Here is a 72,089-nt window from a genome sequence, read left to right on the forward strand (position 1 = left end):
AGTACTATGAGTATTAAATACAGATGGGTATGGGCTTTAAATATACATCCAGTGTTGGGAGAAGCTATTAACATTTACTTGCTGGTAAACCTGGCGTTCCCACTTGTGACCATCTGGCTTTTGAACATAATCGTTGCCTTGCTTGTCTAATGGAGGCGGTTAGCGTTTTCCCACAGACAAAGAGACAGCGGCGTATCGTAGCGGCCGTACGAGACCCCTCACCAAGCACACCGTAAGAACTGTAGATGAGCCGCTCAGTCGGATTAAACTACTGACTACAACAGATGTTTTGGAGCGTTCTAAGAAATGGTCCCTTTTCCCATAACAGCCAATGAGAAACAGCTGTTATAATTTATTCATATTAAATTTCTGAATACGTAAAGCACTTATCGTGGTATTTTGTGTTAAAGTACTGTCAGTGTATGACGAGTTTCATCTTAGACGTGTTCACCCCCATCTTCTATTCCTCCGTACATGGACACAACTATCTTGTTTCTAATTCTTGTTGCACGTCTTGTTCCGATCTCTGCCGCTGTCGTATTCGTCACCTTGCAGCAGCAACACTGCCCCTCATGGTGACTCTTATACTGCAGCATGCTAGCACTGAAGGTTATTTTCTGATGCATATGTGATGCCAAAGATCTGAACTGAACCTGAGTCTATGTTCCTGAACAGGATGTTCTGGTTCTGAACATGAGACGAACTAACAAGCTGGTGTTACAGAAAATCCAGCTGCTGTTGCGACTCATCTCATCGCACTCAGTGGGCTTTGGGAGTCGATAGCTGGTATTACATTTTTACTTTAGACATTTTAACTGGACAGACATGTTTCTAATTTCATCCAGAAATTACCAACCAGTCCACTTCTACGTCCATAAAAACTAATTCTGAAGGCAAAAATACCAGATGGGTCCTCGTAATCATGCAAAACTCTACTCCTCTGTTGCTCAGGGAACATCTGGCCCCAAACAGACAAGTCCACCTCCGGCTGCTGTAGGTCGTCTTCGGGAGCATATATTTCCATGTAAGTAGAAATGGTCTAAAAAGAACACGCGACTTGTCAATGACAGACGTTCGGAGTCGTCGCTGTGAACCTGTAGACTCAAAGCTGATTAAAAACAACCACTCAGATTGAATTTGAAGGGCTCGGTGGCCTTTATAAGAAGCTTTCCAGCTTTTACTGAGCCACCTTCTGATTAATAAATTTACTGTAAGGTAAAAACAAAATGATCGGAAAAGAACCATAAATTCAGACAAGCATGCTGTAGATGACAGACAAAGACTATATTGTCCCATTAATGGATTAAAATATGATTTAGTTTTATGACAAAGGAATCACACCCTTATTTATAAGTGAAAAGCATAAAATCCCATCCGTGTGCTTGGATTTTCATCATGCACCAAGCCGAGCTGTTCTGCTCAGTGGAGGCATCTCTAATTGTCATCAGCGAGGCGTCATCGCCATCTCTGTCTTTAACTCGTTCTGATTGAGCTGCTGGCTGCCAGTGATAATGCTATTCCTGTTTGTTCAGTAGATGAGCTGTTCCCAGGGGAGTCTGGGAATTGAAAATGGTGTGATAATGTCACCAGAGGGGTCTCAAAGCCCACTGAGATGACACACCATCATTAGAAAATCTCCCCAGATTAGTTCTTTCCTCACTGCTGGGAGAATGACTACAACTGAGAAGTCATTTCATTCTGAAGTTGATGTCTGCATAAGATACTAATCTAATAAATTATGCAATCAGAGCAGGTGATTACAGAGGAGAAGTGACTGAGCAGGATGTTTATTCCACTGCATCTGGTCCAACTTTATTTAACTGAATATGCAACTGGATAATAAACACCATCCAGGATTCTCCACTGAGGTTTTAACCTGTTTATTTCACACTTTCACACCTTTTTCATCAGTAGAATATCAGATACTTTCATATCCTCATCGGTATTCTTTCACATCTCCAGGGTCGGCTTGTGGTGGTAAAACTGTAAAGGATAGAAACAGAAGAAGCTTCTTTTGGCTTCTTCACCACTTCTTCTGCGTCTTCAGCTGAACAGTTTCTACATCCTCTTCTTCTGTTCTTTTTTTTTTTTGTTTAGTATTTCTCTGGTTTTGTGTCAGCTGTAGGAGTCAACTCTGCCCCTGGTGGCTTCCAGTGCTATTGCTCCATTATCTACACCAAACGATGGAAAGCGAAGCTCCTTGAAAACAGATGAGAGTACGTACGTAACGTAACACACAGGGAACTGATTAATCTGTTTGTCTGTGTGTCCGTCTTCCACCTCCAGTATGAACTGGCTTTAGGAGGTCTTCCATGCGCTCGACAAGCCCTGGCTTCTTCTGGGGGATCCTGTTCCCAGACTGGAGAAGACATATAAAGTCTGTTAGAAGAAGAGAGAACCTCATTCCAGCTCTCAAGGCCACTACCATCTATCTGATCTTTCTGTTCCACGCTTTACCTCGTTGTTTCATAGTCTCTATAAATACATTTGCATTGGATCTACTCTGTAGCAAACAGGCAATGATTTTAGTTCTTGTCCAGCATCATCTGTGTCAGTGCAACAGCAGCAGGAACGAGCAGGTTTTCAACAGGAGCTAGCTAGCGCTACCCATATTAGAAGCTTTTAAGCCATGAGGAGGTCGGAGGGGGTTAGAGGCTGATTCTAATGAATGACCTGCAGGTTCTACTTGGACCCTCTTAGCTCTTGACTGTTTTTTTTTTCAGCAGCTTCAAACGGTGAAGCCACTGTCAGGTTTCTATGGCGATAAGTGATTGACAGGTTGAAGGCATAACAAGCAGCTACAAACGTCACCAGGTTTTGTTTTAATGACTTAATTCTAAAAATAAATTTTAGTTTAGATACTCAGATATCTGAGTAATTAAAATGTTATTTTGTGATTATCATCCATCTGACTCTTTAATTGTTATATTTTTTTACATTTTTCACAAACTTCGTGGAACGTCTGAAGCTAACGGACGCCTTCTAGAGAAATCCTCACTCCCAGTCATTGTAGTTTTCTAATCTTATAGTTTGGATTTTTAATTCCTAACCACCTAAACGCACCTCTGAAACATGACCCTTGTTCAACCAGGGATCCTCAATCCTGGCGTTCAGTGTACGGCAGGTTTTAGAGATTTCTTTGCTGCCACCTGATTCCAACTCTGACTTGGTGTCAAACTCTGCACAAGGCTGCTAACGTCCCACTGATCTGACTCAGGTGTGTTGCTGCCAGAAAACCTCTAGACCCTTCAGGAACCATGGCTTAGCTGAATGCTAACCTGAATCCTGGCTGCTCCACGTTACGTAAAACCAACCTGCAATGAGACGGAAAGTTTAGGCAATACCCTCACCAACTCTGCTATCCCTCTGGGTGCTAATCTGCAGCAAAAACCAGTCCAATACTTCCTAAAAATGGATCTATTTGTTGTAGGATTTTCTGGGGAAACACAACAGAGATAAATTAGGTGGTCTATCTAACTTCAAACTGCAGTTTTCGGGCAGTTCTGTACAATAATCAAATAAATATTAAGTCTTTAACGTAGATGCAGAAACACGTTAGGAGCAGCAACGAATGGCGGATTCGGTGGTAACCATTTCACTACACCAAACCTGCAGAATGCATATTCCCATCATTCATCGGAGGGAGAAAAATGTCATTTTCATGCACCTCTGCTGGTTGTGGGCCACTGTTAAAACAATGTGGAGTTTACTGAGTTCATTTTGAAATACAGTAACTCTCAAGTCTGCAGAAGTCGTGTTGGCTCCACTTAAATATGCAAAGCTATTCACACTTGGCCTTTACAATGCAAAGCAAATACCATTTCTGTGCCCTCGCTTATTAACACAATCAATCTCCGGCTACCAGTGGAGCTCTAAAATCTAAATCTAAATGTATTTTATTCAAGTGTTCCAGCGAGGCAGCGCTCCTCTTCAGTCTTTCTCCTCTGGAAGTATGAGTTTTAAAAACATTTCACAGCATTGATCGGAGCTGCTGAGTGCAGGTTTTCTACACCTGAATCAACCAACCTGCTTCCATCGCATGCATGTACCCCTCATCACTCACTGCCTCAGTCCTGTGATCAAAAAAGAGCAAACACAATGAGCTTTCTGGACAAAATCCAAAAAATATCATCGATTTAGCAAAGAGCGGAGTGTGATCAAAGGCTTATTAGATTTTATTTTTTCTGAAGTGTGAAGCTTCTGTTAGACTTTGATCTTTGTGGCCTTTGAGGTTGATTCTGGGCCGCTGATGACGAGCGGCGTTCACAGCAAGCAGAGCGACTGCACGCTGATTGATACGGCTGCAGCGGCAGAGAAAAGGTGATTAACACAGTTGGCGCCGTGCATTCACAATACGTCGTCAAGATTCTTCCGTTTTACGGACGTCAAAACATTTTGGTTGTGACTCCGAACGTTTGGAGCAAAGACGAATATTTCCGCTTGGAGGGATTCGTAATGTTTAACAATATTTAACATAAACTGATGAATAAATGAATAATTTCTTCTTTTTATTGTGTTATTGTGATTAAAAGGTGTCAGTATGTCATTATAATGCATTAAGTTACAGAAATAATAAAACTAGATAATGTTAAATGAACAATGAAGCTGATTGATGCGCCTCGTTTTCAGTAGTAAAAAGGTCCCTCCAGCCTTTCCGTAGGCTATGAAGAGGGCTTCCCTTTGTAGTGTTTCAGGTTGCTGAGTCTCCACTGAGTTCATTTAGTTCTGGGTCTTGGTGCAGAAAGTAGACGGGACCCTGAGGACCTGGGGGTCTGGTTGGTTCATGACAGACCAGAAGATCCTAAAGGACCATCTGGTCCTGTATGAACTGACAGCAGGACTGTTCGCAGACAGGAAACCAGTGTAAATCTGAGGACTGGAGTCATGTGATCCAGTTTCCTGGTCTTTGTGGGGACTGGATCAGCAGCGTTCTGGACTAACTGCGGTCTGATGGACTCAGTCCTGAGTCCAGATCTAAGTCCAGGTTTGAATCCAGGTCGTATTCCAGGTCTGTCTACAGGTCTGAGTCCAGGTCTAGACTCAGACTTCTGGCTCCGTCTGTTGTCTTAAATTTAGCTGCCTGAAGCCGATTGCTGACTTTTAATCGTTCTTCCTCGGCTTTTATATCAGTCTTGTCCCATTTAACTGAAGGAACATCTGGAACATCCGTTAGATGTATCCCTGCTCCAACACACTTGACTCAAACTAATCAGTCATTGTGCAGAACTTCATTGGCTGTTGGATCTATTTAATGGAAGCCAGGTGAGTTGGAGCAGGGATACATTGAAAAGCCTCAGGGGCCCCAAGATGGAGCCTTGTGGAACTCCACATGTTGTTTTATTTTGCAAAAATGTGTCATTACCAGTAGACACCATAGACTGTATATAAAAGATGGGTGGAGTAAACATGTTTATAATTGCTGCAAACATGTTTATTTCTGCTGTAAACATGTTTATAACTGTCCTCCAACGGCCTCCACAGTCACCAGATCTACATCCAACAGAGTAGCTTTGGGAGATTCTCATCATGATGTGGTGGAACCATAGACTGTATATAGAGATGGACGTCGCCTCCGTGACATCACCCGTAGGTTTCTGAAGAGCTGAATTGAAGCTCGGTGGGCGGTTCCTACCATCGCCATCTTGGCAGAGGCATGCGTGTCGTCTCACCCGGAAAATACAAATATGTGCAAAGAGGTGGAGCTGAGAGGGGGGCTGTGAGCGTCATGGTGGATGATTGACATCTAGCAAACTCCGAACTTTCTGTAGCTGCTAACTGAGCTAACCCTGAAATAACAGGAGCTAACCAGCTAACATAGGTAAGCGGGCTAAAGCTAAGTCACGTTGTTAACCGGCTAAAAACCGCGGTTGTTCTACGTTCTTCTGACTTGAAGTGGGAGATCGGCAACCTGTCAATCAAAAGGACACGCCCCTAAATAGGACAAATTTCTAAATTAAATTACTTTTAAACAGGAGAGTTAGAAAAAAATTCACTCCCCCCACAGTTGTCATGAAGGTAAACCTGACCTGTTGAACCTAAAATGGATTTTTGTACCAGGCTGTAAACATGTTTATTTCTGCTGTGAAGTTGGTCTTTTTAACATGGGAGTCTATGGGGATTTGCTCTGTTTTGCAGCTCCTAGTGGATGAAGGGGGAACTGCAGTTTTATGCACTTCTGCACAGGCTTCACTTTTAACCGCCAGAGGTTGCCGCTTGGTAGACACACAGCCATTTCTGTAAATAGGATTCACAGCAGTCAGTTGTGGTGGCAGAAAGCCCCGCCTTGGTTTATATATGGTCTGGCAACCAGTTCTGGTGGATCCAGTAGTTCCAGGACATGTTTCTGCTTTCCATCTTCAGGCGGATGCCCTTGGCAGGAGTTTGCCTATTGTCTCATTGCCGCAGTGTTGTAATTTCCCACATGGTTACCAGTGACTTTACCACATCTCGGTAATCCGTCGCCGCCACCCAGCTGGCTTTGTGAGCATCATCCCAGAAGCACTTTAAAACTAAAGTGGTCCCAAAATGGACCCCTGTGGGACGCCATGTACCTGACCTCCAGCTAGCGACTGTATCTTATGACTGACTGTAAGTAAAGCAGACCTGAGGTGGAAAAGAACCAGAACCTGATTCTCCATCAGGAAACTGGGAGTAGGACTGCCTTGTTGATGGTGATAGTGGTCTAAAAGAATGTGGCTTCCTGTATAAAAAAAAAATAAAAAAAAAAGCTGCTTTGTTGTCAAAAACGTGAATAATTTACATCCTGATGACTGAAATCTGCTGACTGAGACGAGGAGACATGCCACACCTCAGTGCTTGTTAAGGAGGATTTATCTGCATTGAGATGGCTCCTTCAACTGTAGGATTTAGATACTTTTATGTTGTTTTCCTGCCATTAAATCACCAATTCACCACATAAAGTATTAATAAACAGCCAGCAACGATGACTGGGAGTGTGTGAGGGGTAAACATCATGTGAAACAGAACATTGGGGCTGTCTGGGGGGGTTTAAACGGCAGCGTGGGACTGATTACAGCTCCTGGTTAAAGTTTGAGCCTGTCAGCATCATGCGGCCTGTAATGACCGGAACAGTGATGACATTTGAATATAAATGATCTTTTGCAATCCATCCAGTCTAGCAATGCGCTGTGTGTATGCGCACGCCATTACCGCGTCGCTGGAAAGGAAGACAGTGATTGATGTTAATTGAAATTGCAATTTCTCTGCCTGTTTTTTCTGTGGCTGTGCTTCACGTTGCCTGGTAGAGAAGCAGCAGTCACATTTCTGCAGCTCTTCAAGATGCACGATGTCAGAGGTGGGCTGTCTGTCTCACCTGCAGATGTTTTTTTCTTACCGTCAAAGGTACATGTAGTACTTTCAATGTATTATTAAGCTGGGAGTCTTCCTGCTCTGCATCTGATGGTAGAAAATGTTAAAAGACGATTTGTTCTGGCGCAGATTTATGAGTTCAATATCATAAAAAGGACATGAAATAAAGAAGGGTTAGTTAAAAATTCTGTTTCTATACTTTCTGCAGAATCGTACGCGACATGTTAATGTAATGAGTTTTAAAGGATCAGAAGAGCCTCATAATTATTTAAATATCTCACATTTATTTGCCAATGAGTCTCTACAACGTCCTGCTTAAAAACTTTATCTAAATTATAAAAAAGACTTGAATGAATAATTAAAAAAACAGACACATTATTATGCAATAATTCTGCAGAAATGTACAGCAATCCATTCCTTTAGTTTTATAAATATTTGATTTTTTTATTCAAAAATAAAATATTCATAAAATAAGTTGTGAAATAAGTTGCAATGTGAAATAAACTATTCTATGTAATGTATCTGTATAATTGTCTTATCACGTTTATCACCACGGAAACGTTCACTATAGCCATAAACTTGGGACAATTTCTGGTTAGATTTAATGATGCAGGTGTGTTTTTATAATTATAGATTTATATAGATTTATAGAAGGGGTGGGAAATCGTAAAAAATCAAATATTGCAATTTTTTGCTTCACAATTTTAAAATTGATTTTTTTTTTTTTGTTAAAAAATCTTTTTTTTCCAAACAAATACAGTTAATCCATTATAAAATTTTTGTCATTTTTATAGTTTTTATTGATCTTCATACTTGTCTTCTTGGGCATTACAGCAGCAGAATGATGGTCTGGCTACTGTGGTGATTTTTTCTAACTGAAATCAAGAAAAATGACTTGTAAAAAAAAGTTTGGTACATTTTTTTCTATTTTTAATCTACAAAAATCAGATAGAATTACTAGAAAAAAGTCATAAGTTTTAAAACACTTTTCCATAAAGTTTAACATGAAGGCGTCCCTAAACTTGTGACTATAGGAATCAGTCCGTTGTGGTGGAGACTGTGCATCAAAGGGTTAAAAGGAAGACACTGAAGACAGAAACTTTTATTAATTACATTTAAATTCTTATTAACATCTGCAGATTTGGTCCTTTATCATGTCCGACTGAAATTGATGATGTTCATATTAATATGTACAGAACCAACGCTGACATCTTTAAACTTTCCATCATCATCGTTTGACCCTGGATGTCAGTATTTATAGATTAATCCTGCTCCCAATGGGCTGTTGAAGCTGTTGAAGCAGCAACAGTAGCAGGCCGAGTGATGCAGCAGCTCTGCAGGCTGAACATAGAAGTCTGTGGACACTTTCCCATAAGATTTCATATGAAGCTGTCCCAAGATTTATGAGTACAGATGTATATTTTGTCTTATATCCATCCATATTTTTTACTCATGTGCATTTCTGCATATACACACATACCTACTCGCATGCATGTACATATACCTACATATACATTTCTGCATACTCAAGGACAACATACATGCTTATACTCACACATACCTGTTCATATACAAGATTATTCTGTAATTTTACAATATAAACTGTTAGGCATATTCGCTGATGTGTTCTGGCACAACAACATTACTTCCAGTGTCTAACTTCTATGATTAAAGTCATGTTTATATGGTCAAACACTAAATTATTTCCAGCTTTATAAGTTAACATTGCTGTTTTTAATTCTACCAAATCACAGAATTTTACTCCAGATTACTAGATTTAAATGTTCTAAATCTCCTGCTTGGAAAACAGCTGTTGTTTTTATGATGGAAGGTTACCAACACAGTAACCTCAACATGGTGGAAGTTAATGTGATCGCTGGCTGTGGAGGAGAAAACGGCGTGTAACTGCAGGATGGTTGAGATGTGTGACGAAGGTGGAGTTTCTCCGCCAGCTCCGACTCTTCGCTCTGCTTGCTGATCGCTTCAGCAGCGGCCTTGCTCTTCCTTTCAGCCTTGACTTTATGTGTTTTCATGTGCACATTTGTCAAGCTGCAGCACAACATCCCCACCAGCTGGTTGGGAAAGGAAACCTCCGGAAGCTCTCTTCCTCCCCTCACCCTGGTCTCTCATCAAACCACAACCTTTCTGCTTTGTTTTGCTCCATCATTTTCTTTCTTCAGCATGTTTGTTCTCACAGACTCTTCTCGGCTTTTAGTCCCGTAAAAGCTCTGATTTGTCCTTCCCATCCTGCCCTGCCTGCCCTCTTCTAGCCGTTAGCTCAGGAGTCAACCTAAATAATGAGCCAAAGCCACAGATTCTTTCTTTCCTTCCGCCGTTTGGCTCTCAACCCGAGCACATCCACATTTGTCTTTGTTTGTGTTTGGAATAGCTTCTGGTTGGATCACAGATAGCATCCTCAGCCCCAGTCCTCTCTGATTGGCTCATCTCTCATGCTGTAGAGGCTGTCGGCTCGTAGCAGTTGTCTCTCAGGCTCATACGATGGAAATACCTGCCGGTGGGATGTCATGTTCCAGACAGACAAATCTTCCCAACCATTAGGTCATACTTTCTCTAGATAACCACATTTTAGGTCAGTTAAACTTATCGGATCCTGCCGATAAAAGAGAAAATAAACTAAATGTATTCAAATGCAACAAATAAACTTCTTTATAAAACACTGGTTGTTCATTTGATGCTAAAAACTTAATTGTCACCTCTTCTCTTTCAACAAGTAAAAGCCATACCTCCGTCTTTCCTTTTCATCTGAGGACATCATCATGTCTACATACTTCATATCATTCAGAGTGTTTCTTCCAGAGCCCTTCATCGTGCAGAGACAGATGAATTCAGACCTTCTGCTGATGCCAGACAGACAATACTGTTGGATTTTAGTTGGTTTTTATGCAAATTTTGCCTTTGATGTTGTTCATCACAACATCCTCCTGCATTTCAAGTTTCCTGTTTGGAACTGAGAATTGGGATGTTAATTTAGCGCCTCCCTCCAGAATCCTTTCCATCCCGTAGAAAATGCCAGCAGCGTTTCCATCACCCCAAGAATTGGACAAAACCTAAACATGGCGATTAAAAGTAGCTGGTGATGGAAACACAACATGGTGGGAAATGAGGCGGTTTTTCTGACGTGTTTATAGAAGAATGTCGCAAAAGTTCAACACGAGGGGTCATGTGACCAGTTCCTTTCCAGTAAAGAGACAGGAATATTTTTACAAATAACGAGAAAAAATTCATCTGTATTCTTGATGGCGAACAACGAAATGCAGAGTTAGAAAGAGAAATAAGAGAGACGGGCTTGGGAAACCCTGAAACACCGAACATCAGCCGAGATTTTGGTAAAGTCTCGTCCTGCGGAGGAGGTTAGAAGGAAAAACCTGCAAAGCTGTCGAACATTTAGAAAAATATCTTTCATTTTGTGATAAGCTGTAATGAAACACAGCTACTTTTATCAAGAATTCAGCAGACTGGTGGACCCCAAGGCTCAGACTTGCCCCTCCTTCTCTTCTCCAGGCCATAATGCGAAACGTTTTTACGCCGACGACACGCTGAGCTTCTGGAGGCAGTTATGTCTACACATGCTAATGCTGCTGCTTCTAGAGTAGCTTCTGTCTTTTAGAGGAGCAGCAGTCGTTCTGGCGAGCCGGTAGACGACGCTTCGCTTGCAGCTCCGTTCGGTTCAGCTCCTGCTTTTCATCTGTCGATCACAACGTCTTGCATCTTTGAGAGTTCTGGGATAAAATGAAGGGGTTTTTTTATTACGCTGTTTCACCATCGTGGATTACAAGTTCCTGCTGATGTGTGGCGTACCACAGGGATCATACCTGGGCCCTCTTCTGTTCACATGGAACCCGGATGAAGACCGTCACGTGGTGGTCTGAAGACGCTTTGATTTCAGCGCTGAGAACACCCACAGATATCAGCAAGCTTATAAACATGGCATTGAATTCTGGCAAATCCAAACTTTCCTCGACTTGAGGATGAATTTAAAATGATTTTCAGTTCTTTAAATCAGGCAGGCTGTAAGAATATTCCAGTAAGAATTCTATCCTCACTTTTTAGATCCTCAAATTCTTCATTTCTGGTCTTGTTTGTCTACCTGATGTGATATGAAGGAATATATCCGCTTACTTCTTTTAGCCATGTGTTTAATTAAAATTCTGCACTTTTATTTGTCTGTTTTCACCTCAACTAGCATAATTTGCGATTCCCAGATATCAGCCAGGACTTCCTCCGCCGTCTCCCGAGCGCTGCTGTGTTTTCTGTGTTAATTTATATCTGCTAAGAAGAGCCAAACACTCTATTTACATCCTGCTGCACAAAAGTCGGTGTGTTTCATGGAGAAGTCAATCACCATATCAGTGGAAATGTCTACTTCCAGTCTTACGCGTTGTTGTCTTGTGGAAAAGCGTGATTCTGCAGACAGTGTGTCGCACGTGCACATGCAGTGCAAAAATGTGGGAATAAATCAGCCTTGAAAGGAAGGAAGGATGACTGTGAGGAAGACTGCGTGAAGATAAACGGCAGTAAGAGGTGAGGATGGATGGATGGATGAGGAGTGTATCAGTCAGCAGAGGAGGAAACGGATGGAGACGTGTGATTCGCAGAGACGGATGAAGAGAGGACCTTCTAGGGATGAAAATAGAGAAACATATGGACGGATAGAGGCAGAGATGGGAGAAGAGTGATGGCAGGAACGAGAGGAAGGAGAAATGAAGGGATGCTGGTGTGTCAGAGGAGAGACGGAAGAAGAAACAATGCCCACGATGGAGAACTGAAACGAGAAGCACTTCCAGTCCAGAAGCGAGAGATGAGGAGAAAAGAGGACAACAGAGACGTCTGCATTGCAACGGGAGCTGCTTTGCATTTTTCTCACGCTAAGCTGGCCTGACTAAACAAATGAAATCTATTCTCAGAGCAGCGCTGTTCCTCGGAGACCCCGCATCTCACCGCATCACAACTCGGCGCCTTAAATCCATCTGAAAGTAATCTCATACATCAGCATACATTAGCGCCAGTAACTGCTGATACGGATGGAAATAAACGGAGGCTTGGTCACCTCTGCATCACAGCTGGAACACACTGCTGTTATCGGGTTTGTCACGTGCACTTACACACATTCTGCTAACGGTCGTCCAAAGCGGTGGAACTTCTCTGAAATGACGACGAGCTACGACGATGAAGAAACCATGTCGGTCATGTTTGCAGGGGCCTAAAAATGGGATTAAATCATTCATCATAAACACTTTTTTTTTTTTGTTAAACAGCAAAAATGAGCTTTTTACCCCCCAAACATGGCTTTTGGCTCATTAGCTCGTCATGGTGCTGAAATGTAAGGAAATCCTTCCGGTCCTCAAACATGGACATACGTTTGAGCTGGCCTGCAACTCAAAACGTGTACCGTTCACATGTTCAGATACATAACAATGAAATCACACAGAGTCCACGCCATCCGGCCAACGATCGATTCAACGAAACATTCCAGAGAATTTGCTCCATGCCGACATGAAGCGTCTCCGCAGCAGAGACGGAGACATGCTAGTCGTCCGCCCAGCAGGAGGAATGATGCTGTGTCGTCTCCGGGGGCTTTGAGACCTTCTGGTCACCCAGTTTTCTCTTCCCAGACTGTACTGGGAAAGATTCACTCATTTTTACGGTGATTCTGGATGATTTGTGGTGTTGGGTTACCTACCACTACTTGCAGTAGTTCAGGTTAAGTGATGATATGAACTGTTTACTCGTCGCTTGCAGAGAACATGCTGCAGCCACCAACTTCCTGCCTCTGCTGGTTTATCGGATCCTTTGCTGTTTAAGCTTTTATCCGATTTTTTTCTTTTCGGCTGAAAAGTTTTTGCAGAGAAGCGTAAAGGAAGGTTTTCTGCTCTAAATGGACGACGAGGTCATGAGGGTAAATTTATCACCTTGTTGCTGGATTTCTGCTTTCATGATGCTCCAGATGTTCTGTACTGGTGAAAGATCTGGACTGCAGCAGACCAGTTCTCATGTCCCACCATGCGGTCTACCTGTCCAGGTCTACTTGTCCAGGTCTACTTGTCCAGGTCTACCTGTCCAGGTCTACTTGTCCAGGTCTACCTGTCCAGGTCTACTTGTCCAGGTCTCCCTTTCCAGGTCTACCTGTCCAGGTCTACTTGTCCAGATCTACTTGTCCAGGTCTCCCTTTCCAGGTCTACTTGTCCAGGTCTACTTGTCCAGGTCTCCCTTTCCAGGTCTACTTGTCCAGGTCTACTTGTCCAGGTCTATCTGTCCAGGTCTACCTGTCCAGGTCTATCTGTCCAGGTCTACCTGTCCAGGTCTACTTGTCCAGATCTACTTGTCCAGGTCTCCCTTTCCAGGTCTACTTGTCCAGGTCTACTTGTCCAGGTCTCCCTTTCCAGGTCTACTTGTCCAGGTCTACTTGTCCAGGTCTATCTGTCCAGGTCTACTTGTCCAGATCTACTTGTCCAGGTCTCCCTTTCCAGGTCTACTTGTCCAGGTCTACTTGTCCAGGTCTCCCTTTCCAGGTCTACTTGTCCAGGTCTACTTGTCCAGGTCTACCTGTCCAGGTCTACCTGTCCAGGTCTATCTGTCCAGGTCTACCTGTCCAGGTCTACTTGTCCAGATCTACTTGTCCAGGTCTCCCTTTCCAGGTCTACTTGTCCAGGTCTACTTGTCCAGGTCTCCCTTTCCAGGTCTACTTGTCCAGGTCTATCTGTCCAGGTCTACCTGTCCAGGTCTACTTGTCCAGATCTACCTGTCCAGGTCTACCTGTCCAGGTCTCCCTTTCCAGGTCTACTTGTCCAGGTCTACTTGTCCAGGTCTGTCTGTCCAGGTCTACCTGTCCAGGTCTACTTGTCCAGATCTACCTGTCCAGGTCTACCTGTCCAGGTGTTTTTGCCTATCGCCTACTGGTTGCTGGAATGGCCTCCATGGTTTAAAACATGAGTTATTAAAGAAAAATTGTTTTGTTTTGTTTTTTCTTCTGTTGGGATTCTGGTGGGATTCTACTGGGATTCTACTTGGCTTCTGATGGGATTCTGATGGGATTCTACTTGGATTCTGATGGGATTCTGGTGGGATTCTGATGGGTTACTTGTGGGATTCTGGTGGGATTCTACTGGGATTCTACTTGGATTCTGATGGGCTTCTGATGGGATTCTGATGGGATTCTGATGGGTTACTTTTGGGATTCTGGTGGGATTCTACTGGGATTCTACTTGGATTCTGATGGGATTCTGATGGGATTCTGGTGGGATTCTGATGTGATTCTGATGTGATTCTGATGGGATTCTGATGGGCTTCTGATGGGATTCTGATGGGATTCTGGTGGGATTCTGATGGGTTACTTGTGGGATTCTGGTGGGATTCTACTGGGATTCTACTTGGCTTCTGATGGGCTTCTGATGGGATTCTGATGGGATTCTGATGTGCTTCTGGTGGGATTCTGATGGGATTCTGATGTGCTTCTGATGGGATTCTGATGGGATTCTGATGGGATTCTGATGTGCTTCTGATGGGATTCTGATGGGATTCTACTTGGATTCTGATGGGCTTCTGATGGGATTCTGATGGGATTCTGGTGGGATTCTGATGGGTTACTTGTGGGATTCTGGTGGGATTCTACTGGGATTCTACTTGGATTCTGATGGGCTTCTGATGGGATTCTGATGGGATTCTGGTGGGATTCTGATGTGATTCTGATGGGATTCTGATGGGCTTCTGATGGGATTCTGATGGGATTCTGGTGGGATTCTGATGGGTTACTTGTGGGATTCTGATGGGATTCTACTGGGATTCTACTTGGATTCTACTTGGCTTCTGATGGGATTCTGATGGGATTCTACTTGGATTCTGATGGGCTTCTGATGGGATTCTGATGGGATTCTGGTGGGATTCTGATGGGTTACTTGTGGGATTCTGGTGGGATTCTACTGGGATTCTACTTGGATTCTGATGGGATTCTGATGGGATTCTGGTGGGATTCTGATGTGATTCTGATGTGATTCTGATGTGATTCTGATGGGATTCTGATGGGCTTCTGATGGGATTCTGATGGGATTCTGGTGGGATTCTGATGGGTTACTTGTGGGATTCTGGTGGGATTCTACTGGGATTCTACTTGGATTCTGATGGGATTCTGATGGGCTTCTGATGGGATTCTGATGGGATTCTGATGTGCTTCTGATGGGATTCTGATGGGATTCTGATGTGCTTCTGATGGGCTTCTGATGGGATTCTGATGTGCTTCTGATGGGATTCTACTTGGATTCTGATGGGCTTCTGATGGGATTCTGATGGGATTCTGGTGGGATTCTGATGGGTTACTTGTGGGATTCTGGTGGGATTCTACTGGGATTCTACTTGGATTCTGATGGGCTTCTGATGGGATTCTGATGGGATTCTGGTGGGATTCTGATGTGATTCTGATGTGATTCTGATGGGATTCTGATGGGCTTCTGATGGGATTCTGATGGGATTCTGGTGGGATTCTGATGGGTTACTTGTGGGATTCTGATGGGATTCTACTGGGATTCTACTTGGATTCTGATGGGATTCTGATGGGATTCTGGTGGGATTCTGATGGGATTCTGATGTGATTCTGATGGGATTCTGATGGGATTCTGATGGGATTCTGGTGGGATTCTGAGGGGTTACTTGTGGGATTCTACTGGGATTCTACTTGGCTTCTGATGGGCTTCTGATGGGATTCTGATGGGATTCTGATGGGATTCTGGTGGGATTCTGATGGGATTCTGATGTGATTCTGATGGGATTCTGATGGGATTCTGAGGGGTTACTTGTGGGATTCTACTGGGATTCTACTTGGCTTCTGATGGGCTTCTGATGGGATTCTGATGGGATTCTGATGGGATTCTGGTGGGATTCTGAGGGGTTACTTGTGGGATTCTACTGGGATTCTACTTGGCTTCTGATGGGCTTCTGATGGGATTCTGGTGGGATTCTGATGGGATTCTGATTGGATTCTGATGGGTTACTTGTGGGATTCTGGTGGGATTCTGGTGGGATTCTACTGGGATTCTGATGGGATTTTACTGGATTTCTGATGGGATTCTGGTGGTTCTGCTGGTTTTGACCTGGTTTTAGTTCCAGAATCGGTTTTACCAACAGAAACTGAGTTTTCTGACATTAACTTTGACACCTCCACTGTCTTGTTTCCTCTCTTTTCTCTGGCAGCAGACGAGTCACCATGGAAGCCGTCTCCTCGCTGTTCTGCCTCCTCCTCATCCTCCTGTCCTTCCTCCCGTCCGGCTTGTCCTCCATGCTGTGTCCGAAGCGCTGCACCTGCCAGAATCTGCTGCCGTCCTACACGGTGCTGTGCGCCAAGACGGGCCTCCTCTTCGTCCCGCCCAGCATTGACCGGCAGACGGCTGAGCTCCGGCTGATGGACAACTTCATCACCACGCTGAGACACCGGGACTTCGCCAACATGTCCAGCCTGGTCAGAGCTCAGCTGCTTACACACCTTTAAACACCCACACACAAACACACAAACACACACACACACACACACACACACACACACACACACCTCTTCAGCCAGAACCATGCAGATGCTCACTGTCTCCAGTAAAGATCTTACAGTTTAGATAAACTATGTCTTCTAGAGGAGTTTCTGCGGTTCTGTCTCCGCTCTGTGTGATCACAAACTGATGCTGGGTTCATCCTGGTCTAGAAAAGACAGGAGGTCTGGTTCGGTCCAGGATCTGAAGCTGGACCAGGACCGCTTCAGGATGTCCGTGGGACATTCTGAGGATCTGTAGCAGCTCGCTGCTAGCCTGAAGACATAGCGATAAGACCAGAAGACACTCAGTGATGGAAAGAAGCTGCATCGGTCTCCACCGGCTCTGTTGACGCGGGCATCACGCCTTCTCTGATTGGTCCAAAGTGTTTCTATCCAATGCAAATATTTAGAAAACTCCACCTCAGTTTGAAAAACCAAAACTCTGAACGTTCAGCTGAAATAATTGGATTAAAATATCGTTGTTTCATCGACTTACTGGGATGAAACATTCTGAGCAGGCGTGGAAGTCGGCTGCAGAGGGCCAGTCAGATGGCATGTCCACCAGCAGGTTCTGGTGCTTCTGCAGCGGTTTGACATGATGAGGAAACATCTCCAGATGCGTTTAAATCGATGAGGCACAATGTGTTGAAAACATCTTCAGTTATGTTTTAAGTTTCTGCTCCGGAAACGACTTTCATCGGGATAAGATGACAACAGTATGCGTTCCTGCGCCTGCAGGCAGCGGGTTTCCTCTGTCCTGAAGCCGGGACCCGCGCCCCCCCCGACACAGACTTTCACCGGTTTGTTGCTAGGTGTGAGGACATCTGGTGCAGGAAGTCCAGGAGAAAACCAACATTTTTGGGCCTTTTTTGCTTTTCGGAACATCTGCTCCTCACAGCTGGATGACTGAAGTGAAATGTGAGGATTCGGGGAGATAAACAGCATCATCCTGATATTTCAGCACCAAATAGAGGCGCTGCTCGCAGCTGGAAGCTTCCTCCAGGATGTTTGCTCACACGCAGAGGAACGCTGATTGGTTTGAACGCCACGCGTCCTCTCTGGCGCTCAGAACAAAGCGTGGAGCCTCATTGACCTTTCACCCTGCTGATGAGGAAACCTGGATTTCTGATGCTGAGTCTGTTTTTCTCCATACGTCTAGATCCACCTGACGCTGAGCAGAAACACCATCAGCCAGATCCGTCCGTACACTTTCGCAGACCTCCAGGACCTCCACGCCCTCCACCTGGACGCCAACCGCCTCACCGTCCTCGACGACTCGCACTTCCAGGGGTTGGTGAACCTGCGGCACCTCATCCTGGCCAACAACCAGCTGCACAGCATCTCAGAGGGAGCCTTCCAGGTACGTCTACGTGGCCCCACATGCACAAAGAAAATCACAGAAAACTTCCCAAAGTTTAGTTTTCAATTTAAAAAATCAGCGTATGGGCACTAAACTGCCCGGAAACAGAAGAATTTTTTACTTAATTTACTTTATATTATACCATGATCTGGGTTAATACTTGATTCTGATTGGTTGCAGGGTGTCCATTAAAAAATGATAATGGACACCAGTTTGAAAAAGTTCTGTCAAATAGCCCAATAGATCTAAATCATTGCACTGGCTCAAATGCCAGTTGGTAACTGTGGCAACAGAAATGTTAGCGACAAACGGATAAAACAGAAAGCAGGAAGAATATCTGGAAGGACGTTGTCAAAAAGCGGCCCATGGTTACTAAATGTATCTGATCTGCCAGTTTTTAAGTTTTTATATTTTTTTCAGGTTAGTTTAGACCATTGGTTGAACAAAAGGGAGAAAGGAAAAAAAGTCTCCCGATCCCTCCCCATCTCAGTACTGTATTATGTTCTTGTTTTACCGAGATCGTTAGCTAAAATCAGTCACTGTAGATAAAACATCTATCATATTGTCTCAATCGTATTAAATAATATTTAATCAGTTAGTTTGTGATGATGTGCACCCTGCAGCGGTGCAGCAGACCATGCCTGTGTTTCTCTGCATTAGTGCTCCAGCGGTTACGCCAATTTCACAGCCATCTTCAAAATTTTAAAAGGTCCGTGCTGTTCAAATTTAGATTTTTCCACGGCCGTATTTTACTGATGCTGTTAGAGAAACCAACCATCGCACGTCCTCTCTGATTTCCTTTATATTGTGAAGAAATATGCATTTTCAGAAAATCATATTTTCATTGGAATCCGTTAAAAAGAGGGGGGCGGCACTTCCATTCAACACTCTTATCTTTCAGGCTCGATCACCTAACGACGCGCCGTGCGCACACACTCACTCAAGGTCATACACACTGAGCTCCCTGGACCACACAGTCACACACACATCCTGCAACACCATCATATTACACCATTATCTGTGATTTGTAGCAATAGTATCTGCTGCCGAACGAACTGCAGGTGCTGCCAACGCCGGTTACCTTGGCAACGCCACAAGAGACATTAAATAATCCGCTCCGCTGCTTCTTCTTAAAAATATTATTTTAACAGTAAAAACAACATTAGTGATTGATCTTATGTTATTTTCTTTGTGAGTGACCATGGTATAAGCGGGATGATGCCCTCCGAGGTGTCCATTATCAGAAATTAGCCATCCTCCGCCCACATCGGTAATTAATTTCTGACAATGGACACATCGTCGCACATTATCCATTACTTATATTATATTATATTATATTATATTATATTATATTATATTATATTTAGTTTAAGTTTATAATTTGCTTCATGGCATTCCTGAACTGTGTTTAATTTAATGGTTAAATATATATGATATGTGAATTATTTTGGGGAAAAAAATGCTTATAAATATTTATAAAACTATTATTTATTGTTTACAAATGGCAATTTTGTTTCGGATATAAAGGAATTTTTATTTCATTTTTTGATTCATTAAATATTTTTATCTATTGTTTTCTATTTTATTACAGTATCTGATACCTTATCATTTTATTTATTTTGTTTATTTTAATTTATTGTAAAAAAAAATGTTTGTATTAAATTTATGTTTATAGTTTCTTTTAGGGAAATAAAATGTTTTTCATGGTAACATTGATGATTGTTTCTCCATCCTACCATCAACCTGTTTCTTTTATATTGATATTTTAGATTTGATCAGTTTTACGTCATTTACTTACTTTTTTTTCTACATTTCCTGCTCCTGAAAAGTTTCTGCATGTCGTTAGACTGGTTTTTCTCTCCGCCCTCACAGGACTTCCTGGAGACGCTGGAGGACTTGGATCTGAGCTACAACAATCTGGTGGACATCCCCTGGGAGACCATCGCTCTTCTGGTCAGCGTCAACACTCTCAGCCTGGACCACAACCTAATCGAGAACGTTCCGGAGGGAATCTTCTCCAACCTGCACAAACTGGCCAGGTGAGAGCTTTGAGCTTTGTGACGAGGAACATCATCGTCCTGCTAGGAAAACCTGCAGCAGGTCTGCAGGGGTAATTAGGTGCTCCTGCTCCTCTTCATCCTGTACCTGAAAATTAATGATGCGTTCAGGTGAAACTGGGAATTTAGATGTTCATCGGCTTGATGCCACTTTTGGACTTTTTATTTTATCTCATTTATTTTATTTGTTTATATGCTTTTATTCTGTAATATTTATGAATTTATTAATTATCTGTAACAATTCATACAGTGTTTTTGTTTATTTAAAGTTGTATTATTTTAATGTTTTTTTTATATATATATTTGTGTAACTGAAGATAAATTTTGGCATTAAGACGACGATTTGACGTCTTTAGAAGACAGAATTTCCTCTTTTATGACATGTTTCTATAATAAACTCTTTACAGTCGAATACCTGTAGAGATTTTAACTAAATCAGTTTTATTCCCATAATTTTACTTTATGAATCATGAAGTCATTGTTTTTATTTATTATGTGAATTTATGTCTAAATATGTTTTTTCTCGTGTTGATGGTCTTGATTTATCTGTTTGTTTTTATTTACCTGAAGTTCATCCATTTTCCTTTTGCTGTGTTTTATTTTTATTGATTTATTGCTGATTATTACATCCTTTAACCCGGTCAGCATCGGTTTACGTGACTAAAAGCTCTCGTCCTCTTCGACTGAATCCGTCTGATGCGACTTCACGTGCAGCCAGAAGCTGATGGATTTTATTTCATCCAGAAAAGCAGATTTATGAATGTGGACGTTTATGATCCTTTCGGCTCCAGTCTGATGAAGAAGAAGAAGAGGAAGAAGTGTGGGCTGACAGAGTGCAGCCATTTACAGCTCTCCTCTGATCCTGGCCTCTCTTCTCCTCCTCCCACCATCCTTCCATCTCACCTTCTCACACGGCCTCCCACCTGATCGATCGGCGGCCTCCTACTTCATCCACTCAGAACATCCTCGCCGCCGCCGCCGCCTTAATAAATATGATGTGAAGAAATGATTCAGCGGTGGGTCCCCCCCCCAACCCGCCAAGTTAGAGACTGTAAAGCATGTGCTTCACATGTTGTCTACATTATGTCGCGTCAGCCACACGTTATTCACATGTGTTTGATAAGTGGTTGACACATGGGAATAAAATGTTATAACCATGAGATGCACATGTGTCAGCCGCATCTGAGTCACATGTGATTAATTCTGATTCTCCTGTTATTCATGTGTGGTTCACATGTTTTTAAAACATGACTCACATTCGATTTACATGTAAACTACATGTCAGCTACGTGTGATTTTATCCACATGTGATTCACGTGTTTTTGATATATGTGACTGACAAGTGTGATTCACATGTGAACCATGCGTGCCACCACTTTTGCATGTAACATAAATGTGACTCATGTTTTAAAAACATGCGAAAAACATGTGAATAACATGTGATTTATGATTCACATGTGGATCCAAGAATAGGTTCCAAAACCACATGTCTACATGTGTATTTCACATGTGATTTATATGGTTCATGTGTAAATTCCAACATGTGTAAACATGGTTCCAACACATCTGGTTTGATTCAATTTACTTCAATTCAAACTTTATCTATGAAATATTTTTCATACATGAAAAAAAAGTAGCATGAAGTCCTTTACATATTCAGAATAAACCTGACCCCCAAGCATGCACACACACACACACACACACACACACACACACACACACACACACACATCCTGATGCACGTGTACACACATAGACTACGTATAAAACCTGTGGCTGAAAACAGGCTCCAGGAAACATGTGCTGTGTTCCACATGTGGTTTTTCTATAACAACACGCTTCAGATGGTTGACACGTCTGTGTGAAAAACACACTAAATCTGTCTTAACTTTGTCTCCGTCCCCAGACTGGACATGACGTCCAACAAGCTGAAGAAGATCCCTCCGGACCCGTTGTTCCTGCGGATCCCGGTTTACGCCAAGATGAAGGGCTCTCCCCTCACGGCGCTGGTGTTGAGCTTCGGCGGGAACCCTCTGCACTGCAACTGTGAGCTGGTGTGGCTTCGCAGACTGACCAGAGAGGACGACCTGGAGACCTGCGCCTCCCCCAGAGACCTGGCCGGGAAATACTTCTGGACCATACGAGAGGTTTGTGGAAGCTTCAGCAGAACGTTGATGTCAGAATCAGGAGGAGTCGGTTCCACAGGAAACCAGATTTTTACCAGAGAAAAAGAATCTGGAATAAAAAAAAAGTCTCTTCGGTCTAAGACCCAGCAAAGACCCAAAGCAGGACCCGATACATGCATCTGGACCTTCAGCAGATCCACCGACTGTTGGTCTCATCAGAAATGGTCTCCATGGAAACGTGGCCGTCAAGAAGTCAGAAAAGGCTGAAGTCACATGACCCAAAAACTGAACTGAAGATCAGTGGAAGCAGGTCTGAAGGATTATCTCCAGAACCTGGACCTGATATAGGGATGGATCCTCCACAGAACCAGCACCTTAAGAAGTCTGATGTGGGAACAGATCCTGCCCAAAACCAGGATCTCAGCAGGTCCGATGGAACCATCCAGACTGGTTCTGGATTTCCTGAGTTTCCAGAGCTCCTTTCTGACATCAGCGGTAAAGTTTGGTGACGACGGGGGGCCACAAATCTGCAGGTTTTCCATGTATCCCTGCTTCAACACACCTGACTCACTGTGCAGAACTTCATTGGTTGTGGAAGTCAGGTGTGTTGGAGCAGCGAGACATGGAAAGCCTGCAGGACATTAAGGATCGACTTTTGGCACGACTGATCCTCAGAATGAACCCACATCAGGGCAGTCCGCTAGAATCGGCCCGATTGGGGACTCGGCCCAGCTGTAGGGGGGTGTATCCATGCGAACCGTGTTCACGCTGCACTTTGGTCAAACCAGTCAAACCATTAGAATAATATCTCCCCATTCCCACCAGAGGAGGCGCTGCACTAGTATTTAGCAGAAGAGAGGACCAGACCGGCGTGAAGAAGAAAACTCTGTTTCCTCCACCTGCCAGTTAAACATGGAGACCAAACTATGGCTGTTTTGGGTTTTTATTGTGTCTTATGCAAGTATACTGCAGAAATCCACTGCAACAATGGACGCAGTATGAACACCAGACGAGGCAGAGGACCCTTAACGCCATCGCTATGGATTTACCCACAATGCAATGCTACGTCACATGCAGGAAGGGACTTGGTTTGTAGTCCGCTTCCTGTATTTGCCGTTGGAGGTTTTTAAACACGCTGAATTACTGCTGGTGGAAGAAAGCCTCGCAGAAAGTTAACCACATTCAGACATTCTGTCTGAACCTGTTTGGACATCCTGCCTTGTATTTATCGTGTTCTGTCGGGTTCTCGATCAGCTGTCTCTCCGTTTACCCAACAGGAGGAGTTTGTTTGCGAGCCCCCGATGATAACTCGCCACACCTCCAAGATGTTTGTGATGGAGGGTCAGGAGGTCAGTCTGCGCTGCAAGTCCATCGGGGATCCCGAGCCTTCGACGCACTGGGTCAGCCCTGATGGGAAGCTGATCGGAAACACTTCCAGAACCATCTGCTATGAGAACGGCTCACTGGACATCCTCAAGGCGTCCATTAAGGTACGGACACAACTGAAGCATCTCTGCTTTCGTTTAATTTAGCCGAGGAAATGTCGTTGTTTGGTGAAATAATAACATAACTATACAACTAATTTTCTGTCGTTAACATTTTAAAAGCTGAGCCTCCCTTTGGGAGACATTAAGACCAGATGGTGTGAAACTGGGCCAAACTCGGAGACCTCAGTTGGGCCGTTTTGGACTAAAACTTCTTCCATTGTGTTCGGCTTCACGTTTCTGCCATCGTGAAGCATGAAACATGATTTACGTCTTGTTTCATGTTTACACAAACCTGAGTTGGTTTTCTCACATTTTTGCAGGATCGACTTGGGCTTCACATGTATTACACATGTGTAAATGTGACAAAGCCACATTTTCACATGTGTATAATAACATAATTATATAATTGACAGTGTTTGCAGTATTACATGTGTGTTACACACATGAAAATGTGGCTTTGTCACATTTACGTCATCCACATGTGATCCCAATGAAAATGTTCCAGAACTGCATGATTCTACATGTGAAACACATAAAAGCAGTTTGGGAACCCTTTCATGTGAATCACATGCATTTCACATTTGATCCTGATGGAAATGTTCCAAACATGAAAATGTTTGCGTGTAGAACACATGAAACACGTCTTTCATGCATAGAAATGTTCCAAAACCACATTTCCGCTTGTGCTTCACATGTGTATCCATATGTGCTGAACAAGAAACCAAAAATACAAATTATGGTTAAATTTAGAGATTAAAATAATCAAATTGTTAATAAATAATTCAGATATAAGATTTTAATCTTATCAGTGTCATAAATTTTCAACAAAATTGAACTTATTGAGTAAATTTTGCCTAAAAAATTATTTCAGATAAAAGGAAATATGTCGTCTCTGTTCCTGTGTTCTAGGATTCTGGAAAGTTCACATGTATCGCATCTAACGCCGCCGGCGAGGCCACCGCTCCTGTTGAGTTGGTCGTCAATCCTTCCCCACACTTCGACCCCAAACTGGACCCTGATCCAGGTCCTTCGGACATCCCCACGTCCATTAAATCCAACATCAGCGGAGGCCAGGCCCGGTCCGACCAGCAGAGAGTCAGCGTGTCGGAGCTAACCTCAAGCTCTGTCACCATTCGATGGCCGCCGCAGAACCACATACCAGGAGTCCGCATGTATCAGATCCAGTACAACAGTTCTACCGACGATATACTCATATACAGGTGAGTCGGTGGGGGGGGTCGTATGGGGGGTTTTCCATGTCTTGTGAACCTTTGGTTGGGATCAGAAGATCTGAGTCGGAACATGTCAGAGTTTTCTGGGATCACTCGGTGGTTTGAGACCTTCTCTGTTCGCTGATGTTCAGGACGAGATCTCATGGTTTATTTATCAAGATTGTGGTTGCTAAGCAACAAGCCAACAGCAATGTGTGAGTGGAGCTAATTTAACTTCAGCTAATGACTTAGCTTCATCCATCAGGATGTCCTAGCAATCTTTACGATGAAGACAACAAAAGGTGCGTTCCCATTACGCTCAGAATTGCACAAAAACTAAAAATCGCAATTTTAAAAACGCTAACGGAAGCCCCTACATTTCGGAAAAATACTGTAATGTTGCTAAAAAGTTTTTATGCTCTAAGAAGGTGGTTTTTCAGACAGTTTGGTAGAGAAATAATAATAGAAACACTTTTTTTGGCATTTACGTGTCTCCGGACGTGACGTGGGGATCATCTGACCAGTTCATTTCTGGTAAAGATGGCGCAGTGTGAAACAAACAACAGCAAATTTCAGAGTTTTAGAAAATAAAATGAGGATGAAAAGCTTCAAAAAGCTGTAGCAAATTCTCCACAGCAATTCGAAAAACCCCAAAATACACGGCTACCTTGCATAAGCTGCATTTCTTGTAAAATCTTGTCAACCGTACGAGGCTTTTGCACTGATCGCTGTTCCATGGAAACGCCTGCAAATCACCACTGTTGTTTGTCGAGACTTACGAATATCACAGTTATTGATTGGACTTCTAGGAATCTAGCCTAGATTGTGGTCTCTTTCACCTGCAGATGAGATTTTGCGAATTATGACAGATAGCCAGGTGGCGCTGTTTCAAGAGTTTCAAGTTGCTGAAAAGTATTACTTACGACTTTTTGAACTCCTTCTTCTTATTTCTTTCTGATTCCTTGTAAAACTCCAGGACGTTATTTTTTTCTCTTTTTTAAAAAAAAACCATCTATACCTGAAATGAACCGGTCCCTACATCATGAATCCGAGGGGTTTTCTGGGGAGGGGGGGGGTCTTCCCATATGCATAGCAGCTGTAATAAAATGTCTGGCTTACAGAGGTGCTGGTCCAGCTGCTTGCTTGCTTCCTGCCTTTCAGAGCATAGACCCTCTCAGCCCACGATTATGATGACCACTGGATGGTCCCAGCAGCCACTTAGTCAGCCTTGTCACCTAGCAACATCATCCAAAAGGCATAATTTGAGTGTTATTATGGAGCATTTTGAGGGCTGACAGATGACAGCTGGAAACGAGTCCAACGGCATTAAATCCCATTTTAACCAAAGACCAGTGACCACTTCCAGACCCTTCAACTGAGAGAGCCCTCTGAGAGCGTCCAAATGGATGATTTTAGATGACCAACGGGGGGTGTAATCGCAGATGAATGCTGGAGCCATCATCCTCTTTGCCGTCATGAAGCAGAGCGTTTACACGTTTTAAAGTTGACTCCTCGTTCATTTCAGATTAAATTTGCTCATTCGACAGGTTTTTCAGAATGAATGTGAGCTGCAGGAAAAGAAGCAGGTTTACACGTTAACAGTGCAATGTGGGCATGAACGGAGGCTGTGCAGGTTTTTGTGTTGTATTACATGACTTTCACAGACTCACACATTTCTCACAGGGCGGCTGTGTGCCAAAGTGTCTTTGGGCAAGACACTGAACCCTAAGTTACCCATCGATGTGCCTGTCTGGGTATATATATACGTCGCTTTGGATAAAAGTGTCTGCTGAATGACTGTAGAATAGAATAGAATAGAATTTCTGTCCTCATTTTACACAGTTTGATACCAGTGTTATTCCTTCACCATGAAACATGAAACAGGAAGTTGCTTTTATTCTGTAAAGAACTGTGTTGGGATGCTTTCACAATAAGATAGTCCAGGGACCCAAGCAGGGAGTGCTGAGAAATAATGATGGATGGATGATAGATAGATAGATGGATAGATAGATCTATTATATTTTCATCTGCATTATTATTGTATTATAGTTAATATAGTAAAACTAAATTGTATTGTGTTTTATTTTTTCTACTTTTTTCTTACTCAATTTACATATTTATTATAATTGACATATTTACAGATTTATATATTTTTACTTATATGTATTTGCCTCATAATAAATTGATAAAATCACAAAATATTCAATCCCAGGTATCTGAAACTTATAAATCTTCTAATTGTAGCTGTTAAAGAAGTTATTTTAGATCTACACACATTTCCACATATGCATGTTCACTACACTGAAGTTACATTAAGTCAAAAGAAGCAAAATAAAGAAAGGTTATTCGTCTTTTTAAATTTTCCTTACCAAAGTTTCCCTATTTGGGAAACTTTGCAGTAGAACTGTTTTCTAGCCAAAACCCTTGTGAGGATTGATGATCATGTCTTAAAAAACGGCTGATTTAAGGTTGATCATGCAAAGCAGACAGAAGCCAAGCTTCATAGTTGGACTTTTGCTGGTTTTCTGCAGCGATTGCATCAGATCATGTCCTTCTCCTCCTCTCCCAATGTTCCCTCCACTGTGGCCGCCTGAAGGCATAGAGATGCAGCTTTGTGTGTTTTAAAGGTCAAAATGTGCTTCCTGAGCTAAGCGAAGTGCAGCAAGTAAAACTGAACTGCTCTCTTATGCTTTTATGCCAACTGTTGTTGTTCCCTTGAGCTCTACAGTTACATTCTCCAGTAGAGCTGGAGTACACTCCAAAAGGTCTGAGCAGCACTCAGAAAAAAGCAAAGTTTATCTTTTTATCACCAACAGAGACATGCAAAGCCAACAACCGGCTCTCTGCTGCAAGATCACCATCTAATGTTAGATTTACTTAACCTTTCTTGAGAATTTGTATAAGCATAAACTACCACTAAGCTGTGCATCTGTAGACAAACTGGTTTAAATGCTGGACAAAGGTGTGGAGAAATGTACAAGATCAGGTCTTGTGCGTAGACTTTGTCCCTGCAGGCCACCGTAGCCCCTCTGATCTTTATTCTGGTCTCCCTGCCATCCATCAGAGTTGCAGTTTAAGCACAAGGGCAAGATTTGTACTCTGTCTTTATGTAGTGTTTGAGGCCAAAAGTGGAGCTTTCTGGTGGAGTTGTTGCCTCTTCCATGAGGATAAAAAGACTTATAAAGCCCTCTGTGGCTTCTAGAATCTGGATGTAGAGTCTTCATTCAGCCTGAAATGCTTTAAATTTACAATTACACTTTATTCTTTCCTTCTCCAGGTTTTTTGGAAGTAGAAACAATTGGATTTCTTCATGGGTATAATTATTCATACTATCCCGGACAAGCCCCCACTGTTACCAACTCAACCCCTTCCCACATCTGCAAGTGTAGCACATTTCCCACAGATTACTGCTAATTGGTCCTCATAAATTAACACCAAATAAAACCAATGCAATTATATCTTACCAAAGTTTTCTATACCACCCATTTAAAGCAAGCTGATAGTGCTTTTTGCATTTTTGATGATTTTTCTGTTCAAACTCCAAAAAAAAAAAAAAGTCCCAAAAAAGGCTTAAGTGCTATATTGTCAATGATTGTCAATATATTGTCAATATTGTAACATTACCATATTTTTAACTGGAATAATCGCTCCATTTAGCAGTGAGCCATCTACTGGAGACCACCTGAATATGTGGACAGATGCATGTCTTTGCCAGAATAACAGTCTGTGGAACTAAAACAGACCAAAAGAGGAAAGGTAGGGTCAAGTATCCATCATAACGCTTTTATTTTTTAACCAAATACGCACATCGGCTAGTGTTTTCTTCAGACTGGCTACTATTCTGCTTCAGATTGTGTCTTCACATGCTGCATCATCTTGCAGAGAAAATAGAGCGGAGCCTCTGAAACCCACAGGAAGCTCCACGGTCACATTTAAAACAACTAAAGATGCTGTTCTAACATTCTGGCATTTTCCTCAAGGGGAACACCAGGGAGTCCTGCATCAGCAGAAGTATTGATCCCTGCACAGCTGTAATAACAAACCTGACTGGAAGCTCACCTTCTGATTCAAAGACAACTCGTTTCCTCATTCATGCAATCACCTCACCTGAGCCTTCCTCTGACCTTTTACATTTCCAGGGAAACATGCCAGCTGTTACTCACCTGCTTCATTCACATCTGGGTTGTGTCCAACGCTGCCGAGCAGGTTGTGGAGCAGCAGCAGCTCTGGGGGTTCGCCGTGGACGTTTTTTATTTTCTCCGTTGATACTTAGCTGATTTTCTGACCCAACGAGCATGCTAATCTGTTCTCTTCTTGCAGAGCTGAGTGCTTGGGAGCTTTTATCTACAACAGCTTTTGCAGTGACATGATGAGAAAGAACATGATTTCAGCTCTGAGATTGACTCAAATGTGGCTGTGGCATGTTGGAAGCTTGAAAGAAGCCGTCGTAACTGTCAAACCAGACTAAAGGGTTTGTCTGTGTAGCAAAGGGACATGTATAGATGCTGACATGTCATGAAGAGATGAATGATGAACCAGAGATGAACACACTTTTCTGCCCGACAAGGTTGATGTTAGTGACACCAATAAGAGCAAAAATGAGGAAAGGGTCTTGATATTCCACTTTTATTCTATGTTAAACAGAAACAACAGCTAGTCATACACGTGGAGGAAAAATCCAGACCTTATGGTTGAGTCAGTGACTGCACGGTGCCTAAATCATCATACCTCCACCACCATGCTTCCCAGTTGCTATGAGGCGTTTAAGGACCAAACATGTCCACTTTGGTGTGGTCTGTCTAAAGAACAATGTTCCAGAAGTCTTTTGGTTTGTTCCGATGCAGCTTTGCCAACTGTGCTTCCATGTTTTTTTTCCTGCATCCTTCCAAACAATCCCAACTTGTTCCACCTCTCCAAACTGGACTGTCGTGACCTTTAACCTGCTAACTGGGGTCTGGAGAGTCTGAGATGTAGATCTCGGACAGTCTTGGACTGAACTTGCTGGGAAGTCTACCCCTGAGAAGATTGACTGATGTCTTTCCTCATTGGCTTTTTGTTCATGAAACTGAATTCTTCTGGAACCAACACAGATTTCTATTGTTTAGATGAATGAATGATACTTAGTTGTTCATCAGAGGTTGTGTTGATTTAGTTTAACCCTTAAAACTCTCCTTATATTGTTATCATTTCATGGGAACATAGTCTGTAACTCTGGGATGGTCATGTGACCCTCCAGCTGGTCTACGGATGTTTTCCAGCGTTTCTATCCGTCCAGCAGGTTTACAATCCAGACACAACATGTAGTGTTTATTCAGAGACTCTAGATGGTAAATCCACCATTATTTATCACATCTTCATCACCATCACTACCATGTTGCTAAGAGACCTCTATTTTCACCTGGACATGATGATGAAGACACTTCCTGTCAGACTTTCCACCAATCAGAGACTTAAATCGTGTCTGCATGGAAACGTCACGTCTGCATGGAAACAACACGTCTCCATGGAAACGTCATGTCTGCATGTAAACATCATGTCTCCATGGAAACATCACGTCTGCGTGAAAACGTCACATCTGCATGGAAACATCACATCTGCATGGAAACGTCATGTCTGCATGGAATCGTTACGTCAGCGTAGAAACATCACGTCTGCGTGGAAAAGTTACGTCTGCGTGGAAACGTCACGTCTACGTGGAAACGTCACGTCTGCGTGGAAACGTTACGTCTGTGTGGAAACGTCACGTCTACGTGGAAACGTCACGTCTGCGTGGAAACGTTACGTCTGCGTGGAAACGTCACGTCTACGTGGAAACGTCACGTCTGCGTGGAAACGTTACGTCTGTGTGGAAACGTCACGTCTGCGTGGAAACGTCACGTCTGCATGGAAACGTCACGTCTGCATGGAAACATCACGTCTGCATGGAAATGTTACATCAGTGTGGAAACATCACGTCTGCATGGAAACGTTACGTCTGCGTGGAAACGTTACGTCTGCGTAGAAACGTCACGTCTGCAATGAAACATCACGTCTGCGTGGATTAAAAGTGTTCAGATGCAGCATGCAGTTTTATATGAAGAAGCCACCATGCAGAGTGGTGAAATTTGGCTTTTTTTAAAATAAAGTTAAAAGTTACGTCTCATTTCTAATCAAACTCACCTGCAGCTTTATTCTAAACTTTCTGCAGCTTATTTGTCATCATGATGACATCATAAATCATTTGTCTTTCTTCTAGCTGCAGTAAAGTGTTCCTCTCATCGCTCTGATGAAGTCATGTTTTGTCATCATGAAAGCCTCTCAGACAGACTCACAGCCGCGGCTTCAGGTGATCCAGAGACCCGGCGAGGCAGAAAGTCGGCGCTTTTTGTTGATGAAGCTGGTGAATAATGGAGTAGCTGAAGCACACGTGACCTGTCAGACTGCCTGGGCTCTGAGGGGCGGCGGTGGGACAGAGTAGGGAGGAGGAAGATGCTTGTACACACTCAGGTTTGCTGCGCTGGCAGAAAAGTGGAGTTGTGAAGCTTTAAGATAACAGCATGACATCTCATCCTCCTCTTCCTCCTCTCAGCTGTTGGTGGGGGAGGAAGAGGAAGATGCGTTTTTACAGTATATTTTCCATCTCAGCTCTACCCAAGGACAAGAACAACCCGAGCAGCTTCATTCACTTCCTCTTCACGCGCACCCTGAGGATTATGGGTGCAGGAGGAGATCTACCTCCGTCAGCAGCAGGAAATGAATTTATCGATTCTTCCTCCTTTAATATTCCCGGCTGCTTCTCTTTCTGTCAGCGTGTCCGTTTGGATAAGCTTTCTAATTACTGTCCCGCTTGTTCTCCAAGGAGGCGTTAACGAGAGAAAAGAGGAGACAATGTAAAGATGGACGCTGCAGAGGAGGTTTCTTCGGCACAGATAAAATCTTTCTTATCCGGTGAACGTGAACGTACGCCGTTTCCAGCTGATGAGCGTTAGCCTGAACGCTGCTCTCAGAAGAGTTTCACGGCGGATAAACAGGCCTTAATCTGGTGATGCTAGGTAGCACACAGCCGCGTCGCGTATTCCCATCGATTAACGAAGCCTGGAGTCGAGCTGGGCGATACTGCGAACTTTGGTATCGATTCGATATCAAGTAAATCCTCGGCAAGTATCATTACTACCGATATCTATACAAGTACTTTTTTTCCATTTTGAGGATTTTATTATTAATTATTGGTCCTGATTATGATCATAGTAAAACAAAGTACAAAGTTGTTTGTTAAATTAATACTTTTAAATTTCAACTTTTTTGTTTTAACCAACATTAAACAACATTAACAATGTAACAAAATAACAAAATGAGCAACATTTTTTTCCTTTTTATCACACACTAAATATAAATTTCATCTCACTGGATTCAAGCGATACCAGTACCAGCTTTGGAATTAATCTTTTTTTGTTTGTTTGTTTATTTGGCAGGGACAGTACAAGAATACATTGCCACCCAGGTGGCCGATGCCATGTACATAAGGCTTATAGCCGCAGGCTAATTTACGGCCCCCGTCCCTGTTCAGGCTTTTCAAGGTGTTCGTGCAGTGTAAAAAAATAAATAAATTTTTAAAAAAAAGGTTGATGAAAATAATAAAAAATACATGAAATGAAATTAAACATACATCATAAAATAGTATACATATAAGAAAAATAACAAAAAAAAAGACAACATGACATATCTATTTCACATCCCGAGTTCAAACAAAGTTCAGTGCTCACACTTTTGGCTGCTCTTCAACCAGAACTTCAGCTTTAATGGAAACAGTCTCAGGTCTGATGGAGACTTCAGTTCCAGAGGTGAAGAGTTTCACTGTTGTGTCCCTTTTACTGAGAATGAGACTGACCCAGACTGTCCCAGACTGACCCAGACTGACCCGGGACAGTCCTGGACCTCTTCACTCTGCAGTTACCACCGACTCCAGCTCTGGTTCTCACCCCTTCGTTGGTGTACTAATGCACTAACTGGCACATTACAGTGGGTACAAGACCATTAAGACACTTAATTTTCACAAAAGAAAAAGAAATAAAATTATCAAATGTCAACATTTTATATTTTTTAATAATAATGCAGTGATTCCACTTCATTGGTTTTTGATCAAAAAGGTTTGTTTGCTTTTACAGTGGATTGATCCACCCAGCAGCTAAGATCCAGGGAAGCCAGCACTGCCTCAGTGAAATAATACATGTTTGTACGAAAACTTTACATTTTTGGTAAAAAATAAAAAAAAAGAAAAAAAGAAAAGTTCAGTGATGATCGACAGGAAAACATCTTCATCCGCTCGGTGAAATAACGTTTCATTCACCATGTCGAAATGAAGCGCCTGGCTAGCCTTTCCGACATGGCAACGGCGTGCCAAAACATACCCTGCAGCTTGACTTTTTTTCATTCGATTATTATTATTATTATTATTATTATTATTATTATTATTATTATTATAGATATGTTATTATAGATATTTACAGTGATGGCCTTAGACTTGACTTTAAAAAAAAGTCAGAAAAAAGGTTGAAAAAAGGATTAAATGAAAAGATATGTTTAAATGATATTGTACGTCTTTTGTGTCCCTTCAGATTGTTTAAGAATTCCTCGTTAAAAAGACAGAAGACGGTTCAGACAGCGAGTTTTCCTCGTGTTTATGACAACATGCTGGCAGCCGAAGCAAAGATCTATGAGAGAAATGGCATCAGCTTTCCTCTTGTGCAACTCCCAACTTTTCTCATCCTTCCTTCTTTACCGTCACTCCATCAAACCTTTCAAAGTCACGGTAATGTCATCTTTCCTCCCCCTCTCTCTGCTCTCCCCCCATCAGCCATATGTCGCTTTGTCCCACTGGTCACGAAGACGGCAGCAGGACTTTGAGGCCGACATCAAATCAGAGAAGTTTTTTTTCCCTGTTCAGACCTGGAGCCGAGCTCAGAGAGGCCGCCACAGGAAGTCAAACCTCTTAAAGTACAGGCCCACCGTCTGTCCGCAGATCTGCATGAAACTCCGACGCTTCAGTTTGTCTTCCGTAGAAACGATGCTGTAAACACGCCAGCTCCAGCCTTCGTTCAGGTCCAATCCTTACCTCAAAGTAATCAATAATAAAACTGCAAATTAAATGCAGAAAATAGCAACATCATTAAATTGTGGGAAAACTTCATTCATAAGTAACAAAAACTGTCTAAAGATGTGATGTCCTTTCATGAAAGATGCAACAAAACCAGTTTTATGATATTTGGGTCCGTTGATGAATATTTTTACCCAGTCAGACGTAGACTTGCAGCAGGTATGAAGTATATCGATGCTACTGCAGTGATTTTAATGCTAACACTGCAGCTAGCAACGCAGATTCTGATCGTACATCGCTAGTCGCTGATGTTTCGCTTCTTCGTTCTAACTCTCCGAACAGACACTTCAGTCCTCCAGATTTAGAGAAAAGCACGTCCAGACTGTAAACAGAACTGCGTATCCCAGCATTCCTCCCACCTTTCCATCTGGAGTCATGTGACTCCAGATTCTAGCTAGCACGCTAACGTGTTGATCTGCGGTTGAATGGGACAGGTTGCTGTAACATTACATGTAAACTCGCCAGATTCAGCTCCACGTTGATGTTGTTTTTTTTTTTTTTTTTTATTGCATCTCATTTTTAGCTCCTAATAAAAAATTAAATAAATAAATACATCATTATATTGTGAAAAAATTCCTTCAAAAGTATCAAAAGATTTTTCCAAGCGTCCAAAATGTTCATAAAAATATCAGAAAGATGGAAAAATATTGTCCAGCTCCAGTTTTGTTTTCCTAAAAAGCAGGAATTTTTGTTAATTTTATAAATTTCTTCCTTAAAGGCAGAGTGTCTGCAGTCATGGCAGCGAAAGCGCCGATGCTACCAGAGTTCCCCGCCATCCTTCTTGTCCATCCACCGCTCCAGATCGAGTTTACTGTAGACGAGATGTAAATCAATGGAAACGTTGGTTGTGTCTTCTTGTTAAATGTCTGAATTTCCAGTTTCCTTTTTATTTTCATTGGCATAATAATGAAAAAAGACCCGACAATGCAGTCAGAGCGTGTCCTTGTTTAAAGGAGTTGCTTCTAACCCAGGTGGAGTCAAAGTTACTCCTCACGCTGGAGCTTTGTGCTTCATGTCGGCCTTGCCGTGGGCAGAGAACACGTTAGAATCCAGGACAGATCCCAGATAACAGCTGTTTAAATGTGTCGGCATGGCGACGAGGATCATTTCAGATTGTGAACAATGCAGCAAATATGATGTTGAAAAGTGAGCCGAAGTGTCGGTCCTCTGTCTGTCCATGACAGCGTTCCGAGTAATGCATCCGCTGAGACGGAGGATGGCTGTAAATTCCAGCCATCATCGTGTGAGTGGGGGCGGGGGCGGCCATGAAAAGGAATATTGTCCCTTAGTTCCTTTAGACTGCATCATCATGAAGGTATGATGATGAGCTGGGTTGCCACGGTTACAGATGCGGTGTGAAAAAACACAGTAAAGTTCAGTTTCTGCGTTCTTTTTAACGTAAACTAAGACGTCCGTTTCAAACGTTGTCGTACGTCTCCGTCATCATAGTTTCATGCATCTTTTATGTCGCCATGGATGTTAAGTCACTTCATCCACTAGAGGGCAGTGCTGAGTTCAGACGTCACTTCCACGTGTTGACACGGGGTGGCAGCGAAAACACATCGCTATGAAGTTGTTTACAACTGTCTTGAAGTTTTCTTCAAGCAGCCTGTGGCGGTTAAATATGAAACCTATGCAGAAGTGCATAAAACTGCAGTTCCCCCTTCATCCACTAGGGGCTGCAAAACACAGCGAATCCCCACAGACTCCCATGTTAAAAAGACCAACTTCACAGCAGAAATAAACATGTTTACAGCAGAAATAAACATGTTTACAGCAGGAATAAACATGTTTACAGCAGGAATAAACATGTTTACAGCAGAAATAAATGTGTTTACAGCAGGAATAAACATGTTTACAGCAGAAATAAACATGTTAACAGAAGAAATAAACGTTTAGAGCAGAAATAAACATGTTTACAGCAGGAATAAACATGTTTACAGCAGGAATAAATGTGTTTACAGCAGGAATAAACATGTTAACAGCAGAAATAAACATGTTTACAGCCTGGATCAAAAATCCATTCTAGGTTTAATAGGTCAGGTTTACCTTCATGACAACTGTGGGGGGAGTGAATTTTTCCTAACTCGTCCATTTAAAAGTCATTTAATCTCGAAGTTCGACATATTTAGGGGCGTGTCCTTTTGATTGACAGGTACCCGATCTCCCGCTTCAAGTCAGAAGAACGTAGAACAACCGCGGCTTTTAACCGGTTTAACAACGTGACTTAGCTTTAGCCCGCTTACCTCCGTTAGCTGGTTAGCTCCTGTTATCTCCGGGTTAGCTCGGTTAGCTCTTAGCTACAGGCAGCTTGGTGATCACTCGATGTCAATCATCCACCATGACGCTCACAGCCCCCCTCTCAGCTCCACCTCTTTGCCCATATTTGTATTTTCCGGGCGAGACGACACGCATGCCCCAGCCAAGATGGCGACAGTAGGAACCGCCCACCGAGCTTCAATTAAGATCTTCAGAAACTTACTGGTGACGTCACGGAGGCTCCGCCCATCTGTTATATACAGTCTATGGTTCTGTTCTGCTACTTCTTCTGACGCTTTTTATTTGGGGGGTTCTGCATCATCCTCTTCTTTTTCCTCTTCTTCTCTGGTTTGTTTCTTTCACGTGTCGCATGTCAGTTAATCTAATCCACACTGCCCTCTGGTGGTTTCTGGTGGTATTCCTCCAGTTGCTGCATCATGCAACGGATCCACCAAACTCCTGAAAATGCTTCAGTTACTTGTTTTACTTGTGTCTTTTGCGTAATCGTCCTCTTTGTCTGGTATAAATAGACTTTTAGGCAATGCTGCAGTTGGGACGGGACATACCTGTTTATTTGTCTGGGTTGTTTCTTATTATGAAGCAATTTATTTAAAATTCCACAACAGAATCTGCATTTGCTGCTTGCTGGGAATGAATTTATCATCCAGCTTCTCCGCCGAGGCAGAGACACTGCTACCCTTCTAGGAAAATAAAAAGGTCCTTTTGTCCTAAAGTAAATCTTGGAGTTTGATGTAAACGGATATGAAGAAGTTCTCCTCCTTCGACTCCTCTCAACAGGACACAAACATACAAAACACATGAGATTTGCCCTCAATTTCTTGGTCATGCTGCAAAATAATTGCATCCTCCCAGTAAGGAGCTGAGGAAATGACGCGTGGGAACTGAATTAAAGCAGACTCGAAGAAAAGCTGAACTCCGGCACCTTTCTGCAACATAAAATAGACGTATTAAGTGCACAATAATGAATGCTGAGACCAGCTGCGACAAATCATATGCAATTTGTGGTAGATTATCTTCCCATCAACAGACTCCCAATCTCATTTCTACAGAGACAAAAAGGAGAGGATGTGGAACACAACATGTTTTCTAAGCAAACGCGAGCACAGAGGCATGATGGGAGCATGCCAAGGACGGCTGTCGGGATGAAGGCGTCGCAACCTGCCACTCGACAGGAGGGAGAAGTGGCCCGCACGCCGAGCGAGCCAGGGTTGTGTAATTAGCACCAAACCTGAGGGAGTCAACTGGCAGGATGTCGGTGATCTGAAGACACACATATGATGGAAGAAGACAGCAGGACTCGCCTCTGATGTCCCCACCCCCCCCCCCCCCCCCCCCCCTCAGAGGAATGCCAAGCAGGAACCAGGCAGTGCAAACTGCAGCGACCAAGCTGTACATTTACCTGGAGCTGCAGCTTCACCTTTGTGTGGATGGAAAGAAGCAGGAGTTTTCGTCTCTGCTTAACTTTAACCGTCTGTTGCATGTTGTCAAAGGGATTCTTCATCAAGCCGTCAGCGAGACGTAAACCCAGCAAGCTCCAGTTTCACGTTATTCAGGATACCGCGGCTCATTTCTGTGTAAAGTTCTATAAAATTACATGTTTAAACATAATGTTTGCGGAATAAACCCTGAAAAATCTTTCTTTTGTCATGATTTACAATAAAATCACAAACTTTATGAACTTACACAGAATGCAAAAAGTTTTAGTCTTTTTAAAGACAAAATAAAAGCTTTAAATCTTTATTTTTCCTCATCATAGTATGTTTTACAGCTATTTGTGTCCGACTGAACTTCTTTTCAACTTTCCAATCCGATCCACTTTATATATAAACATTTCATAAACGTAAACAGTTTCCAAAGTGCTGCACAGAATAAAACAAAAACAATGTTACAATACTAAAATATCAATAAATACAAAGTAATAAGCTTAAAATCAATCCCAATAAACAGGTAAAAACCAATAAATACTTTAATAAAAATAGAACAAATAAATAAATAAAAAGACAGAGGACAACACAATTCGAGCGGCGTTAAAAGCCAGAGAATAAAAGTGAGTCTGAGAGACTCTTCCTCTCTGAAATGCTCCTTTTATACCCACTTATGTCGTTATTTCTGCATATAATGACTGGTGTGGTACGATATATGACTGGCTGTGGAGCTTCAGTTTGGTTCTGTTGTCATAAATGTTAAATGTCTGTATGTCAAACCTTGGACGAGCTGTCGAAGCTTGAACCTTGAATTTCCCCTCCGGAATTAATAAAGTATCTTTGATTTGATATAATGACAGGAAAGGCAGAAAAAAGTGATTTCTTAAGAACATTTGCAGTAAAATGTCAAAACAAAACCTCATCTTGAACACTAGCATGACACCATGACGTCTGATAGGCTGCCATGATCATGTGACACAGAAGGAAACTCCTGTTTCTGGGCTTCAAACACACTTTTACAGTCAAAAACTCAGAAATGAAAACAGATGGCATCTTAGGTATTGGCATAGTCGTATCGATACCATAGACTGTATGTAACAGATGGGCGGAGCCTCCGTGACCCCGTAGGTTTCTGAAGATCTTAATTGAAGCTCGGTGGGCGGTTCCTACCGTCGCCATCTTGGCAGGGGCATGCGTGTCATCTTGCCCGGAAAATACAAATATGGGCAAAGAGGTGGAGCTGAGAGGGGGGCTGTGAGCGTCATGGGGGATGATTGACATCTAGCGAACTCCGAGCTTTCTGTAACTAAGAGCTAACCGAGCTAACCTGGAGATAACAGGAGCTAACCAGCTAATGGAGGTAAGCGGGCTAAAGCTAAGTCATGTTGTTAACCGGCTAAAAACCGCGGTTGTTCTACGTTCTTCTTACTTGAAGCGGGAGATCGGGTACCTGTCAATCAAAAGGACACGCCTCTAAATATGCCGAACTTCAAGATTAAATTACTTTTAAACTGACGAGTTAGGAAAAATTCACTTCACCCACAGTTGTCATGAAGGTAAACCTGAACTATTAAACCTAAAATGGATTTTTTTTTTAACCAGGAAATAAACATGTTTATTTCTGCTGTAAACATGTTTATATCTGCTGTAAACATGTTCGTTCCTGCTGTAAACATGTTTATATCTGCTGTAAACATGTTTATTTTTGCTGTAAACATGTTTATTCCTGCTGTAAACATGTTTATTTCTGCTGTGAAGTTGGTCTTTTTAACATGGGAGTCTATGGGGATTTGCTCTGTTTTGCCGCCCCTAGTGGATGAAGAGGGAACTGCAGTTTTATGCACTTCCACAGAGGCTTCACTTTTAACCACCGGAGGCCCCGTCCATCTTTCATATACGGTCTATGATCGATACGCATAAGAGTGTTGACCAATGTAGCAACTCCAGAGTATCAGTCATGATTCTCCTTTAAGGGTCAGAAATATCAATATCAACAATATCAACAGCTATGTCCATGTTGGTATCGATAAGAGTTAACTACCTCAAAGGAATATCGTCATATCGACAGGGAAAATGTTGGTATCCTCCACAAGGTGAGCTGGATGGGAGATACTTTAGTGTCAGTATAGATGCTTCCTGTTCGAGTCGGCGCTTCAACTACCAACCCTGACAGAACCGTCTGCTGCCTGAATATCTCTTCTTCCCTCAGCTGCCTCACAAACAACAAGATCAGGGTCAAAATCGGTGGCTAAATTCCTCCTGAGCGAGGAAGACGAAGCCTTGGGTGCTCATTGAACCATCGGTCTGACCCGGAGCCCTCGTGGACCTCCATCGTAGACCTGCTGCCTCTCTCGCTCCATCGTTTCCTTTTCCTGTCCTTGGAACACACAGCGATGCACTGAGGCATGCCAACACGCTCCGCATCGTCCAGAGGGTCGGGCCGGCTTTAGAAGTCCATTCCTTGTCTCATCACCTCTGCTCCAGCTCCCCGCCTGACACCTGAATATTTTATGGCGCACACACATGTGCAGGAAGCCTGCAGTAGCACACACACACACACACACCCGGGAGGAAGAAGCAGCTGCACAGACGATGGTTTGACATTCAGCCAGACAGGAACAGAGTCACAGCCGCCGTTGGTGTGTTGAGGCTTTATCTCCGCAGTGGTGATGATTTAGCATCTTTAAAGCAGCATTAACCTCTCAGAGTTGGCACACGTGCACTTCCATCAGCTGCAGCGTCGCCGTTCCGTCTGACTAAAGCAGATCGCTTTGCTTTCAGGCCAACAAGCTGCTGTTGCGTTCGCCGTTATTTTAAGCTGCACCGGTTGCATCCGGTTGCAAGGTCAAGTCCAACCGCAGGAAACGGTAGCCGCTGCAGAGGAAATCGAGGCGGGGCCCTCCATCGCCATGGAGACGCTTTCAAAACAACCTGTAAAGACACAAACATGCAGGAAAATACGAAACTAGATGATTTTCTATGACATGACGAACATTTTATCTTTTTTTGCGTCTTTTCTTCACATTTCATTGTGGATTTGTCGTCCAGTGTTTTCCTCCCATGGGGGGCTTCCACTGGGGGAACTACCCCCCGCTCTGGCTGCAGGGCTGTTGCCATGGTGACTGTTGCTGTCTGGGGGTGGTTTATCGTCTGGGTGTGGAAGGAAATGGTTTCCTCACCTGTTTCCAAGACTTGTTCGTTTAATTGTAGGTGTGTGTGTGTGTGTGTGTGTGTGTGTGTGTTTTAGATACGTGTATGTGTGAGAGCAGTCTTAGGGTTAACCGAACAGAAACGCAGTGTTTTAGAGCTGCTATTAAACTCTGAAACATGGCCGCTGGCGGGGCGGGGTCTCTCTGGGCGGAGTCTCTCTCTGGGCGGAGTCTCTCTCTGGGCGGAGTCTCTCTCTGGGCGGGGTCTCTCTCTGGGCAGAGTCTCTCTCTGGGTGGGGTCTCTCTCTGGGCGGGGTCTCTCTCTGCGCGGAGTCTCTCTCTGGGCGGAGTCTCTCTCTGGGCGGAGTCTCTCTCTGGGCGGAGTCTCTCTCTGGGCGGAGTCTCTCTCTGGGTGGGGTCTCTCTCTGGGCAGGGTCTCTCTCTGCACGGAGTCTCTCTCTGGGCGGAGTCTCTCTCTGGGCGGAGTCTCTCTCTGGGTGGGGTCTCTCTCTGGGTGGGGTCTCTCTCTGGGCGGAGTCTCTCTCTGGGCGGAGTCTCTCTCTGGGTGGGGTCTCTCTCTGGGCAGGGTCTCTCTCTGGGCAGGGTCTCTCTCTGGGCGGAGTCTCTCTCTGGGCGGAGTCTCTCTCTGGGCGGGGTTTCTCTCTGGGTGGGGTCTCTCTCTGGGCGGAGTCTCTCTCTGGGCGGAGTCTCTCTCTGGGCGGGGTCTCTCTCTGGGCGGAGTCTCTCTCTGGGCGGGATCTCTCTCTGGGCGGAGTCTCTCTCTGGGTGGGGTCTCTCTCTGGGCGGAGTCTCTCTCTGGGCGGAGTCTCTCTCTGGGTGGGGTCTCTCTCTGGGCGGAGTCTCTCTCTGGGCGGAGTCTCTCTCTGGGTGGGGTCTCTCTCTGGGCAGGGTCTCTCTCTGGGCGGAGTCTCTCTCTGGGCGGGGTTTCTCTCTGGGCGGGGGTCCAATGTCTCTCATGTCCTCTCTGTCGTCTTCCTCAGGATGATCCCGGCCAACCATAAATACTTCCAGCTGAGTGACCTGGCGTCGTCCCGGGACTACGAGCTGTGTGTTTTGGCTGTGTACGATGACGGCATCACCACCCTGACGGGCACCAAGCTGGTGGGCTGCGTCTCCTTCACCACCGACTCCGAGTATGGACGGTGTCACTCCATACGAGACCAGGTTGGTGTTGGAGAGGAAACTAATAACCTTCTTTGTCCTCTGACGTTTTTATCTTTTCATCCTTTAAAATGTGGCTGGATCAGCGTTATCACTTCTATCATCATCCGTTTCTCAGCGACAGTAGCGTGTAACGGGGGGGGGGGCTAAACTGTGATGGTCATGTGACCCTCCAGCTGGTCTACGGAGGTTTTCCAGTGTTTCTATCCATCCAGGAGGTTTACAATCCAGACACAACATGTAGTGTTTATTCAGAGACTCTAGATGGTAAATCCACCATTATTTATCACATCTTCATCACCATCACTACCATGTTGCTAAGAGACCTCTATTTTCACCTGGACATGATATGAAGACACTTCCTGTCAGACTTTCCACCAATCAGAGAGCTTAAACTGACGGTAACGTCCAATCAGAGAGCTTAAACTGACGGTAACATCCAATCAGGAGCAGCCAAAGATCAACAAGTGATGAGAAAAGCAGGAAAATAATGATCCTCTATGGCTGGAATAAAGCCAAGAAGACGTTTGGGATGCAGCTGAGGTGGAGGTGCTGCAGTGAGGACAGCAGGTAGATAGTACCATAAAAAATGCTATTCAAGTCTGTTTTCTTAGCTTGGTCACTGTTGATCTGTGAGTTATTCACACAAAATTCTGTTTGTGACTAATTCTGTTTTCTTCTTCTGGTGTGACTTTTTGCTGCTGTATCTTTTGATACATGTTGCATTTACTTGCTTCTGGTCATCAGAGGTTCACCAAGGTAAAGGATGCACCTTTTGTACCCAAGCCTGGCACCCTCACCTGGTGCGAGTTTATTTCCTGGATGGATCGACAACTGAAGCTGAAAGCATCATGTCTGCGTGTTGACTGGGATTAAAAGTTTTCAGCTTCTACATGTGGTTTGATGAAAGAAAAATAAAAAACAGGACAAAAAATGGGTTGAAATTTAGTCATCACGTCTGGTCGTTTAATGACTTTTACATCTAAGGTAAAGGTGTGTTTATGCTGTTAGAACCAGCTCACATCATAAAAATATAAAACTGTCCTGAAAACATCCTCTATGCATGATGACGGGTTTTAACTGTCCGGCCTGCAAATAAAAACAGGAGAAAATTCTGTTATGTTTTATGTGAAGTGTTTTTTTTTTTGGTCCTTTAGTATAATGTTACAAAACTGAATGAATAAAATTAATTTTTGAACATTTTCTATTTTTCACAGTGTGAGACATCAGAATCATTGTCGTGAAAACATGTCCTCAGGGAATACAAGAGGGTTCTGAACAAAGTTTTTACTGTAAAATGATGCAGAAAGTCTCAGAAGGGGGAAAGATGGCGGCTGAGATGGAGTAAGGCAGCGTTTGGTCTCGCTCCCACAACGTTTATCATTCTAACATTCTCTAAGACCCCGAAAGCCACAACGGAAGACATTTCTTACTAATCTAACAAACATTTTACAGAAATATGTTGAAACCCGCGATCAAAAAGAATACAAAAGACCACGGCACAAAAGCCACCCCCGTGCATGAGGAAAGTGATGAGCTTAGCATGGCGGCTATTGCTAACCTACTGGAAGGATACCGCCAAGGCCTTTCCGCTGACTTTAAAACCTCCATCTCAACTCTCGAGTTGAAGTTGGACTGTGTCCACACCACAGTGTTGGATCACACTCAGAAGATAGCTTCTCTCGAAGCAAACTGCACTTTACAAGACGAACGCCTGATGACTCTGGAGGCATCCTGTGCTACGCTAACAGATAGCAATGCCAAGCTGTTAGCTAAAGTTATCGACTTGGTCTCTCGAAGCCGGCGAAACAACATCAGAGTGGTCGGCGTACCTGAGTCTGTGGAGGGACCGCGACCTACAACCTTCTTTGCAGACTTGCTCAAAGAAGTTCTTGGCGAAGATGTCCTGGATTCGCCGCCAGAATGTGACCGGGCTCATCGTTCGCTCTCCGAGAAGCCGAAGCCAGGGCAGAAAGCTCGGCCTGTCATCATCAGGCTGCACCAGTACCAGGTGAAGGAGAAGATCATACGCGAAGCACAGAGCAGGAGAGGCAAGCTACAGTACAAAGGCTCCCCCATCTCCATCTACGAGGACTACGCGCCGGAGGTAGTGGAACAGCGCCAGAAATACCGGGAGGTGATGACGGAGCTCTACAACCTGGGTTTCAGACCGGCACTGCTGTTCCCCGCCAGGCTTGTCATCACAACGAAAGATGGGGCGAGGATGAGGCTCTCCTCGGTCCCCGAAGCTGAAGCCTTCATAACATCCACTCGTGCGGAGGAGACATAAAGAGTGACTGACACAACGAGCCCACCCCGATGAACCACTACTATGCTTATTGGATAACCGAGTCACTGATTGCGGTCTGCGGGTGTTTCAACTATGCAGCTGTTTGAACAGTAACTACCAACCATTTTCCTATCATTTATCTAGTTCTGTGACTTTTTTTCTATTGTATTAACGTGTTTTGGAATATTATTAGCATAATTCCTGTGCTTACTAACACTTACCTCTGTGGCTTAAGGGGTCTCTCTATGTTAAGGTGGGGAGGGAGGCTCTGGAAGCCTAGTTTAGCCATTTGCTAAGAGTTTGTGAGCTCTCAGATTTTGGTGTTTACTACGGGTGTAGCCCTCAGATGGTCACAAATGCTATCATTGTTCTTTTTCCTTTTTTCTTTTTTTTTTCTTTTTTTTTCCTTTCTCCTTTGATGCAATTAATGCTATGCAAAACATGAAATCCCCCGGCCCTGACGGCTTCACAGCCGAGTTCTTTAAAGCATACTCTACACTACTAGCCCCCATCTTACTGAGAATGTTCAATGATTCCTTCACGGTAGGTAGATTACCAACAACCCTATATGAGGCATCAATTTCACTACTCCTGAAGAAAGAGAGACCCTACCGCCTGTGGTAGCTATAGACCTGTCTCACTCTTAAACATAGACTATAAGATTCTCGCTCTTCGCCTTCAAAAAGCGATCCCAACAATAATCTCCACAGACCAGACAGGCTTCACATTGGGAAGACTTCCATTTTTTAATACCAGAAGGCTGTTGAACATTATTCACTCATCCGTGTCAAACTACCCTGAAATTGTTGTGGCGCTTGACGCAGAGAAAGCGTTCAATCGGGTTGAATGGGGATTTTTATTTTTTATCTTGGAAAAATTTGGCTTTGTCTCTAATTTTATTTCTTGGGTTAGACTACTATATGCTACCCCCTCGGCGTCTGTAAATACCAATGGCGTACATTCAGCATACTTTCCCCTCAAACGTGGAACCCGGCAAGGATGTCCGCTTTCGCCTTTGCTGTTCATCATAGCCATCGAACCGCTGGCCATCTGGCTGAGAAATCAGAAGGAATTCGAGGGCATCTCCCGTTTTGGTTTAGAACACAAACTTTCGCTATATGCTGACGACCTTCTCTTATTTATCTCAAACCCCACATCCTCTCTTCCCCCAATTTTTACTATTCTGGAGCAGTTTGGGAACCTATCGGGGTATAAATTAAACATTCAGAAAAGCGAGCTATTTTTTGTAAATAATTTGGCAAAATCCGTCCCACGATCTGTGTTCCCTTTTAAAATAGCTGAAGAAGGATTCAAATATCTGGGGATATTTATCACAAACTCTTTCAGGGGACTCTTCCAGAAGAATTTCCAGCCCCTATTAGAAAAATGCAAGTCGGACTTATCAAGATGGGCCGCCCTCCCCCTATCTCTTGCAGGTAGAGTTAATCTTATCAAGATGGTAGTTCTTCCCAAATTTTTATATCTCTTTCAACACATCTCTATCTGTCTCAATAAGTCATTTTTTGTGAACCTCGACCGACAACTGAACTGTTATCTGGCATAACAAACCGGTTCTTCAACTTCCAAAATCTGATGGTGGGCTAGCATTACCGAATTTTCGTCACTATTTCTGGGCCTGCAACATTCACAAGCTTATATACTGGCTCCATGGTGATGGCACAGATAATTGTCCACCTTGGGCCCACACTGAGATCGCATCCTCATCTTGTTCTCTGCATTCTATCGTCTGTTCACAGCTCCCAATAAATGCACGTAGTGTCTCACCTAACCCAATAGTCACCAATACAATTAAAATCTGGATCCACTTTAGAAAACAACATGGTTTTCATAGGGCCTCGATTCTTGCTCCAGTTTTGAATAATTATGTATTTCTTCCCTCCTGCACTGATGCTGCATTTCGCACATGGTCTGAAAGAGGCCTCAAAACACTTAAGGACCTGTACAAGGATGGTGTCTTTATGTCTTTTACATCCATGTCAGATAAGGCCAACCTACACAAGAGCCACTTTTTTCGGTATCTCCAAGTGAGACACTTTATCCAAAAACAGTTTCCACATTTCCCAAATCGTCCCCCTGAAGCTGAAATAGACCAAGTACTTTCTCTCCACTGGCAACAAAAGCGACTGATATCTGTCATTTATAACAAGATTTCACTTTTGAACCCAGACCCTACTATACTGCCTAAAAAGGCGTGGGAAAATGAGCTGGGGATAGACATCCCCGAGGACCAGTGGAGAGACATTTTAAAAAGGATCCACTCATCATCGATTTGTGCCGGGTACTGCTTACTACAATGGAAGGTGGTACATAGAGCTCATTTCACCAATGTCAAATTGGCAAAAATTTACCCAAATCACAGTGATGCCTGCAACCATTGTAAACAATCCCCAGCAGACCACGTTCACATGTTCTGGTCGTGCCCGAACTTGACTAGTTTTTGGTCGAATATATTTCAAACTCTCAATCAGGCCCTCAACACAAATTTGGAACTAAATCCCCTGTCTGCTCTCTTTGGCTTCCCTTTTCCTAAAAATCAGCCGATCTCCACACAGCATGTTGTGGCCTTTACCACCCTGCTAGCCAGACATGCCATACTCCTTAAATGGAAGCACACCTCCCCGCCAACACATAACAGCTGGATACGGGAAATTTTACATTGTCTAAATTTGGAAAAGTTAAGGTTCTCACAGAAGGGATCTCTGACAGCATTCCATAAAACGTGGGACCCACTGTTGACCTACATTAATAACAGCCTGAGCATTACTCTTGACGACACTTAGCCGATCAAACAGAAATAGGGAGCGAGAACACCTAGTCCCCCCCCCCCCCCCCCCACACACACACACACACACACACCCCTTTCTTTTGTATATTATTTAATTTTTATTTTATTTATTTTTTTTTAATGGTTATTTTATTTACTATTTATTTATGTTTATTACTATTTACTATTTAGTCTATTCATATGTTTGTTATCACTACTTGCTTTTTTACTTTATTTCATTGTTATACTTTTGTGCAATAATCTTAACGACTGTGATTGCATCTGACAAGGGTTTTTGGGAGGGATAGTGGGACTTAATCAGGGTTTTTCCTTTTCCGTTCGCTCTTGGTTATATTTCATTCTTATGCAGATACTATAAACAATGTTAAACTGTCATATGCTATGACATTCCCTGCGAAAAATTCAATAAAGAAATTTGGACAAAAAACAAAAGGAAGTCTCAGAAACGGTTTGTACCAAATATGATACATACAGCAAAAACCAGCACACCAATAGCAACAAAAAACTAAATAAATACTTTAAAGGTTTAGGACTTTGGTTATTAGGGCACTAAATTCCAAGAACAACACATTTTCAGATATTTTGGTGCATTTTTAGAATATTTCCTTTGCTATGCTCGCAATATATTTTTCATGTTTCTTTGATTCTGTGTATAATCAGTAATTAACAACAATTATCTTAATCTTCTAATTTTTATCTTATTTATCATCATTCATTCATTCATTCATTTTCTGAACCACTTAATCCAATTCAGGGTCGCGGGGAAGCTGGAGCCTATCCCAGCTGGCTTTGGGCGACAGGCAGGGTACACCCTGGACAGCTCGCCAGTCCATCACATTATATGATTAAATTTATTTTAAAATTAAATTTATTATTATTATTACTATTAATAAATATTATTATTGTTGTTGTTGTTGTTGTTGTTGTTACTATTATTATTATATTGTTGTTGTTTAAACAATCATGTGGAGACTCAGTGACATTAAATGTTTATGCTTCCCTCCACGACCACTAGGGGGCTCTGCTTCACCTTCTGTTCACATTAAAACTGTCGTCAACAAACATCAGGATCTTCAGCATGAACATATTGTTGTTTTCTTCCTCCAGTTCTTGGGCGGGACCATGATCATCATCATCGGTGGGATCATCGTGGCCTCGGTGCTCGTCTTCATCTTCATCCTCCTGATGAAGTACAAGCTGCACAGTAACCACTACAAGCAGAAAGCAGCTGCACGCCACGCCAACGTCTGTTCCCAGACCAACGGAGGAGGAGGAGGAGGAGGAGCTAGCATCCTCGCCCTTCCTCCATCCTCCTCTGCAGGACATGGTAAAACATGAAGACCAGGAGAAAAGCAGTCGACTCCTCCTTCATCACCTGATTCTAATATTCTGTTTTTGTTTCCAGGTGGAGGCGCGAATAAAAACTCTCAATCTGCGTCGTCAGCAGAGGGAATGGGCGGAGCTTCTCTTCGAGGAACTACCGTAGTGGACTTAAATCCCACCCACGACGACGACGCCATCTCCCAATAACACACAAGAAACTGTCAATCAAACCCAACCAGTCTCAAAGCCCAAACCAATACTCCACCTCCTTCTTGTTTTTTTAAAGGTTTCTTTTATAAAATGTTGTTGCCGGTGCCTGGAGCCAGACTCCGCCTTCCTCCGAGGGGCAGCTCCTGTCATTGGTGAGTAGACAGGAGCTATAAACAGCTGATCTGAAACGTGAAGAATCAGGATATATTTTCATAGTAAAGAGAAAGAAAGCAAAAATATTTAATGTCTTTTTAAACATCAATTCAATTTCTTTAATTTCTAGTCAATTTATATTTCAGAACTGCAACAAAATCCACAAGAAGTTCTTACAGTGACGTTTTTCCCCCTTTGTGGCATTCCCATCCCCAAATCCAACATTTTAAAGATATTCTATCATGATTTGGTACGTTCGCAGGCTCTAACATTAGCAGCTAGTGCTAAAACCGTAGGCTCTAACATTGGAAGCTAGTACTAAGATTGCAGGCTCTAACATTAGCAGCTTGTGCTATAAAACCCAGGCTCTAACATTAGCAGCTAGTGCTAAATGACCGGGCTCTAACATTAGCATCTCGTGCTAAGATCACAGGCTCTAACATTAGCAGCTAGTGCTAAAACCCCGGGCTCTAATATTAGCAGCTAGTACTAAGGTTGCAGGCTCTAACATTAGCAGCTAGTGCTAAGATCGCAGGCTCTGAAATTAGCAGCTAATGCTAAGAGCAAAAGTTCTGAAATTAGCAACTAATGCTGCTAATGCATTAGCACCTAATGCAGCTAATGCTAAGACCACTGAGTCCTACATTAGTAGCTAATGCTAATACTCATCCTGTGCTAGAAGCCGAGGAGAAAAACTTGAAATATTTTTTAACTCTGTTTGCATGGAAAAAAAAATCACGTCTCTCTTTGCATTTCCACCTCATCCCAACATTTCCAAATCTAAGAACACAATGCTCCATCTGCTGCAGGAAATAGTGAATTCTGTTAGACGGTGCCACCAGAGAATCTCAGACTTTCATCTGAAGTTTATTTGAAGTGTAGAGCTGGCAGAGGCTGAGAGGACATGCAGGAAGTCACAGTAGATTCAGCAGCAAAAAACATTTCTATTCAAAAAGACTAATGAGCAGTCGCTTGGATGCAGGAAGATGAGACTGCAGAGACTCCTCCCCAATAAACAGACTCAGCAGATAAAGAGTCCAGCTGATTCCATATAAACAGTGGCCTTAAAAATCAGGGTCATCTTTGATTCTCCTTAACTGATATGAATCAGCAACTAACAACTAGCATATGCAACACAATGGTCCAGGTTTGAGTTTACATATCGCCTTAGAGGTGAAACAGCTTTTTTTCCTTCTAAATGCAACAGGATTTTCTGATTAGCTGTAAGTCTAGCCATTTTGTCTTCAAAGTTCAGGAACTCCAGGCTGTATATCATATTCCAGCATTCTCAGCTCTGCATCCATCTGGCCTCATTACAGTAAGGAGGTAAATCTGCATGCATCATATCAGTCCGCTGGTCCAGTTTGGAGGTTAGTTGTCAAATAGTTAAACTAAAATGATAAGATATTTGACATTACAACATTGATTAGTAGATATCATAAACCACATATCTGGTTTATTTAGTCTTTTTACAGCTTAGCATGTGCAAAGAATTGCATCGCTTTTTTCCATAATCAACTTCTCTTGCTGAAATAAAACCGGATATGGAACTGAAGACTATTTCTCTCCCAAACTGCACTATTTTATGTTGCGTTTATTTGTACATTCCATTTTAAGTGTTCACCTATAAACTATATATTTCATCTCACATTAGCATCTAATGCTGAGAGAGCAAGCTCCCACTTTAGCAGCTAACGTTAAGACACTGGGTTCTCATATTAGCAGCTAATGCTAAGACTGTATGTACTTACAGTAGGAGCTAATGCTAATACCAAAGGCCCCAAAATTAGCAGCTAAAAGTAAGTAACTAGGCTCTCACATTAGCAGCTAATGCTAAGACCATGTGCACTTCCAGTAGCAGCTAACACCAAGACCGCAGGCCCCTACATTAGCAGCTATCCGTAGGACACTGGGCTTTCAGTTAGCAGCTAATGCTAAGACCCCTAGCACTCACATTAGCAACTCATGCTAAGATCACTCACATTAGCAGCTAATGCTAAGACCCCTAGCACTCACATCAGCAGCTAATGCTAAGATCACTCACATTAGCAGCTAATGCTAAGACCCCTAGCACTCACATTAGCAGCTAATGCTAAGATCACTCACATTAGCAGCTAGTGCTAAGACCCCTAGCACTCACATCAGCAGCTAATGCTAAGATCACTCACATTAGCAGCTAATGCTAAGACCCCTAGCACTCACATCAGCAGCTAATGCTAAGATCACTCACATTAGCAGCTAATGCTAAGACCCCTAGCACTCACATTAGCAGCTAATGCTAAGATCACTCACATTAGCAGCTAATGCTAAGACCCCTAGCACTCACATCAGCAGCTAATGCTAAGATCACTCACATTAGCAGCTAATGCTAAGACCCCTAGCACTCACATCAGCAGCTAATGCTAAGATCACTCACATTAGCAGCTAATGCTAAGATCACTCACATTAGCAGCTAATGCTAAGACCCCTAGCACTCACATCAGCAGCTAATGCTAAGATCACTCACATTAGCAGCTAATGCTAAGACCCCTAGCACTCACATCAGCAGCTAATGCTAAGATCACTCACATTAGCAGCTAATGCTAAGACCCCTAGCACTCACATTAGCAGCTAATGCTAAGATCACTCACATTAGCAGCTAATGCTAAGACCCCTAGCACTCACATCAGCAGCTAATGCTAAGATCACTCACATTAACAGCTAATGCTAAGACCCCTAGCACTCCCATCAGCAGCTAATGCTAAGATCACTCACATTAGCAGCTAATGCTAAGACCCCTAGCACTCACATTAGCAGCTAACCTTAAGACCTTGAGTTCTGACATTAGCAGCTGATACAAAGACTGCAAGCATTGTTGTGTTAAGCAACAACTGGATGTTTTTAAAATAACAGAAAGTGACATCATAATGCACTTCTTTCCTCAAAAATATATTCAACCTCGCTTTGATCTCTGATTTAAAGACCCCTGTTGGTGTAATCAGATTACCTTTTTTTGCAGATTGATTCTTATTTATCTTTGTTTTTATTTGACATTTAAAACAAACCACTTTCCACTTTATTTGTTTATTTTATATTCTTTCTTTCCAACACCTTTCGTCCATTACTTCCTGTTTTAGTCTCTGCCCTTTCTTCTGTCTTCTTCCTTTGTTTGGTTTTAATGAGTTTTTTTTTTTTGTCTTCCTTCCTCTCTTCTCTCCTTTCATTTCGCAGTCCAGGCTTGTTTTGTTTGCCTGTTATTGTTCATCACAGCTTTCTGTCTTTCTTGTGATATTGGTGCCATCAAATTCTCTCCCAAACTGAGACACGACGACAATCTGGAGATACCTTTCAAAGCTCAGGAGGATTTTCTGCCCCTCATGCAATTGATGAGCACTTTCTTTTCTTTTTATCTGTGCTGGGTTTGAAGTGTTGGTCGTGTGCAGGTAAATGAACGATCAATCAATGGAAGGTGACACTAAGACAGTCGGGAGGAGTCCGTTTGGCAGCTAAAGTCGTCTCTGGAGAGCTCAGGTGTAAATGCATCTATACTTTCATAGCAGCTTGAAATTTATCCAACAATTGAAAGAGTAGCCAATCTTATTGTGCATCTAAACTGAAATCCCAGTGTGGATTATTGATTAGAAGGAAATCTGATTAAAAGCTGCTTTAGACCTTGATGATTAGATTCAGATCTTGGAGATAAAGAAGTTGAAAGTGTGGTCTCTGTTCAGTATCAATACATTGTTTTCTTATTCAGCAGGCGTAGCAGCCGGAGTCTAACTGTGAGAGAAATGTCAGGTTTCAGGTCATTGATCTGAGTTTGCTCTCCAGTACCTCTTTCTGCAATCATTCTAACATTTTTCTTTTCTCCTTCTAACCTCTATCATTATTATATTATTACTGGAAGGTGGTATATTATACAGAAGAAAGGATGAACAGATATGAAAAGCAAAGTAAGGTTCCAGAGCTAATCTATCACAACATCAGAAAAACCATATGGATGATATAAAAACTCACAAATATACTATCATTACTTATCTATTAGAGTTTATGTCAACACAAGAGGTTGGAGGCTCCAAATCAATCTCCCATCCTGAGCAAGCACACTGGCGACAGTGGGAAGGAAAAAACTCCCTTTTAACAGGAAGGAAACCTCCGGCAGAACCCGGCTCAAGGACAGGCAGCCATCTGCCTCTGCTGTGTGGGGGGAACTAGACTGTTAGGCAACTATTGTTGCCTAACAGTCTCAGAATGGTTGTTATTGCAGCTAATGCTAAGACTGTAGGTTCCCACATTAGCAGCTGAAGCTAAGTCTGCTAGCTTTCATGTTAGTCGCTAACACTAAGACAGCAGAGTCTTATATTAGTTGCTAAGACACATAGATAGTAATGATCTTAGAGAGGCAGCTATTGCTGGCTAACAATCCAGGAATCGTGATAAGGGTCATAGCAGCTAATGCTAAAACCACAGACTCACACATGAGTAGCTCATGCTTAGACCACAAGCTGTGACATTAGTAATAATCTGGAAAGGTTCAGAAGATCATTTCCCACTATCTGGAGTCCATCATTCTACGTTTTTAAGTGAAAAACCAGTAGCGTTAACTGCTGATTTCCACTCCAGTAACTTCAGTCAAGTTCAAATTGTTTAATGCTCAGACGCTCTGAAAAACCCAAGATCTATATCTCAGGCTCTCCAGGCCTCAGTCAGCAGGTTACATGTTAAAGTCCATGACAATCCAGTTAGAAACTGAACCAGTGTGACTTACTGGGAAGGGTTGAAGGAGAAAAAACCAACATGGCAACATGGCTGTGCAATGCCTGGCAACGCTGCATCTGATAAACAATAAGACTCCTGGAACAAAGTTCTTTCAATAGATCAGCCCAAAGTGGACAAGTTTGGTCCTTAAACACCTCATACCAGAGCTTTGATTGGCACGTTGGTGGAGGTATGATCAATTAATCTATCAAAACTTTATTCGTATAGCACTTTTCATACAAGGGGCAGCACAAAGTGATGGTCCAGACACCCTGCTATCATTTAATGGACCATTAATTCCTCTGGAACAGTTAAGCCAGTTCTAGAGGAAAAAGGGACTCACACCATAAACTGTATGTAAAAGATGGGCGAACCCTCTGTGACATCACCCTCCGTAGGTTTCTGAAGAGCTTAAATGAAGCTCGGTAAGCGTTTCCCACCATCGCCATCAGCGTCACGCATGTTGTCACTGCAGGAAAATACAAATATGGGCAATGGCCAAAGAGGTGAACGGGGGCTGTAAGCGTGGGGGCGGATGACTGACATCTATCCAACTCCAACCTGCCTGTAGCTAAGAGCTAACCAAGCTAACCTGGAACTAATGGGAGCTAACCAGTTAACAGAGGTAGGCAGGCTAAAGTTAACCGCTAAAAACCGTGGTCGAGCTACACGCTGCCTTCTTCCTGACAGATATGGGATACCTATAAGTGTAAACAGTGTAGACACGCCCCTAATATGCAGAATTTCTAGATTAAAAACATCTACATGGATAATATTGGATTGACTCTCTTTTGGAGCCCCCAGTGGATGAGGGAGGAACTGCATGTTTTAGCTCTTCAGCATAGACTTTACTTTTAACCACCGGAGGTTGTCACTTGGATCCAACGCAGTACTTAATAACATATCAGATGTGTGCATATTTTAAAACTGGCTCAGTTATACTGTCTGAAACTGTATTTTTCAGCCGCATTAAGCCAGATCCCCAGAGGATGGACCACTGCAGCTGTCATTACCACTTCATGGTTAGTTTTAGTCATAAAAAAACAACCTAAAGGCAGTCTGTAGATTAAATATGTCTCATTTTCCAGCATCTGCACAGAAACACCCTCATGACCTAATCTGCAGCTGGATTTTTCCAGTTAATTTCCACCCGGCTTCCCTGGTGCTCCAGACCAGAAGTGAGAAGGCAGATATCATCACAGGGTGCTCAGTACGACCACGGGGGCTTCAGGGCATCTTTCATCCTGCTTTTATTACCCAATCCCTGGCACAGAGCAGCATGATGGCTGGGTGACGGAAGCGTGTACGACGGCCTTCGCCGAGACCAGCAGGCGGAGTCGCAGTGACGCCTGCTGGTCAGGCTGCAGGCAGGAGGCTTTTTATTTTTATCCAGGTGTATCCAGGGAAAACAGAAGGGCACTGTCAGTCACGCTCAGGCATTAAGCCAGACGTGTTCACACTGGGATGTACAGTCTGATACCGAGAGAGAGAGAGAGAGAGAGAGAGAGAGAGAGAGAGAGCTTATTATTCATAGAAGATTTGAGTTTTTATTGATCTATTTAGCAGTTTGTCTTTCAGATCCTTCATTCAGCTCTTTCTAAAGATCACATAAAGACATTTATTACGTCACACAACATTTAATAGATTGCAAGTGAAGATTCTGTGCTTTCTTTTCTTCTTCACTTCCAATGAAAACTGATTCGGGTGAAAATGAATTACATTAAAAGGGAAGTCAATGCGGAAGTGCATAAACCTGCTGTTCCTCATTCACCCACTAGGGGAACATAGACTCCCATGTTAAAAAGACCAACTTCACAGCAGAAATAAACATGTTTACAGCAGAAATAAACATGTTTACATCAGAAATAAACATGTTTACAGCAGAAAGAAACATGTTTACATCAGAAATAAACATGTTTACAGCAGAAATAAACATGTTTACAGCAGAAATAAACATGTTTACAGCAGAAATAAACATGTTTACAGCCTGGTACAAAAATCCATTTTAGGTTTAATAGGTCAGGTTTACTTTCATGACAACTGTGGGGGGTATGAATTTTTTTCTAACTCGTCCGTTTAAAAGTAATTTAATCTTGAAATTCGGCATATTTAGGGGCGTGTCCGTTTGATTGACAGGTACCCGATCTCCTGCTTCAAGTCAGAAGAACATAGAACAACCGCGGTTTTTAGCCGGTTAACAAGGTGAGTTAGCTTTAGCCCGCTTACCTCCGTTAGCTGGTTAGCTCCTGTTATCTCCTGTTATCTCCGGGTTAGCTCTTAGCTACAGAAAGCTCGGAGTTATGTCAATCATCCACCATGACGCTCAAGCTGATTTGTATTTTCTTAATGTTGCTTATTTTAACAGCAGAAAGCATAAAAGAATCAGTCATTGTAAACGTGGAGAGGAGACAGCTGAAGGAGGACAGATTGTGGGTTTACAGCTGATGAAAAAAGAGAAAGACGGAGAGAGGAAGGCAGAAGGGAGGATTATGGGCTCGGTATATTTAGTTTGTGAGACAGAGGAGGAAAGAAACAACAGAGAAATGGAAAGAAACAACTCAGCAAACAGAGAGAAAAGTACGGATGAGTCATGAGCCCCCGAGACAGTTATTGACAAGAAAAGATGGAAGGATAAAGAGAGATGGAGAGAAATGAAAACTGAGCAATGAGGCGGAGGAGGGATGGAGAGGAGGATTTGGTGGAGATTGGACACGATGACGATGAAGAGAAGCCTGCAAATCGAATGATGAAGCCCAGATTTACAGCTCACTGGTAAGAGAGGGAGGCTGGCCTGTTGATCCTTTTATCTGGAAAAATAATGTGAAAATTGATTTATCACCAATTTTATTCAGAGTTAGACCGAAGCAGATACTCGTTTAAACGTAGATATTTCCCTTTTTCAGGTTATATTACCAAAGAATAAATATTTTAGGCGTTTTCGGCAGATGGTTGGATGAAAAATAAACCCAGTTTTGACAAAAGTTAGTTGGTTAATTGTCTAAAATTGGTCATTTAATTTGTTTTGTCCTTTATTTAACATAATCCATAGGAATTCACAAAATGTCTATTAATCAAAATTCTCCAACCAGCTGAATAACTGGTGATGGGTGAGGGTGTCAGGATTGGGTGTAAAAGCAGCATCTGCCAAAGATTTGAATCTTTTTATCAATGATAACTCAGCAGGAATGGAAAACTAAAATAATCTGTGTCCTCACCACCCAAAACCAGTTTACCACGAGCGTTGCTGGTGTTCATTTGGGTTTTAGCTCGTTTTAAGCTCAAACTAAATCATCTGCTTCGATGTGTCCAGTTGTCTAAGAATACCAACTTAGTCAATAAGCTGTATCATAAACTTTAACCTTAGATGCTATTTAAGCTAGCAAAAACCAGCATGTGGCACCAAAAATCCAGTTTTTCTCAGAAAAAGACACAAAGTTAACAAAACAGATTACATGACATGATACCTCAAAGTCAGGCTGAATACAATCATCCTGTGGATATGTAGAAAGATAAACATGCAGATCCACACAGACCTCTGACCTTCCACAGACCTCCTCTTCCTCCTTCCTTCATCTTCCAGCACTGATGGCTACGGTTTGTAAGCTGGGTTATAAGAGCAAACATGGCAACCTTTCAGCAGGTCATGACAGAATAAATCCTCAGAAATAGTAGAAAAAAACTAAAACAGGAGTAGTGAACTCAACACCACCGCCCTGTGGTCTGTAGTGGTACTGCAACCACCAGCTGTATTTAGCTGTATTTAATGTTGACCAAAAGGCACATTTGTGTTGTTCTGCCTGGTGATACCTCCTTTATAACATCTGTAAAACTGCTCAGTTAAGAAGTGAAGAGAAATATTTTCATTTTTCTTCACACACAGTAACACACGTGTTAAATCTGACACGTGTTCTGAGACGTGTCTCATCATACATGCAGCCCTCGTCGCTGGGAAGATTCACTCCATTTACTTTAGGTTTGCGTGTTTTTCAGATTTCCCTACATCACGTTTCACGGCGCTGGAGGGCGAAGAGGCGGCTGAGGTGAGGGTTCAGGCGCACACACGTCCAAACAAAGCGGCGTGAACGCTCAGGTGAGAGGCTAACCACAGAACATGGGATGGGAGGAGACACGCCAGGCAGACTTTAACAGCAGGGATGGATAGAAGAGAGGAGGAAGGAGCAGCAGCCGTTAGCAGGCGGGGAGTCAGTCTGCCTCTAAGTGCTCTGTAAATATCGCCTTGCCTTCGTAAACAGCATTATTCCTCTTTATGGGGTCATTAAATATCGTTCTGATCCTCCAACGTATGCAGATTGCTTGTCCTTCCATTATGTCAGCAGTCTCCTCCTTTCTTCCTCCTCTTTTACTTCATTGTTACGTTCTCTCTGTTCTTCTTTTGTTCCTCCTGCTGTTTCATCTTGTTTGTTTCTTCATCCCCACTTCCCCCTGTCCTGCCTTCCTCTTCCTCATGGGAACCACCAAACAAATCGTCATCGCAGGATATTTATGTCTAGCATAGAGCTGTAACGCCTCGGGTTCGTTTCTGCATCGTTCTTCTCTTACCAATAAAATTCTACATCATTTTATCCTGAAGCTGCAACGGATCTAAAAAGCAAAGAAACTCTTAATCTGATCCTGAAATGAGATAAATCCAGCGCCATTCGGCCACAACGCCTCAGTCAGAAGCTCATTCTGCAGCTCAGTGGAGGTTCCACCAACACGTCTCAGCCAGGTCCTGAAGGTTTCTGAAGACCTAATTTAACTTCCCACCTCCGCCATCATGGCAGCGTCACGTGTGTTGTTCCTCCTGGAAAATACAAAAATGGTCAAAGAGGCGGAGCTTAGACGGGAGCCGGGAGTGTGGGGGTGTGGCTAAAAGCTAACTGTGCTAACCTGGAGCTAACAGGAGCTAGTCGGCTAACAGAGGTGGACGAGATAAAGCTAAGCTAAGTCACATTTAGCAGTTAGCAGTTAGCTGTTCTGCTACGTTCTGCCATCTTGTGGTCAGATATCTGACCTGGCTGTCAATCAAAGAGACACGCCCCTAATTATGCCGAATTTTAGGATTAAATGACGTCTGAACTGGTTATTTATCATGAAACAAAACTTGACCTGGTAAACCTAAAATGTTCTTGTACCAGGCTGTAAACATGTTTAGTTCTGTTCATCTTTGTTTTCACCACCTTGCAGTTTGTTGTAGAATCTTCATCATGTGCTCATTTATTTATTTTATTTATTTATTTGCTTGTTTGTTTATTTATTTATTTGTTTGTATATTTATTTTATTCATTCATTTATTCATTTTCTGAGCCCGTTTAATCCAAGTAAGGGTCACGGCGGAGCTGGAGCCTATCACAGCAGCCTTCTGGCGAGAGGCAGGGTACATTCTGGACATGTCGCCAGTCTATCTCATGGCGATTTCTTTATTTATATGTTTATTATTTATGTATTTATATATATATGTTTGTTTACTTATTTATTTATTCATCATACAGAGACAAAACCGTAGATGTTTCACCTCTGAATTACATGCAGTTATGTGATTTATTTGCATGGTTACAGTGTGTAAAAGCCTTGATTCCGTGTAAAACTCTGCATTTCGCCATCGAGGTTGTCGGTTATATCAGAACCACTTTATTCGCCTTGTTTAGATAAATAAACAAGGAACTTGTCTCCGGTGGCAAGTTGTTCTCCTTGTTCTTACGATGAAAAAATAAGCAAAGAAAAAGCAAAAAAAAAAAAAGAGAAAAAAGTTTAAACAAAAAACTAGAAGTAAAAATAAAATGAAACAAAAAAATCAAATAGTAAAATAACAACAAGCAACAATGAACATAGTATTATCTAATTATTTATTATTTATTTCCGTCTCCTCCTCCATACATCCATACATCTTTCCATGAACTGGTCACGCGACCCCTACGTCATCTCCAGGGGTCACCTAAATGCAACAAAGGTGTTTGCATCACACTTTTCGGTACATTTCCATGTGTAAAACGCCACCTCTTGAGACGATAAAGCTTCTTAGTTTCATATTTCTGTGTAATTCTGCAGGTGATGGAAACGCAGTTTATGAGGTGTTTGTGTTTTATTTGTCTGAGTCTAAGCCGTGTTTCAGTTCTCACAGTCTGGAATCCTTCAGGTTTTACTGGTTTCCATCAGATTCTGGTCATATTTTGCACAATAAGTCTTTATTTCTTGTCCTCCCAGTCGTGTCTGACACCATTCTGACCATGATTAAAAGCAGAGCGCCCCCTGCTGGTGCTTTCACACCTCATCTGCTTAAACTCTCATGTCTAATTTCTCCACATGAGCCACAATCCAGCTTTTCTGCTTTATTTCTCAGACAATAAAAATTTTCTAATGCAATTTCTTTGCTTAAGTGTTCGTTGTGAATCCAGAGGAACTTTCAATTTGAGGAGCTGATTTTTCTAAAGCCACATATAGGCATGAAATAGGTTTTAAAGGCTGAGCTCTGACTGAGTCATCACACGGAGAAACAACTTTAAAGGCCCCTGCAGATACTCTGGGGAGCTTCGATGGCGCTTTAAACAAAGTGGGAGGAGAGATTTAGAGCATGAATCAGAAAGTGTCAAGCGAAGGATCAGAAACAAACGTACCGGCAGCGTTTTAAGACCAAACAGGTTTGTTTCTGAGGAAGGAGAGGAGCAGATGCAGGGACAGTCTGGCTGAATCATGGCAATGTCTCTTGTCTCCTCCAGGTGCCTTGTGGGGGACACAGTCGCCTCCATGTCGAGCCCGGATGATCAGGTATTTGACCCACAGACGCCACCTTGTCCAGATAACCGGACGGGATGAGAACATCCTGCCGCGGCCGGAGGGGATTTCACCCTTCCTGTCCCGCTGTTGGGACGGACATGTTGGACGGCATCGAGGTGGCGTTTAACCTCGGCGTACTGACAGATGTCTGCTGGACTACGCTGACCCAAAACTCTGCTCCTGGAATCAGCTGAAGGGAAAACCGGCTCAGAGACAGGTTTTATTTTCCAGGATGTCGCCGTCAGTCATGGCGTCTCTCTTCTCTCTCTACTTATACAGTCACATGCCAAAGGATTACAACCATACGGCGGCGGTTTCACAGACCGCCAGACTTCTGAAACACGTTGGGCTCACTGTCGGCGTCTTGTCTCACATCCGCAGAGAAAAGTCAGACTGGGAACTTCTCTGGGAGTCATCCACCTTCTCCTCCATCTTTCTGCCGCCCATCTTCCATCCTCACGAACAGAAAAGTATATTCTCCAGTTTTACCGACGGAACTCTTCTGGCTGTGGATGACGATGATGATGATGATGATGATGAAATAATTAGTGTGTTTGCGTCCACGGTGGTTGCTTTTCTCTGTGTTGGAGTATTTAAAACAAAGAAAAGAAAAAACGCTTGGTGTCTCCAGGACGCAGCCCTGAGGAACGCCAGCAAAATGATGTGGACATGTTGGAAAATGCAGCTACACACACACACACACACACACGTGACCACGCCGACCAGACCCAGAGTGTTGTGAACACTTTAAACTGGCAGTGGAGATGTTAGATGTACGAAGGCCAGCAGAACTCGCGCTGCCCCCCCCCCCCCCCCCCCCCCCCCCGCTGTGTGACAGTGTCTGTGTTTGTATGTGACATTCACCCCTTCGATGGTTTGATACCCATCATTTACTTTGAATATAACGAGACAAACGATGAGAAAACACACGGCGACATGCAGAACTGGGATTTTATGCTTTCATAGATACAATTATGTGGATTTATAATGAAATAAAAAGATATTTTTCTTGGATAAACGGAGGTTTTACTCTGATTCCAGACTCTGTGAATGTTCTTCTGCTTCAGACACACTTCAGGTTGTTTTTCAGGCTTCTGGCTCTGAAGATCTGCTTCCAGACCGTCCAGAGTTTCCTACATCCCTCTGCATGCAGGAGGAACCGCATGAAGACGTCTCAGATTAGATTTAGAAAGGTCTGTTTATGGAAAACGAGGAGTACTACAAGGTATCGTGTTAGGTGTCGCTGTCTTCATCTCCCGCTGGGACAGCATCGGTTTGTAATGCTAAGAGTGTCGGCGATGAAGACCTGGTCTACAGGCAGCACCTGGGGCCATGACCATCTGCCGTACCGGGTCTGGATCCGGGTCCTGGGTTGGTACCGGGTCTGGATCCGGGTTCTGGGTTGGTACCGGGTCTGGATCCGGGTCCTGGGTTGGTACCGGGTCTGGATCCGGGTTCTGGGTTGGTACCGGGTCTGGATCAGGGTTTTGGGTTGGTACCGGGTCTGGATCAGGGTTCTGGGTCGGTACCGGGTCTGGATCCGGGTTCTGGGTCGGTACCGGGTCTGGATCCGGGTTCTGGGTCGGTACCGGGTCTGGATCCGTGTTCTGGGTCGGTACCGGGTCTGGATCCGGGTTCTGGGTTGGTACCGGGTCTGGATCAGGGTTTTGGGTTGGTACCGGGTCTGGATCCGGGTTCTGGGTTGGTACCGGGTCTGGATCCGGGTTCTGGGTTGGTACCGGGTCTGGATCCGGGTTCTGGGTTGGTACCGGGTCTGGATCCGGGTTCTGGGTTGGTACCGGGTCTGGATCAGGGTTCTGGGTTGGTACCGGGTCTGGATCCGGGTCCTGGGTTGGTACCGGGTCTGGATCCGGGTTCTGGGTTGGTACCGGGTCTGGATCCGGGTTCTGGGTTGGTACCGGGTCTGGATCCGTGTTCTGGGTTGGTACCCGGGTCTGGATCCGGGTTCTGGGTTGGTACCGGGTCTGGATCAGGGTTTTGGGTTGGTACCGGGTCTGGATCAGGGTTCTGGGTCGGTACCGGGTCGGTAGGATCCGTGTTCTCGTGGCTGCAGGACGTGTGGAAGATGAAACGCTGCAGATCCGTCGTTTTTCAGATTTTCTTTCTCCCCGAAGTGACAACAAATCAATCTTCCTGTTTTGTTTTTCTTCTTCGTGTGTTTTGAGCCTGAAGAGTTTCTTCTGATCTGTTTTTATTTCTCTTTTTCTGCGTTCAGATGTGTGAAATTCAGGCTGAGAGGAAACCAGTCCGTTTAACTAAACCAGATTACCGCTGAGAAAAACCGTCTGCATGACTCTTTGCTCCGCAGAAGTCTGGCATTGTTTCCCCATCGATATGAAGCATTTATGTTTTATTCATAATAACGTTGCAGACAAAGCATCGCTTTTATTCTCATGCATGTTTTTTTTTATTGTTGAGCTTCATTTAAAGTTGTTGAGGGGAAAAAAAAACATTAAAAGAAAACAATCCAGCAAACGAGGAAAATGAAGCCGTGAAACCATATTATGTTCATAGTGGCACCATGTTATGTAATCCTGAAGAGAAAACCAGTAGAAACCAGTTTAACATCAACAGTGGACGACGTTTCCCATTCGGCTGGAGAAACAGCGTCCACTGTTGATGTTAAACCGGTTTCTACTGTTTCTCCAGCCGAATGGGAAACGTCGTCTTCTTCTGACGTCTAGCTGACTTCGTCCTGCTTCCGTCCGGCTTCATGGCGCGTCTCTTTTCCACTGACCTGAAGAGAAATTGTGTTTGATGGTGACGCGGTCATTCTGCTCCATGCGTTGCATGAACGCTACCTGGAAGTAGAAGCAGGTGACCAGTAGCGAGGCCATCCCAGCCAGCAGGACGACAAGCCGGACCATCAGCTCAGTCAGAGACGCTGAAACAGAAACAACAAGAAAAAGATTTCTGATCACACGGCGTTAGTTATTAAATACCATTTCCTCTTGTATGCCCTTCATTCGCTTCGTTAGCATTTATCTGATAAGTTTAAATTGGGAAAAATGCACATAGAGACGTGATTTAGTTTCTATATGTATATAATATACGTCCATACGGGGTGTGGAAGTATTTATCATAAACAGGTTTCCACATCCAGCTTTATTCCAATTTCTATAAAAATCTGTTTCATTTTGTTTCAGGTATGAACGTCATTCAGGAGTTTGTTCTCCGCCGTTTGGCTACAAAACCTTTATAATGACTGAACTACTGTTATTATAAAGGTTTAATACAATAATAATAATGTTTGCAGGGAGAAAGAGGATGAATAAAGCTTCATTGGATCCTCATGCTGCAGCGCGTTACCCATGACGGAGAGACGGAGTGGCTCGCTCTCAGAGGAGAAGTTATGGGCGTAAACGGCGATGTGGTAAACGCAGCTGTAGGCCCCTTGGTGGGCGTGGTCTGCCACGGAAAACAGGAAGAGGGCGGAGTGATTGACAGCTGGCATGGTGTAGCTCACTGAAGTGTTTGAGGTGTTGAAGATGAGCTGGAAGGAGCCGCCTTCATACTGAGGCTTGATGGAACACAAGATGCCAAACTCAGAGCCTATGAGCAGCTGTGAGCCCTGTGTTTTGGCTTCGGAAACCCCGTTTGTAGAGGAATGAAGGGAAACCTGAGGCCGAGCCAGTAAATCTGCTGACAGAAGGGTAGATAGAGTTAGAAAGAGATAAAAACTTTTTAAAAAGTTGTGTCTGTAGTTGAGAATCACCTGAACATACTATGTGGAGGCTGTATTCACTCTCCACATCGTCCGCCGCATCGACACACGGCTGCAACATCAACGACGACTCCATGCACAAGGAGTTTATGCACCACACTGGTCTCACTAACGGCTCCACCCTCATTCCTGTTGACACGACAATGCCACAGCCGAGCTGCAAACACACTGCAGCCGCTGACTTCTGGTCCCAGTTATACTTGCACTCCACCACTGGTCTCCACTCCACCTGGTTGAACATATCCAGCGTCCCAGCGCAGCGGCTGGCCTCGCCCACCAACCGGACATTGTCTCCATGTGAGAGGAGGCAGAAGAGAGATCAGAAAGGGAAGCGGTAGCAGGATTAAAGCTGCAGCTCGTCTTCTACCTGAGCAGGTGAGTTCAGCGACGTTGCCAAGTGAGCAGGTGTTTCTGGCTGTTCTGGTGCTGTCGCAGGACGTTAGAGCAGATTCGTTGCCTTCGCAGAGGAACTCTTTGCTCCAAACTGGAGGCTGGGTTTCATCGTAACGTACGCCTTGGACGACTGAAGGAGGCCCGCAGCCGAGCTCCCGGCAGACCACCTCCGCATCTGGTTGGTCAAAGTCCAGTTCGCACATGGAGGACCAGGACTGGTCAGACTTCACCTGCAGTCTGCCTGAGCAGGGCGTTCTCCCGTTCACTAACCTGACAGCGTCTGCAGATACAGAAGTACAGAGCATCTAGAAACACTGTCATGTGACGTGACTTGCTGACACACAGCTGCTGAGGACGTGGACTGTGTCCATGGAAACAAGAACGCACAAATGCTAGCAAGACTGCTCGACGCCACTCATCCCATGTGGAGTTTTGGCTATTTAAGTGTCTCTCTAGTGCGTCCCGACATTCTTTCTGATGAAGATATGCAGACTGGGCTTCTGCAATGAATCTGGATCATGACTGAAAGAGTCGTTTGTGGTTTGTTTACACCAAACACACGTAGCAACCATGCTAAAAACACCAACGTCTGTGCTTCCAGGAGCAGAAACGGTGCAGGACTTTAACCTTCAACTTTTTGAAAGTATCTTTGCCAGAAGTCGCATTTGAAATGTGAGACTCTTCTGTTTGCCAGAAGGGAGTCTGCAAATGATACTGCCCAGAGTACGAGCAGTTTTACAGGATGCGGTTTCACAATAAGTACTTTGCCCCTTGCTGGGTGAATCTGTGCTCATCAAATCACGTCATCTCTGACATGGTCAGCCTCTCTACGACACACTGCCGGATCAGCCTGACTGAAGCTGCCGTTATCATTCTGGTGCCCACGACATCAGCTCCTTTACTGACTGCAGACTTCCTCATATCTAAGTGCTTCAGAGGACTAGGCCTGTGATGTGTCAGGAGCACCAAACCAACACTCAGAGGCAATATGCTGACAGCCTCTGTATGCCAGCTTCACACAGAGGCATGATTCAGATGTTTCCACCATAGACTATATATAAAAGATGGGCGGAGCCTCCGTGACGTCACCTGTAGGTTTCTGAAGAGCTGAATTGAAGCTCGGTGGGCGGTTCCTACCATCGCCATCGCAGGGGCATGCGTGTCATCTCGCCCGGAAAATACAAATATGGGCAAAGAGGTGGAGCTGAGAGGGGGGCTGTGAGCGTCAAGGGGGATGATTGACACCAATCGAACTCCGACCTGCCTGTAGCTAAGAGCTAACCGAGCTAACCCGGAGATAACAGGAGCTAACCAGCTAACGGAGGTAAGCGGGCTAAAGCTAAGTCACGTTGTTAACCGGCTAAAAACCGCAGTTGTTCTACATTCTTCTGACTTAAAGCGGGAGATCGGTTACCTGTCAATCAAAAGGACACGCCCCTAAATATGCTGAATTTTAAGACTAAATTACTTTTAAACGGGCGAGTTAGAAAAAAAATTCACTCCCCCCACAGTTGTCATGAAGGTAAACCTGAACTATTAAACCTAAAATGGATTTTTGAACCAGGCTGTAAACATGTTTTATTTCTGCTGTAAACATGTTTATTTATGCTGTAAACATGTTTATTTCTGCTGTAAACATGTTTATTTATGCTGTAAACATGTTTATTTCTGCTGTAAACATGTTTATTCCTGCTGTAAACATGTTTATTTCTGCTGTAAACATGTTTATTCCTGCTGTAAACATGTTTATTTCTGCTGTAAACATGTTTATTTCTGCTGTGAAGTTGCTGTTTTTAACATGGGAGTCTATGGGGATTCGCTCTGTTTTGCTGCTCCTAGTGGATGAAGGGGGAACTGCAGGTTTTGTCCTTACTTTTAGCTGCTGGAGGTTGCTGTTTGGTTTCCACATTTAAAACACTCTTGACTGAGATGAATGGCCTATTAACAGGCTTGCAAAGAACTGTATCAGTTGTGTGATGTTTAAAACATCTAAAACATCCAGGACCCTGATCCTGAGGAACATGCTGGACCGCTGGTCCCGAGGATCCACTCAAAACTTTAACTGTGTACCATAGTGCATTACCTGAGCAGGTTATTTCCACACTTAAGGTGTTATGAGTATCCTTTACTGTCACGCAGTCCTTCATTGAGGATTTCTTCTCGATGCACGAGGACTGGATCCACCTGGAAGGTCGTTGGTCTTCGTGTGCGGTTCTCTTTGAAATGGAGGAACCACAGTCCAGCCGTTGACAGATTGCCTCTGTTGTCTTCGCGTTCCATTCAGAGTCGAGGTTCAGCACATTTTCCCAACTTCCATCATGTTTCACCTGAACTTTACCAGCGCAGCGACTAGCTCCACCCACCAAGCGCACGTCATCAGGGTCTGAGCAAACAGCAGATTGTTAACGCTGGAAAGAGTTCAAAAGATGTAGAATTTAAGCAGAATCTCTACCTGAGCAGTCTAGTCCTACAGCTGAGCGGCAGGTTTTCCTCATCACCCTTGAGCTTCCACAGTCCCTCAGAGCAGATTCATGGCCATCACACTGGAACGCTTTGCTCCATGTCGGAGCGCCTGCTGCACCAAAGAGCGCCCCCTGGAGGACTAAAGGAGCTCCACAGCCAAGCTCCCGACAGACCACCTCTGCATCTTTCATGTCAAAGTCCTCCTCACACACCGAGGACCAGGACTGGTTGGACTTTACCTCCAGTCTACCTGAACACGAGTTAGTCCCGCTAACCAGCCTGACTGGAAGGTCTGGAAGGAACAACAAAACCTGTGAATGACTGTTTTTCTGATGTTTCTGAAAAGTTGAAGGATCAGAGAAGGAACTCTCCCCCAGCTGTTTGCCAGATGTTACCTGAGCAGGTTACCTCTACTGAATGAGAGGAATATGTGATCCGGTCGAAGCACTTCATCATGTTTGTGTCATCACAGTTTAGATTCAGTCCCCAGACAAATCTTGATGAGGTTTTCCTGCTTCTGGTGGAAATCGCAGCACCACATTCCAGCTGTTTGCACACTTCACCTGCAAACTTCAGAGTCCAGTAATCTGAGTAGGCTGGTTTCCACTCCCCGCCTTGCTTCATTTCCACGGTGCCGCCACATCGGCCGTCTCCCCCAACCAGCCGGATGGTACTGGTTTCTGGACAGAAACAAATTGCGTGAAATGAGCCGAGTTCCCCCAAGCAGCTCGTTTACCGGCAGGCTGTATGGAAAACCACCCAAAGACAAAAACTAATCTCATTACGTTTCATTTTAACTAATGAAGCTTTATTTTACCTGAGCAGGTGAGTCTGACTGCTCGACCAGAATGCATTTTTCTAGCAGCGCTGCTACAATCCCAGAAGGAAGATTCATGGCCTTCACACTGGAACTCTGCGCTCCATGTTGGAGTATCTGTTTCTCCAAAGAGCGCCCCCTGGAGGTCTAAAGGAGCCCCACAGCCAAGCTCCCGACAGACCACCTCAGCATCCTGCAAGTCAAAACCATCTTCACTCACTGGGGACCAGAACTGGTAGGACTTCACCTCAAGTCTGCCTGAACAAAGACTTCTTCCGTTCACCAGCCTGACGAAGTCTGGAAAGGAAGAGCAAGACTGGATGCAATATGATACGAAATTGATATGATGCAATGCGATATGATGCAATGAGATATGATCCAAGTTTGTATGATATTATGCAATACTATATGATGCAAGTTGATATGATGCAATGCGATATGATGCAAGTTTGTATGATATTATGCAATACTATATGATGCAAGTTGATATGATGCAATGAGATATGATGCAAGTTTGTATGATATTATGCAATACTATATGATGCAAGTTGATATGATGCAATGAGATATGATGCAAGTTTGTATGATATGCAATACGATATGATGCAAGTTGATATGATGCAATGTGATATGATGCAAGTCTGTATGATATGCAATACTATATCATGCAAGTTGATATGATGTAAGTTTGTATGATATTATGCAATACTATATGATGCAAGTTGATATGATGCAATGTTATATGATGTGCACTTTATCCGGTCCCTACTGACATCCTGCAGAGCATTTCTCCTACAATCAAAGCTGCAGTGACCCATATTATCAACTCCTCTCTTGAATCTGGTGCCTTTCCATCTGTCTTCAAGCAAGCTCGGGTCACCCCGATGCTGAAGAAACCCACACTCGACCCAGCCCAGGTTGAAAACTACCGGCTGGTCTCACTGGTGCCGTTCTTATCTAAACTACTAGAGTGTTCAGTCTTTAGCCAAGTTTTGCAGTTCCTCTGTGATGAAAACCTTATTGATCCATATCAGTCTGGCTTTAGGCAAGGCTATTCCACTGAAACTGCTCTCCTGTCTGTTACCAATTCCCTCCGACTTGCCAGATCCACTGGTCAATCCTCAGTCCTGATTCTGCTGGATCTGCCTGCTGCTTTTTACACAGTGAACCATCAGATTCTCCTCTCCACTCTGAGCTCGGCATCTCTGGATCTGTCCTCTCGTGGTTCTAGTCCTTCCTCTCAGGAAGATCCTTCAGAGTATACTGGCGAGGAGAAGTGTGCACCTCACATGAGTTGAAAACAGGGGTGTCTCAGGGATCTGTCCTCGGCCCTCTTCCCACTATACACCTCCTCACTTGGTGCAGTCATAAGTTCTCACGGCTTCTCCCATCACTGTTACACTGATGACAGCTTTTTCTCTCTTTCCGGATGACACAACCGTCTCAATGAGAATATCAGCTTGCCTTGATGATATCTCGGCATGGATGAAGGCTCGCCACCTTCAGCTCAATCTGTCCAAGACAGAGCTCATTGTCTGCCTAGCCAATCCTTCCTTACATCCGCAATTAAGTGTGAAGCTTGACTCTGTCACACTTGTTCCTACGTCTACTGCCTGGAATCTTGGTGTCATGGTGGATGACCAGTTGACCTTTAAGGTCCATGTTGCCTCGGTTGCCCGTACCTGCCAATATGCTCTCTACAATATCAAGAGAATCAGACGTACCTGACAGAACACACGACTCAGCTTCTGGTTCAGGCTCTGGTCATCTCATGCATTGATTACTGCAATTCCCTGCTGGCAGGTCTGCCTGCGTGCTCTGTTAAACCTCTGCAGATGATCCAGAATGCTGCAGCATGTCTGGTTTTCAACCAACCCCTTCACCCAACCAGCTCATATCACTGCGCTGCTCATCACACTTCACTGGCTTCCGGTTGCAGCACGCATCAAATTCAAAGCTTTGCTTCTGCCTTACAAAACAATAACTCAAACGGCTCCCGTCTACCTTCACTCCCTAATCCAGACCTACACTCCCTCTCCACAGCTACGTTCCACCAGTGAAAGACGCTTTGTGTTGCCACCAATACGTGGGACTAAATCACCAGCCAGACTCTTTTCCTCTGTTGTTCCACGATGGTGGAATGATCTCCCAAACTCAGTCCGCTCTGCAGAGTCCCTGTCTACTTTTAAGAGCAAGCTGAAGACTCAGCTCTTCAAGGAGAACTTCAACACTTAGTATAGCTGTATTTGTGTGAAAGTTGGAGAACTTTGCCCAGTTCTTTGCAACAAATTTTGTGGTATTTATTCTTTGTGTTTTAACATATTTTAATAGGTAATATTGTGGGGTGGGAAGGGAGAAAAAAAGCCTGTAGCACTTCATGTAAAGACCTGCATCCAACTGGACAATGCACTAGCATCTTCCTACAATGTCCTCTACTGTTTGATTTTCTGCTTGTTTTGTTCTCACTCATATGTAAGTCGCTTGGGATAAAAGAGTCTGCTAAATGACTGTAGATTAGAATAGAAAAGAAAGCTGATATATTACACATTGTGATGTGATGCAAGTTGATATTATGCAAGTTTATATATGATGCAATGTGATAGGATGTGATATCATGCAATACGATTAAATATATGATACAATCTGATGTAGCAAGACGAGATGAGAGACGATATGATATATTTTGTTGGGAAAATTCATTTTTAGCCCAAGTTTTGTCCAGAATGCCAAAAAAGTAGAATATGTCTAAAGAAAAACTTTGTGACCTTCAGGAAACTACTGATCAAACCACTTTTCCAGGTCTGTACGTCTGACTGCTGCAAATGGAGACAATGAGGGGTGGGCACGACATGTTTTTAATTTACCTGCTTTATCTGTGCTTTCTGCTCATTTCTTTATACTTGATAGAAATCATTCTTTTGCATCTTTGTGTGTATTTCCAGCATTCAGAATGTTTCGGGAGCAAAGAAAGACGTTACTGACCTGAGCAGTTGATCTCTACTTTGAAAGGGTTTAAATACGAGGTTCCAAAAGAAGAAACTAGGAAGTCCACCACAACTTCGGTACCTTCAGGGGTAACTGGAGTTCTTCTTAATGACACAACAGATCCACAGTCGAGCTGCCTGCACACTGCAACTGCTTTCTTCAGGCTCGAGTTTAAATCACTGGTTACCACTGCCGTCCAGTTGCCCTGCTCCTTCGCCTCCAGTGTGCCAGAGCAGCGGTCAACCAGGCGGACTTCAGCAGGCATTTCTGAGCACAGACACACAATGTTTTAAATAAAAAACTACTGATTATCATCTCCCCTCTGGTTTCCTGGTGTGTGTTCAGCGCTGAGCAGAAATTACAGGAAACATTACGCTTTAAAGCCCAACCCAAGAATATATAGAGAAAACTATTTTTTTTATTTGAAATCTTTATTTGGTTCTTTGAAAAATGATAAAGTCTCTCTATGTTTTTCTCATTTATATTTAACTTTTTACATTCATAGTTTAGTTATTATGAATCTAAAGTTGGCTTGTATGTATATCTATATGTCTATGTGTTCATACTGGCGAGTTTGTATATGTGTATGTGTGTGTGTGTATATATATATATATACACACATATATATGTCGGTTGTTCTTGCTTTTTCCCTCTCTCTTATCATTATATCTATAAAGCTTCCCTTGGCAAAGTAAATTTGCTCAGCAGAACACAGCATCCAGGCCATCATTCTCCTTGCCTAAATACTGGACAAGACACATAAAAAAAAATGATACAGAAAAATAGTGAACAGTTCATAGTTTTTCACTATATGTGAGAATGATTGCAGTGCAAAAGGTATACACCAGGGGGCAGAAGACAAGTACTTTGGCGACATTTCATCGATTGGATCCATAAAATCTTTATTAAGACAACTTTACATTACTTAGAAATGTCTCCTGTACTGCAACTGAAACAGATTTATTATAAGTCCAATTTAAATCAAGATTTTATTTTACACAATAGAAACTAACACACAGAGACTCCCCCCCACCCCACCCCCCCATCCACGGGACCGCATTGCAGGGCCCCAAGCCATCCTCTCATGGGTGATCACCATGGCAACAACCCTGCAAACCGAGCAGGT

General features: G+C 43.4%; 1 protein-coding gene across 2 annotated transcripts; it reads left to right on the forward strand.

Annotated features, from left to right (window-relative positions):
* Positions 1-16,543: 16,543 nt before the first annotated feature.
* LOC306760315 (leucine-rich repeat and fibronectin type III domain-containing protein 1-like protein) lies at positions 16,544-48,893 on the forward strand (the record flags this gene model as incomplete). 2 transcript variants are annotated; one of them, XM_079246117.1, is made up of 9 exons in its annotated part: positions 16,544-16,795; positions 18,018-18,218; positions 20,091-20,257; positions 22,182-22,422; positions 23,679-23,891; positions 24,798-25,108; positions 42,087-42,270; positions 48,471-48,690; positions 48,769-48,893. In XM_079246117.1, the coding sequence occupies 9 exons, from the start codon at positions 16,544-16,546 to the stop codon at positions 48,891-48,893; spliced, it is 1,914 nt and encodes a 637-aa protein (XP_079102243.1). The 2 variants fall into 2 exon arrangements, with proteins under 2 accessions (XP_079102243.1, XP_079102244.1); XM_079246118.1 differs by having other exon boundaries at positions 16,616-16,795; positions 48,775-48,893.
* Between the last annotated feature and the right edge of the window lie 23,196 nt (positions 48,894-72,089).

Source organism: Telmatherina bonti, assembly GCF_933228915.1.
Source record: "Telmatherina bonti genome assembly, chromosome: 9".
NCBI lineage: Eukaryota > Metazoa > Chordata > Actinopteri > Atheriniformes > Telmatherinidae > Telmatherina > Telmatherina bonti.